This window comes from Mytilus californianus, unplaced genomic scaffold (assembly GCF_021869535.1).
Source record: "Mytilus californianus isolate M0D057914Y unplaced genomic scaffold, xbMytCali1.0.p SCAF_4, whole genome shotgun sequence".
In the NCBI taxonomy this organism is placed as follows: Eukaryota; Metazoa; Mollusca; class Bivalvia; order Mytilida; family Mytilidae; genus Mytilus; species Mytilus californianus.
The window spans coordinates 14,261,981-14,334,069 of record NW_026262690.1 but is presented as its reverse complement, the minus strand read 5'-3'; the positions used below and the strand labels follow the sequence as shown (position 1 = coordinate 14,334,069).

The 72,089-nt window shown below is 32.6% G+C and overlaps 4 protein-coding genes across 6 annotated transcripts in view; all 4 read left to right on the top strand.

Moving 5' to 3' along the window:
* Positions 1–232, top strand: part of LOC127737520 (uncharacterized) — an 8,208-nt gene extending 7,976 nt beyond the window's left edge. For both annotated transcript variants that reach the window (XM_052248311.1, XM_052248313.1), the window contains exon 6: positions 1–232. This exon is cut by the window's left edge and continues 158 nt beyond it. In XM_052248311.1, coding sequence (XP_052104271.1) covers positions 1–111 — 111 coding nt within the window. In that variant the 3' untranslated portion in view covers positions 112–232.
* A 10,023-nt stretch (positions 233–10,255) lies between these two features.
* Positions 10,256–22,001, top strand: LOC127737517 (uncharacterized). The gene is made up of 6 exons (XM_052248307.1): positions 10,256–10,368; positions 10,746–10,790; positions 12,903–14,234; positions 15,491–15,616; positions 20,582–21,482; positions 21,953–22,001. The coding sequence occupies exons 1-5, from the start codon at positions 10,323–10,325 to the stop codon at positions 21,463–21,465; spliced, it is 2,433 nt and encodes an 810-aa protein (XP_052104267.1). The 5' UTR covers positions 10,256–10,322; the 3' UTR covers positions 21,466–21,482; positions 21,953–22,001.
* A 17,158-nt stretch (positions 22,002–39,159) lies between these two features.
* On the top strand, positions 39,160–49,156 carry LOC127737518 (uncharacterized). Its single transcript, XM_052248308.1, has 7 exons — positions 39,160–39,274; positions 39,641–39,685; positions 43,006–43,158; positions 43,462–44,589; positions 45,033–45,158; positions 47,097–47,648; positions 49,083–49,156. The coding sequence occupies exons 1-6, from the start codon at positions 39,229–39,231 to the stop codon at positions 47,633–47,635; spliced, it is 2,037 nt and encodes a 678-aa protein (XP_052104268.1). The 5' UTR covers positions 39,160–39,228; the 3' UTR covers positions 47,636–47,648; positions 49,083–49,156.
* Positions 49,157–57,326: 8,170 nt separating this feature from the next.
* Positions 57,327–64,654, top strand: LOC127737519 (histidine-rich glycoprotein-like). Of its 2 annotated transcripts, XM_052248310.1 has the most exons (6): positions 57,327–57,432; positions 59,288–59,332; positions 61,349–61,406; positions 61,704–61,789; positions 62,530–62,655; positions 64,140–64,654. In XM_052248310.1, the coding sequence occupies exons 1-6, from the start codon at positions 57,387–57,389 to the stop codon at positions 64,592–64,594; spliced, it is 816 nt and encodes a 271-aa protein (XP_052104270.1). In that variant the 5' UTR covers positions 57,327–57,386; the 3' UTR covers positions 64,595–64,654. The 2 variants fall into 2 exon arrangements, with proteins under 2 accessions (XP_052104270.1, XP_052104269.1); XM_052248309.1 differs by having other exon boundaries at positions 57,329–57,432; positions 61,349–61,789.
* The last annotated feature ends 7,435 nt before the right edge of the window (positions 64,655–72,089 follow it).

The window sequence follows — 72,089 nt, the reverse complement described above, 5'->3', positions numbered from 1 at the left end:
AGACCATATGTACATACAGAAAATAAAACCAACAGAAAACATCATTTAAAAGTCGTCAAACACACGGCTGGTAAAATGCAGAACCATGGATATGAGAGCAATGAGGAATAACGGTGGCTCAATATACTGGAAACAAGAAATACAGATGAAGCTTAAACATCAAAATGAATTTCTGTCTTTCCAAAATGTTGCAATTTAAGAAAAATAAAACAATCAACTGATTTCCACGTGTCTATTTACTGCACAACTTTACGAATCGCTCACCTTGTTTGTTTCTACGCTTTAATCTGAAAAGAATAATGAAAATTACGTGAAAAAGGATAACCATGGAGTACCACAAACAATAACTTATAACAGGAGGCTTAATATGTAAAATCAAATATATTCCGTCTTTGTTCCTAATCTTTTTATGTCACTCATGTAAAAAAAAGATGCGGAAGATACCACGGGGACATTCAAAACTCAGCAGTCGAAGAAAAAAACCGACAACGCCATGCCAACAAACTAAAAACGACGAAAAGACGAAAAAATCCACAAACCACTTCATAGAAAACTAAAGATTCAGCAACACGAACTCAAGCATAGATGCGGGTTGAACTCAGATGCTCCGGAAGGGTAAGCAGATCCAACTCCATATGAGTCACCCGTCGTGTTCCTCATGTAAGTACAAATCCAGTGATAAGTCTCATTTGGTGAAGAAACAATCGAGGAAAAGAACGCGGAACGGGATTGAGGTTAAGACAATTAGAACATATACGTGGTCATCAGTGACATAGATATTCTATAGGGGTCAACCCACTCGTGCTGCCGTCCGTAAAACTGTCGAAGAGATGACTGCAGCCAAGTGGATTCAAACGTTCTTAGAAACACAAATAAGACATCTCAGATTTAGGATCGTTTTATTATGATAAGATATATTGTTTGTAATAAAAGACCCAACTATTTTATACAAGTTCTTAACCTTTTCCTCTTTTTCATTATTCTCAAACAAATATATTGATATAATGTAATTGGACTATTCAAACATGAAACAATACTGTCTTGAAAATATAATCACATGCAAAACTAAATTATACACGAAACAAACTTAATAGGTAATGTTGAGCAAAAACAAAGCAGTTAAAAGTAAGCATTAACAAAACAATATAATATGCAACACAATAAGCATTGATAGCCAAAAATATCAAACCCAAAGCAGTGCTTACCTCACACGTAGATGCGAAGGACGAAGCAATATAACAAATTGCAGTTGTACAATTTACACTGCACATCTACTCAAAAGAGAGGCAAAGTATACCAAAGGGCAAAAAAAAAAAAAGAAAAAAAAATACCAAAAGATAAACAACGGCACACAAAACACAACATAGAAAACTTGACTGAACAATACGAATCCCACCAAAAACTGGGGGTTATCTCATGGGGTTCCGGAAGGGTAAGAATACCTGCTCCGCGTATGGCATCTGTCGTGTTGCTCATGCAAGTACAAATCCGGTGATAAGTCTAATTTGGTAGGTCACAGTCGGGGAAAATGAGGACGGAATTGTGTTTAGGTTAGGTTAGGGGAGGGTTGAGCGCTCACAAACAATGTTTAACCCCACCACATTTTTTATGTGCCTGTCTCAAGTCAGGAGCCTGTAGTTCAGTGGTTGTTGGTTCATGTCTGTCATATTTGTTTTCCGAAATTTGTTTTGTTTTAAATTAGGCCGTTGGTTTTCTCAATTTAATTATTTCATATTTTATGTCGGGCTATTTATAGCCTACTATACGGATTGGGTTTTTCTGATTTTTGAAGGCTGTACGGTTGCCTATAATTGCTTACATCCACTTCATTTGAACTTTGGTGGATAGTTGTCTCATTGGCAATCATACCGCATCTCTTAATTTTTAAATCGGATGTGACCTTGAGAGGTCATACCGGTGTTATGTTGCCGCAGAAATTTCTTGCGCTTTTAACTGATAACCGAACGTATTTCGTATAAATACGCGGATATTATCGAGTGCAGAATAACATTACTTATCGCTGGTTATAAATTCATTTCTTCAATGAATACTCATGAAAATATTTTTAAGAACATAGTAAATGATATGAAAATGTTTTGTCGTGAAAAATATTTATATCAGTAAGAAATCATGAATACCGAAAATTTGTGTTAACGCATGCGGAAGAATATCTCGAGAGATGATCTGCTATATATAACTGTAATACAGTTATTAATATAATATATAACAACAAACCAGATTATACTGATAACAAATGATTATATCACTACAATACAATAATTATTACGGTGAGGTTGAGTTCCCTGTCATTTGTTCATCATCCACACTGGAACTTGTCTCAGAAAAAATGATATATATCTATGTACCGTAACCTAACTTTCAGGTATAGAGATATGGTTTTTTTTCTGAGACCATCCACCAGAACTTGCGGTCATCCGATGTTCAGTTTTTCAGTACTTTGATTATATTTACGACGATTGAAACAGATGTTCCATAACGGTCAACCAACTCATAATGGCGTCCGTAAAATTTTCGAAGGGATGACCTCAACTTCACAACTTAGAACTCTTGGTTTAATAACTTCCTTGTGAGCATCAACCCTCTGTCAAGGAAATCATGATAGGAAATACAAGCCTTGGAATATCGTATCAACTGTGAGATAGATACTCCATATGCAGACGCTGCTTGAATGTTTAATACTTTTATATAGTTTTTTACCATGTTATCAGTTTAGCTGAATTATTCGTCAGTCATTCAATCACTGATCTCAATTACACTAGAATTATCAATTAAATGACATTTCAGCATATGTTAGTAATCATAAGTACCTTAATGAAGAATATGGTGACAAAGTAAACCAGAAGCTGAGTATAAGGCCTAAAATAGATATCAGAATATATAAGATTGTTTATAAGTAAAAAAGTCTGCCTTCATGCTGAATACAATCGGAATATAAATCCATCCCTTTTGTCGTAACGTTTTTTCACAAGTGAACCCAATTGTCAGATATAAGTCATGCTATGTGGTAGACTTAACTCTATCTGTGATATTCCTCGTTTCAAGTTCGATAGGATAGATGCATTCAACATACTCACCAAACAGTGGATTATATATATAGTGAGAGGACATCATCTATATAGCGGAACGTGAAGTTAAAGGATAATGCAAGCTTCTTTTCATCATTTCTGCGAAACTCCTGTATGATTGATATATGTTCCATACAAATAAAGGAACAAGTCGGACAGAAGAGAGGCACAGAGAAATGCTGATTGTTTGTTAAAAACCACAGGCGTTTGTGGAGTTGATCCCCCCTTTTTTATTTGTATGTTTATATTTTATTTGAAAATATTTTTTCATATTTCAACTTATATTAACTTAGTTTTGCTTATTCAAGGTGTTCAAAGTCTTTTCAATGCGATTAAACAATATTAGTAAAAATAAAATTCCCTGTGAAAGAAAAGGATAGAGGGTATTTTTTTTTTTATTAATATTGTTAAATCGCATTGAAAAGACTTTGAACACCTTAGATAAGTAAAACTAAGGTAATATAAGTTGAAATATGAAAAAAATATTTTTAAATAAAATATAAACACACAAATAAAAAGAAGGGGATATCCACTCCACAAACGCCTGTGTAAAAAACATATTGTCAATAAAAAAAATTATCAAGCATCTTGATAAAGTACGTTTCAGAGAATTTATTTGTTTAATCAGATTTATTTTTCTTACAAAGTATGATACATCCCTAACAAAGTTCAACCTGTCTTTTAAGTTTATATGATGTATACTAGTGTAAAGGTTAGACAATTCAAATGTTTTATACCATTGCAAGATGATAGATAAATAGGATGTACTCTAACAGATCTTTCCATATAAGTCTCCACATCTGATTCACACCTCCCCTAGAGTATGTAGTTACACTCTTACTCTGAAGCCCGACTTTGATTGCTGATATAATTGATGCTTACATTTTTGAAAGAGGTTTCGTGGGGGACTTTGCAACCCCACCAATATAACGTTGTATGTAAGGACAATTGTTTTATTTCGGTATCCAAGTTAGTAAAGGAGGATCAAATTCTTTCTCTTTGGTTGAAATTCCAAAGGAACACAGAACATACCTATGATTGTTCAGGGTGTCCCCTGGTATATATCGTTGGCGTATATGTCGAGGTCCAAGTAAATTGTCAATACCCTTTTGCACGAGATTATGAAAGGTAATTTATACACGAATACAATGTTTTTTTTGGGGTTTTATCTGCGGGAACACAACATATTTGTCATAGAGTTAAAATAGGTGTCTATCAACGTTTGGGTCTTTTCTATTAAAAAAGATGTAACATGAGTGTGCATAGACCCATCAAGTTTTTAAATTCTAATTTGTATTAACGATCTCACAGCCTTAACTTATTTGGAAAATAGTATAGAAGTCTTCTTTTTCGCATTTAACCTATTGCCTGATATAATCTTCACAGAATCCATCAGTATTTTGAAGTTAGGTTTCCCATTTTTGCATTTAGGCTTACGGTATTTCGGCCCTTTTGGTTAACTCACTTCAAAGAAAAGTGATTTTCAGGTCAATATAGGTCTATTTTGCCTGCGGAATTCAGAACCTTTAGTTTCTAAACGAAAAATTAGAAATAAAGGTATGGTATAAATCATTTTAGTACCGAACCACTTCGTACTGGGCTATGATGCCAAGCCAAAAATACATCATCACACATGTGGTATCTTTTGCCAATGAGACAACACTCCACCAGACACCAACTGAAGTAGAAATTACTGTAAATAACTATAGGTTTACGGTACGGACTTCAAAAATGAGCAAAACCAACACCACAGATTTATGTAAATACAACAACAAAACGAAAAACACACAAATATGATATACAACAAACGACATCCACTCAGTTACAGATTCCTAAAATTTGGACAGGCACATGCAGTATGTGGCGGGGTTACGAGCGCCCAACTATTCCCGTAGACCCTAGACAGTGGTCCAACAGAACAACACAAGAATTAACTGTACAAAACAATAAACGAAAAGCAAATATGATAAACAGCAACAAACAACAACCACTCAATCACAGGCGCCTGACAGGTACATGTAGACTATGGCGTGGTATTACATGTTTGCGGCCGCCCAGCCTACCCAAATCCGAGACAGGGGAGGAACAGCACAATATAAGAACAAACTATAAAAATCAGTTGAAAAGGGCCTAACTCATCAAATCGATATATAGCAAAAACAACTAGCAAACACACAAAAGACACAAAGTATAGATCTGAGATTACTCGCAGTTACTGAAAGGCAGTTCAAAGCCAATAACAGCTAATAAAAAAAATCATGTATCAAAGACTTAAATTAAGTTTGTTTTGGCGAAATTGAGCTAAACCGGCTGCTTATAAGGAAATCATGTACTCCGCGATTATAATATTTGAAGCAAAAAAAACAAAAAAAACAAAAAAAACAAACAAATCGTATTTTGATTTTATGTCTAATTCGTTACTAATACCCCTTTAACTATAAAAATGATTCATAAAGGAGAAAGAAATATATATCAATGTCAAAACGTTAAATTTTTCTAATAAAATGCAAGCTAAAACTAATAACGTATTCTGATTAACGGTGAAATCGTTTCCGTTTATTAAAGGAGACATGACACGATTTTCAATTTGTGTTTCAAAATGTTTATTTATACTTAACTTTCCCCAAAAATACATCGATAGCAATATAAGTGTCAACTATTTGGTAAAATATGTATTTTAATGAGATTTTGATGCAACGTTTATCGACCTGTCAAATATGCAAATTTCCATCCAGGAAGTCACTCAGAACGTGGCTTCTACGTCAGTGGTTACATTCATTCATATTGACATATGGGTACAGCACAAATTTAGTTTCGATTATTATCCAACAAAACGCATGACAGTGATAAACAATGATTATGTGTGATGCCGATGGATTCAACAATATAATTAAAAAGATTAATGACACGATATTTTCTGTTTTTTCGAATGACACGCAGACTTAGAAGGTGTAAAGATGGGACTTTTTAACAAGCCCAAACTACACTTCTTTCCGCCCACTTTCATAAGGAATCAAGAGTTGGGGTCTCGGGTGCCATGCCATGAGTTCATTATAGGTCACAGGTGTACGGTACAGATGATTGAGTTTCGCAATTTCAGGTCTCGTTTGCAGTTGCAAACTTCAGGTGTCACTCCACATGGGGGATTGATAAGACATATAGTTATTACGCAATATTACTTCATAAGCTCTTTGTGTACATCCTGGATGTTGGTTTTGCCGAGGGCACAGGTGAGATTGAAATATATTATTGTTGTGTACAGTAATACAGGTACAACTACCTGATCGTATGTTTAATGAATACCTGTAGTACGACCATACAATACCCTATGCACCACCAATTAAATACCCTAACCCGTAATGATAACTAATAGACAACCTGTATATAGATCTTATTTTTTTTGCTTTTAAGAATATGCAGATATAAAAAGGTTTATAACAGATGCATTTTTTAATTGACTTCAGGTATGGAAAAGTAATATTCTTGTATGCTTGCAAGTCTATAACTTCATAAGAAATTGGTAGACAAAAAGCATAAAAAGCAAACAAGGAAATGATACGAGAATGTGAATCATAAGTCTTTTGCATTCTTTTTCTGACACATTCCCTATTTCCATTCTCAGTTTGAACATCGGATATAATTATTGACAACTATTTAGTTGGTAAAGATTCAGATGTTGAAAAACATTTCTTATTAAAATGGAAACTTTATAATAAATGAAGAAAGTGTCGTTTATCGTACGGCCTCCAATAATGAGAAAACCCCATACTTGTATATTCGGCTATAAAAGTTCTCAACGTGAAAATGTGAAACAATTTTAACGAGAAAACTAACTTATTCATAACAAAATAATTTCCGCAGAAAACAATTGACAGACATGAATCAACGACAACCACTGATCTATATGCTCCTGATTTAAGACAGGTCTGCTCTATGGTCGGGTTGCTGTCTCTTTGACACATTCCCCATTTCCATTCTCAATTTTACATTCAAAATCTGTCGGTGGTATATGTTTGTGAGCGCCTACGGTACCCTCTCCCCCTCCCAACGTGTAACAGTGGTCTTACTGCAGTACATAAGAACTATAAAAACCAGTCTAACGCAAAAGATCGGTACGAAGTAGAGAAACCACTAACGTTAAAACAATAGAGGCAACGCACAAATACTGTTAGCCAGATCAAAGCCAAGTACAGCTATAATACACAACTCATGTTCTCGAAGACTGAAGTATGTTACATGTAAACATTTTCCTGCTCAGTCCGATTGAAAATCTAACATTTATTCAAATGACCCCTTTTAGAAGAAATATTTTGAACAAGAACATTATGTGTTGCGAATATTTTCCTGGACTCAAGCGTTTGATGGTAGCAATAAACAAATTGATTGCTAAATGATATTTGGAAGAGAGGGATGGAAATAAGTGAATTTGAATTTACTTTGTGTAATTCCTTAAATTTGAAGTTAGATTTATAAGGGTCTGGATGGAATAGCATACTTTAGAACTATATTAATTATTTCAACAAAAGATAGTTTTTTCTTAGAAATGTATGATTTTAAAAGGTGAATAACATAACACGTGACTAAATCACACTACAGGTGCCTTCTTACCTTTCACCTGGTCAAGTATGCTATAGGTGTCAACATTTAATCACTAAAACAGCAGCCTCCAATAAATATTTTGTATTGTGTAATTTTATACATAAGGTGAGACGTAAATAAATATTGAATTGAATTGTTTACATAAAAGGGGAAAAGTAATAAAATTATTGATTGAATATCCTAATGCAGAAATAGTGTGATAAAGGATTTTTCACTATACAAATCCTTAGTGTGATGTATGGTTTCCAACCAAAAAAAATATAAACATAACTTTTGGTGATAATTTATACCTATTAAAAGTCTCTATGTAATAAAAAAATATAAATAAATAAAAACGGACACTTTGCGAACGCCTTATTTGACTTTTACTATCGCTTTTTTTTTCTGCTTCTGGCGCACACATAATTATAACATTACCGTAACAGAGAGATAAAAGAACACTTTGATCATCAATAATTAGAAATTTATATTTTCAATCATGATTAAAAAGCAGTTTTATTTAAATGAAAAAAATGCAGAAAGCGGTCTATTAAATTTATTCATCAGACAAACCAAATATGTATGGTAACAATCCGATCGGTCTTGTCTGAAAAATCGTCGTTTTTGAAATCTTCGCATGAAGAATTAATATCCTTGTCTTTGTTATTTTTCACACACAATGTCTTTATAGTTTGTCAGTAATTGGGAAAAGTGTTGTCAATACCGTCCATAGTGTATCGACATCGTCCAGTTAGAGACATTTTCCCAGCTTGTAACCACTGACGTAAGCACGATCATGTGATCGTTATCTAATTAAAAATCATTCTTAATGACAAGCGCTGGATTCTTTGACCAGAAAAATGCCGATTTAACAGGTTTTGACCAGCAAAATTGAACAAAACAATCGTGTCATGTCTCCTTTAAGACAACGACTAAAGACGGAACAAAACGTTTTTGGATGTTCCTTCATTTGAAACCCTAAAACCAAATATATTGAAAGCCAAGGATGTATAAACATCTGAGAAACTGTATATGACCAAAGGGACTTAATAAAATAGCCAAATTCACACAAGGTCAACTTTGCCCGACGAAGTTTGAACCATAGTTACTTAATGATTTCTATTTATCAACGGTTTGCGTATAAAGATGTAATATATGAAAAATATAAAACACAGAGAACAAAAACGACTGTGAACGGTGATTTGTGTTATACCCCTTAGAAGTCATTCTTGTCTGTTCCAGTAATAAAGTTTGTGTACAGATATATTTTGGAGCAAAGTTGTATTTTGAAATAAATAAGGTATTGCTTGGGTGTGTTTTTTTATTTCTTTGTTATTTCTTTATGCATCGTATGAATAAAATGAGATGTGGGGTATTTTATTTCCTTTGTTTTTGGCTGTGAATTAAACGTTTGTTGCTGGTGTGTATGAACTTGAATGCGCATGTGTTTTTCAACTAATATTGAAAAGATAATAAAAAGCAATAAATACTAACAAATGAAAATAAAATAAAGAAAAAAAGAGACACAATAAAATCAGTCTTTACAGTCAACATTTTAACATATTATTTATTAATATTTTTTTTTAATGCCCAACTACATCGCTTCAGTTAAGTTTTTTTTATCTTTCAGAATGTTCAGTAGCTGGCCTTTTACTCTGTACAAAATAACCAACAATAAAATGCCCGAAAATGTGACTTAGTATTACTGGACTAATCGTACATATTGGTTTGATAAATCTGACATTGCAAACGGTTATGTAATAGTTAAAAAGATGTGACTATTGAATCTGAGGACTACTGATACATGTATAGCAAGATTTATCTCCCCTTGTGACGCAATTGGTATCAATCCAATTAGAGCTAATATCAAACTGTTTTTTACAGTTTGTCAGTTTGTTCTTATGTTGTGCTGTTACATCACTGTCGCATCTGGTACAGTAAAATGTCAACGTTACCTTTTCCACTCTTTTTGGAGTACAAGCAATTACATTTTCGAATTTGAGAAATTAATTTAGCAGATTTGAACAACGGTCAACTACTTTTACCTCTAACAAATCACAAAAATGTACCGGATTAATTACTTTTACAACGGTTCATATTGCAGAATTTAAGATTTTTTTTAGACCTTGATTCCAAAAACAAATCTGTGCGGTATGGTTTTGGATTATTGTTGAAGGCCATACAGTGACCTATAGTTGTCAACTTCTATGTCATTTGGTCTCTAGTGGAGAGTTGTCTCATTGGCAATCATACCATGCATACCACATCTTCTTATTTTTATACATATGCATTGATATTGATAAATATTACGCAGGGTATATGTGAACTATTTGTACGATCCGCTGGTCACTAACATTGTTTTTCTTTGAGTTTGTATGTGATCATATATGTTGCAAATGGATTACACGAAGATAAGAATTGTTATACTGCTCATGACAAACATATAGAGAGATTTCAATAGAAAAACATGGTTTTATTTCAGTAGACAAACTTTAAATGTGTACTATAACATGTATATACCGGTAACATCTTGCGTGACACCATGTACTATATAACTCGCTTAATCAGTATTTTCTGGGAGGGCGCTTCATTATTATTATTACAACATAACAAGTCAAACAGAAATCTTTCAGGAGCATTTTAAAGAAATCTGTCATCATGAAGCGGGGATTGTTCACCATCCTCCTAATTACTGCGGTGCTAGGTATACTATATTTCCCTGTCATGCTCTCGCATGTGTATTTATTTAGCATTACTATTGTGACAGTATTTTATACCAATAACGATAGTGGTATGCAGATCTGTTTTCTTGTCTGTAATATATATTGGATTTAAAATTTGAATAAACATTCGAAAATGATCGTCTTCAAACCAAAATATTGTGTTTTCCAGTAATTCGTCGATTCAATTGAGTAACTATTGTAGTGATGAATATTTTTAGCATGTAGTTTTAGTGGTTGATATATGGTTTCATAACATGTCTATTGCTAAGGTCGTCATTTTAAGTTAACTGCATAGGATGCTCTTTAACAATTCTTCCTTCTGTTCATATTTATTCTACATGTATCTATTGCGTTTCAGTGGTAGTTGCAGAGTCTTACGGACGAAGATATGGAGAACCAAGCGGTATGTATATACAATTTATACTTGAATGTCATCCAACGATATTTTAGTTAGTCCAATTAATGTCAATAAGCCACTCAAAGGAAGAATTAAAAATAAAAATTCTTTATATTGTTTTACATCTATTACCTATAACTCTTATTTTCAAAAAATTGGAAGGATACATTTGAGAATTTCCCATTCTAATGTAGGTGTGTCAAAGCGGGGAAATTCCGAAGTGGCGATTGAAAAAATAAGTCGAATATCATATTGTCCGACAACACCCTGTTCAAAGGGGAAAAACGAAAATGCGAAACAACACAGACAATATTCATATCAACGATTGTCCATACTTTGTTTAAGATTTTGGAGTATTTATCTTTCGTCCTTTTTTTTATCTGCATCTTCTTACGCCATATCAATATTGTGCTCCCTTTTCATATCCGTTTACGTTGGTTACTTATTTCATCATCGTTTTCGAATAGATGCGGTTTTTCAGTAGAAATTAAACAATATAAATGAAATTCTATATTATAAAAGTTAAAAGATGACCAGGTAGTCATATTGGGATAGTTTACATTTGATTCAAAGTCGTTAAAAGTTTTATATAGATTCATAATTTAAAATGTTTTGTATGTAACTTATTTATACACAAATGATAGTAAGCAGCTAAACTATATAATACATTGATTAGATGAGGGTAAAAAGGCACAGAACAATTACATGGGTGAAAAACAAATCTTTCTCTTACTATAAGATTCGTTTCTCGTTGGTTAATAATGTTTGATTTTGTCAGTATAAATTGACTTCCCTTTTTTGAATTTAGATTGGAGTTCGGTATTTTTGTTATACATTTTATTCTAATACACTATTTAAGCTGTGTAAGGCATAAATTTGGATCTCTTTATTTACACCAATACGTCGTTAAATGAAATTGGATACTTTGTATTTATCATGTTTTTCAATAACATCTGGTCAAATCGCTGAAAGACGCCCTGGTTATTAATCTTATAGTGACGATAAAGTCAGATGCACCTCCTACATTCGACCATATTGTCCTTAAAACGTAGAAAACAAAGTCAAACGAAGGGCAGACACCAAGAAAACCAATTACATAGGCCAAGTGAACGATCTTTGTAATGAGTCATCGTAACAGAGTTGTTGTGTTTAAATAACACAGAATAACCTTATTTTACTTTTAAAGCCTCAACGACACACTTCTGGATAAATGCTTTATGAGTTCAAAAGTTTGTGCATGCTATATGTGGTTATTAGTTATTTTAACTTCTTAAAATATTCCATCTGTCCTTCAAAATTACAAATAGGTATTGTAGTGATGCAATAGGGATATAATTTAGTTAAACACCCTCATGCAAAGATGACCTAAGATTGATTCGACTGTTCTATTAACGTCAATTTGGTTACACAACTCAAAAACACTTTTTCAAAAACTTATACATTCTTCGATTTGACGTATTTAGATTTAAACGTTCCCAATAAAGGTAAATTTAGAAAAGCGCATCGGACACACCAAATTTGTAAAGATTGTTTTCATTACCGGTTTTCAAAAAGCTTTCATGACAGTTTGTCATTTCTAAAATAGCTACCAGTTTTTATTTTCACCGAAAAAAACAATACGCGTAATGGGGAGATAATTCTTTTGTAGTAGGAATCTACACAGATATACCGGTAAATAGTTTCGTCAAAATATCTTATTAAATTGTTATTCGCCCATGAGTTACAACAATGTTAGTGTTAGTATAAAAAGAGACGACAGACACTATGGAGACATCAAAATTCATAAGTCGAGATAAACTGACAACGCCATAACAAACAAAAAAAAAAACGAAAAAAGACGAAATAACAAACAAGTCCACAAAATACTACATATGAAACTAAAGACTGAGCAACTAAACATTTATATCAATACTTTAGCTGAAAGTAAACTAGAATAAAGGTAAATATATTAGAAAGTTTTCAGCATTTCTACTATTGCACCATTGTATGGATTCCTTGTATAACCCATTTAAAGTTGGATTAAGGAGATGTTTGTGAGAGTTTGACACCCTGATAATCTAGTTTTGGCATTTGTCAGTAAGTATTTGTATATCTATATATATATATATATATTAATAGGTTACGCTAATATTGGACACAGGAGGTATTATGAAAGAGCTATTAGTTTCCACAGACATAGTCATGTTCACGGACATCACCTTTTACATAGACACGTTCACAGACATAGCGTTTTACATGGACATGTTCACATGCATCGCGTTTCACACAGGATAATGCACAGACATCGCGTCCTACATGGGCATGTTCACAGACATCGCGTTCTTCATCGGCATGTTCACAGGCATCGTGTTTTACATGGGCATGTTCACAGGCATCGCGTTCTTCATCGGCATCTTCACAGGCATCGTGTTTTACATGGGCATGTTCACAGACATCGCGTTCTACATAACCATGTTCATAGACATAGCGTTTTACATGGACATGTTCACAGGCATCGCGTTTTACATAGACATGTTCACAGACACAATGTATTACATGGCCATGTTCACAGGCATCGCGTTCTACATAAGCATGTCCACAACCATCGCGTTCTACATAAACATCTCCACAAACATCAAGTTTTACATGGCCATGTTCACAGGCATCAAGTTCTACATAAGCATGTCCACAACCATCGCGTTCTACATAAACATCTCCACAAACATCAAGTTTTACATGGACATGTTCACACGCACCGTGTTCTACATAAACATGTTCACAAACATCGTGTTCTACATAAACATCTCCACAAACATCAAGTTTTACATGGACATATTCACACGCATCGCGTTCTACATAAACATCTCCACAAGCATCAAGTTTTACATGGACATGTTCACACGCATCGCGTGCTACATAAGCATGTTCACAAACATCGTGTTCTTCATAAACATCTCCACAAACATCAAGTTTTACATGGACATGTTCACATGCATCGTGTTCTACATAAACATGTGCACAAGCATCGTGTTTTACACAAACATGTTCACAAGCATCACGTTGTACACAAGCATGTTCACAGTCATCGCGTTCTACATAAACATGTGCACAAACATCGCGTTGAACACCAACATGTTCACAAGCATCACGTTCTACACAGGCATGTTCACAGTCATCACGTTGTTCACAGCCATGTTCACAAACATCGAGTTGTTCATAGCCATGTCCACAAACACAATGTTGTACACAGCCATGTTCACAGACATCAAATTCTACACCGACATGTTCACAGACATCAAGTTGTACACCGACATGTTCACAGGCATCTTATTGCTCATAGACATATTCACAGCCACCAAGCTGCTGTTCATAGGCATGTCCACACACACGTTTTTGAGGGAAATTTCAATGATGATGGGACAGATGTCAATTTGAGAATAAGACATGGCATCATTTACTTCGGAGGAAACAGTAAGTAATTCATTTTACAAATATTTGATCTCATTGAAAATCCTTTGTATTAGGTCTACATTGTACATTTAAAGAACATTATGCCATATACAGTAGGGATAATGGCTGGATATTTAAAAATGCTTTGAACATATGAGACAAGTGCTACCTGATGAGTCTCCGAAGGTGATTTATTTTTACACTTTTCGGAAATCAGGTATACAACTTTTCGCACAGTCGTATACTCCTTAGCTTTATTGTGTCTAACGAAAATTTTCGAAAATAACGAAAACCTTGAAAATTTTATCGCCTTTATGCTGTTGCTGCCATGATGTTGAAACGTTTTTAATGGCCATAGCGTACAAATCCAAATCGATCCTTTTTATTAGTACTGCCTTCGGGGGAATTTTAATTACAATTTAACTGACTGCGTTATCTTATGGACTGTTTACCTCCGATATTTTACTACAAGATGTATTTTCATCCAGATGTTAATGTGTGTAAAATCATTTTGGGTAAGGTGGTTGTTATTTTGTCAACAACTATGTGTAAATTGTTATTTTAGCTCAATACGAGGCTCAATAAAGCCAATTTCACATTTCACAGTGACAACCCATTTGACCTTTCTGCACTAAACAGTCCAGTTTATATTTACCTATTCATTTTTCAATAAAACTAACATAATTTCAGAGGCCAAATAATGGCTGTTATCGTACTTTTGTTAATCTAAAAACCAATCTATTCATTTCTTTGGATATATTTTCTACAATGAATTATCTTACTTTAATGTTTATGAAAGATTGGTATCAAAATAATGCTGACAACATATGTTTAATTGGGACAAAAACGAAAAGATAAGATCAGAAAAACAAAATAAAAAGGCTGGTAACTGAAGGTATATGGTAACTGAAGGTATACCACGTTTCATTCAATGTAGTGTTCATTTGCAACCACAATACACTGAGATCATAAATGACTGGAATGACATTTTAAATTAATGGAATGTGTCTCCCTAGTTCATAGCTCTGCTTCCTTGTTTTAGTAATTGTTGTACTTTTTAACGTTTGTATACGGTTTTGGATTTTTATCTTCATCACCGAAGAGAAATCGATTGTCGAAATGCGCATCTGATGTATAAATTTGGTACTGCCAATTAAACAAATTGACCTATGTATTGCTGTTTTTGCAGTAATTAAATTAATGTGCAAAGAATTTAATAACTGCGTATTTCTTAACATTTCAAAACTGAATAATTTGTATTTTCGAATTCTATTTAGCATACCGTCTAAGTGGTGGTCGAAGAAGATTTATGACTCTTTGGCAGGAATGTCTTGAATCATACGGTGACAGCAACGAATGTTTTGTGCAGTTAGGAAACCAACATCTATTTACGGTTATTCAAGGTATACTTAGTTTAGGCTGTTTTCTCACAGTCAACAAAACAATGTCATTGTTCAGGTTATCAATTCTCAAAAACATTATTATTTGTGGAAATCATAAAAATACCAGGCTTTTAATTTAACACGGCAAACACGCGTTTCGTCTACATAAAATCATACTTATAGTATGTTCTCGAATCAGAACTGTCAAACGCTAATTCAAGTACACAGATTCATAAATCTGGGATAAACAAATTCACATCGTCTCCTAGGATCAAATCATTTGATAAACAGTAAAATAACAAACAATAACCTAAAATTGATATTTGACATCAACACAGGAGTGCTTGCTACAATTTAACAAAACATCCACCAATATGTGTATCAATCTAGTTTTTATCAAAGATACCAAGATTTTAATGTTATGCGACAGAACGTTTCATGATCAGAAGACTCATCATAGGCGCTCAACGAATGCAAATAATTGCACTCCTGGAAATGTGCCAAATCTATTGTTTTCGATGTTCGTATTTGATTTGGCTTCACAACTAATTTATATCGAATGCTACTGATGAGTCTAATGTACACGAAACGTGCATGGTGTATACAAAATTATAAGCCCGGTATATTTGATAATTTGGTAAGAACATGTCTCTACCTTGTGATAGAAAACCATTAGTGTTGATAACTTTTTTAACATTTAATCTTTCTATGAACAGTAAAAAGTCATTGGAACAAATGATAATATTTTGCACTGTCAATATCACAGCGTCCTAAACAAAACTACAATATAAAAATAAGGAGATGTGGTATGATTGCTAATGAGACAACTATCCACCAAAGTTAAAATGAAGTGGATGTAAGCAATTAAAGGCAATTATAAGTTTACTTGCAAGTTGTAGTTATAATTGTACAATATTTGTACAATGTCAGAAAATATAAAATTGATTTGTATGAGCTTTAGAAACAGGATAAAACGAGATGCTCGCCGAGCTTTTCTCCTGTTTCGTAGCGAGTAAAAATACATATAATGTTTCCAATAATGTACATGTTATTGTTTTTATCTTGAAATTACATCCGGCACTTAAATAGTTGTCTCTACTTTTACATAGAAATCGTCTTAGTTCAAACGCGGACCGTGAAGAGGACTCTAAAATGAACTGTTACGCAAAAAAAAAATCACATTACCGCTTGCTCAACAAGGAACCGGAAACTTTATTTGTAGAAGTACAAATATAGCAAAAATTAAATTTTGCAGCTATTATTTGTTCAATAGTTGGCTGATTGCAAGATAATGCATTTTACATTTTTTTTATCGAACACAAGAGCATTTTTGGTCAAATGATTATCTCATGTCATCAAGCATTCAAATGTGCGCTTTCAATCGTAACAATCTGCATATGAAAACATATATGATTTGCGTTCATAATAATTAATGACATTCATAACGTCTATGAAAAATGATGTGAGAACGATACAGTATCTCATATGAAGGCCACACAGTCTGCTGTTAGTCCATTAGAACTCCGACAAGATCTTCAATGTTAAACTCTTAAGGTTGGGGTCTTAATTTTTTGCAAAAGATTTGTTTTATACCTTTGTTAAATGTAGTGTATATCAAATTTTTTCATAAAAAAAAAAAAAAGTAGAGCTTTTTTTTAATTAAGCGACAGATTGTACTGAATTATCAATTTTTGTAAATTTTATGAAAGGGAAAACAAAAATACTTTAGTGTTATTAAAAAGGACACTGGTGGAATGTTTAATAATACATGATAAATTAAGGCGACAGCAGCACGCCGACGCTTAAATCTCGTTAATCGACTAATAAGAGACAAATGAAGGAAACAAACAAAAACAGAGGGAATGTATTCCAAGAGAAGCGACAACGGGTGTTTCGACAAGGCAAGCGTCTCCTGTCATGCATGCATCACCTGCAATGCATGCACCAGCTGATATGTAAATTCAAACTAATTCAAAATGTCACAATTTAGAATAGGATGATTAGATTGTTCTTATGATGTGCTTTGGAAAAATAAAAGAGAAACATTTGGGTCAACGCAATCTTTTTCTTGCTACAAAACAAAATAAGTAAATTTACTGTACATGTCTTAAACTACTTAAATCCTCTGATTTATCGTCCATTTTCATTGCTACGAAAATAATTTGAATCGAACAAACAGAGTATATATTTGTAAAAATATTCGAAATAATGAGATAAATGACATTATTATCTTTATCTAAATGAAAAGTCTTAAAAGTCTTAAAATGTGCAAATTTGTAAAAATATTTGCACATTTTATAAGCGATCTAAACCGATTGTTTTTCTGATATTTTACAATCAAAGACGACGATAATCTTAACGTGCTTGCAATTCTCTCAAACGAGTAACATTTCTGAAAATAGATAAAAAAAAAAAAAAAAAAAAAAAAAAAAAAAAACCAACAAAAACACTGGTATTTCATCAAACTTTGTCTGATCTACAAATTGTCCATATCTTTTCCCAGCCACATTCTAAATTCAAAATTTTCAACGTCACAATTTGCCTGCAAACCTCAGAAAAACAAACATTACTAAGAAAAAAGTGCAAAAAAGGAGAAATACCCATTTCTGTAAAAACAATTAAATTACTGATAAGATATCTCATATAATGAGTGCAAAGGTTTGCACATTTGAAGTTTTCCCGTTGTCAAATTGTCATTTACAATAATAACAAAAGAGACATTCAAACTCGTAAGTCGAAAATAAACTGACAACGCCATGGCAGAAAAAGAAAAGAACCAAAAGACAAACAACAGTACACAACATAGAAAACTAAAGACTGATCAACACCTACCGCACCAAAAACCAGGGGTGATCTCAGGTGCACCGGAAGGGTAAGTAGATCCTGCTTACAAACCTTCTGTTTCATTAAAGGATGTCTCAATTGATACGTTACACAAAATAATGCATAAAGAAACTTCATTGGCAGTAGTGAGCTCATGAAACAAAACAAAAAATCCAATCTTCCAGCAGGTTTTCAAGGAAAAACGACAAATAATGATTTGCCTGATGTTATACTGATATTTCAGAACTTGTTTTGTTTCTTTCGACGAAGGGTTTGATATTTAGTCAATTGGCAAATCACATAAAAAAGTGGTATAGAGCATAATTCTTTATATGAGATCTTTGACATCCAAATCGACTGCTATATAACATGATCGTGCCCTTATATTCTTATCTTTTAATAAAGGTTTTTGATATTTGGCATGTATCTGCATCAATTCTAAATTATATGATGCATACTTTGGATGTCATAATTGACCAAAGCTTTTGAACTCGTGTAAGTTGTAGGACTTATTTTTAGTGACATAATCATATAATAAAAAATTCCTCAAAGACAGCCAGACATGTTATGTTTACAAGTGACGCGCGAATAAAAAAGTTAAAAGGACAAATCAAATAGTTGAATACCATTGAGGACACAAAATTCCGAAAAAATATTGCCAAGTACTGATAGGATAATCTATTCCTGGGATAGAAAATCCTACGTTGTTTGAACAATTTAAAGTTTTGTTAACAATTACTTTATAGTTATGACCATATGAATAATATTTGATGTCAACACAGAAGTGCTGACTACTGAGCTGATGATAACCTCGGGTATGAAACCTCCACCATCAGTGGCATCGACCCAATGGTTATAAAATAACACGCCAAAGATACCAGGCTAATAGTTTTATATGCCAGACGCACGTTTCGTCTACAAACAACTCATCAGTGACGGTCGAATACAACAAGTTAAAAGGCCAAATCAAGTTCGAAGTTGAATAGCGTTGACGACCCAAAATTCCCAAAGTTTTTATCAAATACAGCTAAGTGAATCTCTTCCGGGGGTAGAAGTTCTTAGTTTTGCGAAAAGTTCAAAGTTTTGTTACCAGTTTTAACTTATAAACATGATCACATCAATGCCATTTTTGGGCTGGTGATATCTTAAGGGAGAAATCTAGTACTATATTTACCATTGACAAGCATAAGGCAACTCCTTTTAATTTGATAGGAGACAACTGCATGTAACAAGTCAACATTTCACTAGTGACAATTCGAAAAATGATAATAAAAACGTATCTCGAATAGATTTCCTGTTTTGATTTCAAGTCATTTACCATTTAACAACTTTGACCGCTGTTTCTATTGGTACATATATTCTCTCTGATAAAAACACCAAATGATATTGTCATAAGTTAAGGAAAAGTTCCTATTTCAAAATATTTATGAATTAAGAGAAATAAAAACTGGTGCAAAGATCAGTGAGACAACATTAACACATTACACCGTCATAGTAAGCGAAATTAAATAAGGTGTATGTAAGTAAGCTAATTTTTTGTATTACATGTATTTGAAAAGAGGTGATAATTGCAAGCTATTGTAAGTAATTATTTGCTACCAATTACCATTGAATAGAAATGCATATTATTCAATTTCTCGGTGTGTTTTTGTGCGTTCCTGATACATGTGAATTTAGAGTGGCGATTCAGAATCATGAAATTTTTATAGTGTTACTTGCATTTTGAACACCCTAATTCTTATTTGTTAACTTAATCTGTATTTATCGAGAAAGTCATGTTTTACCGTACTGTACCATCAACCACAGAAGTTTTGTTGTTGGCGTCTTTTTTAGATTTAATTGTATGTTTGTTTGGATTATTAAACTTAGTTGTGTTGTGTTTACACTGCTTTGACAGCCAAATAATGGTCACGTTAACCAATTATGTCTATTGGAGTTGCTCACACAATGCTGTCGTGGAAGTTTGAACTAGGTATAAAACTAGGTTAAATCCACAATTTTTTTCGGAAAATGTCTGTATCATGTCAGATATAAGTTGTTTTCTGGTCGTTCCGTCGTTGATATAGTCAAATGTTTGGTGTTGTCAATTTTAAAAGACTTCTCTCTTTTTGAATTTATCTTGGAGTTCAGTATATTTGTTATAAACGTTTTGTTTTGTTTCAGGTCATCATAGTACTTCATTCCGTTCTGATCTGAATAATGATTTACATCCGGACAACAACATTGAACAGATTGCAAATGATCATGTCAATGACATTGCGCAGTCTACAGATGGTGATATCAACGACTTTGCAGATACTCATTATAATGACGTTGCTCCAATTGCAGATGTTCATGTCGACAACATAGCGCAGACTGCAGATAATCATGTCAAGAACATTGCACAGACTGCACATCACCATGTCAACGATGTTGCTCAGATTGCTGATGATCATGTCAACGATATTGGTCAGACTGCATATGATCATGTCAACAATATTGGTCAGACTGCTGATGATCATGTCAACGACATTGCGCAGACTGCAGATGATCATGTCAACGCCATTGCACAGACCGCAGATGATCATGTCAACGCTATTGCTCAGACTGCAGATGATCATGTCAACGATATCGGCGATACAGCAAACAGTCACATTGTACGAGTACAAGGAGTTGCTAAGAATCACCTTTATGGTATTAACAAAGCAATTGGTAAACACATCCAGCATTTGAAAGACGTATCAAATAGACACATTGAAAAACTTAATAACCACGCAACAAAAAACCTATTGCAGTCTGCACTTCAACACAAACAACAAACCATCGAACGCGAAATCCAACATAAACGGCACTTGAGTGAAAAGGAAGACATAAATCTACAGCATGAAAATGCGATGAAGAGCAAAGTATCATACGATGGTCCAGTTTTCAATGAAAAAGTTTCAGTTGTGTCTAACCAAGGAAGTTATAATGAAAAAGTTCCAGTGTTATCTAATGGAGGAGGTTATAATGAAAAAGTTTCAGCTTTGTCGGACCAAGGAAGTTATAATGAAGGATATGCGTATTGATCAATATCAGTAATCTGGTAAAATTCTTTTTCATTTATACATTTCGTTATATCTTTTCAATCCATTTATACATAAAATAAAAGGAAATACTACAAATATAAGCAGTTATGTTCATTAACCAAATTAGAATCACATGATGTACACATGTACTGTAATACTACAGAATTGATTACGCAAATCATAAATGCAAATAGTTTGAATCAATGGAAACCAGAAATAACACAACTTAGACTTTTGTGAATCATCTTAAAGCAGAATTTACATTTATGTTAGTAACTTATAATATCTGGCCTAGTTTTTGGCGTATGACAATATGCTGGTTAGTGAAACCATTAAAAAGTTCTGCCCGAATTGCCAAAACGAAAAGATATGGAGGAATTGTCCTTTTAACATACTCCATGTTTAATTTAAACTGAGTAATCTATTATACACCGAAATTATGCATATGACCTGAACAATTCTTAAATTTTTATTTTTTTTCTTACAGGAAACCAATAGGGCGAGGTGACTCAAAGAATAAATTATATTTCGTTCTATCTTACGTCTTAATCATTCTTTTCCACTAAAATAACATAATTTATGAATATCAAGAAAGCCAAATTATTATGATAACTAAACATTGTCATACATTTTACACAAAGTCATATGTGTAAGTTAGAAGAACAAAATTATATATAATGATAGCATTTTCTCGTTCTATTGTAATAATAAGAAAATTTACTACGAAAACATATTGATACAGTGAAAGTGTTCTTATTCCTTGTAAGGAATGTGTGAAAAATCTTCAACAATGTTCAAAAAATTGAACGATTAATCATATATAAGATGATAATGGATCATCTCATACGATATGCGAGAGCTAGCTAGCAGATGCTACTCAGACTTTGTTTAACTTCATCAGTATCTGAACAAAAAGTAGATGGGCAAGGATTTCGTCTTTTTCCTCAAATAGATCATTACACGAACTTCACAAATAATACATGATGGCAGTGACATTGTGTATTATTATATTTACTTATGCAGTTTTCCTTTTATTCAATTTTGAATGTTGTGTTGTATTAAATTATGCTTTTACTTTTTTTGGTAATCGGGAGAGTGAGTTTATGTAAAACATATCTTACTACTTAGTATCAATAACAAAAATTCTTTCGTTGGGGTCTTTGTAAGATTGATATCAGTTTAAATGTGTAATACGTTTTTTTCTAAACTGTTTGTATGCACTATTTGTAGTGTTCTCTGTTGAAGTATGTTCCATGGTTGTAGCAATCATGGATATAATTTGTTATCAAAGGTACCAGGCTTATAATTTTATACGCCAGACGCGTTTTTCGTCTACATAAGACTCATCAGTGACGCTCAGATCAAAATAGTTATAAATTGACAGGTCAAATAAGTAGTACACCATATATACTTTTTTGTTTGTTTTATCTTAGTTTTTATCTTTGAACTTTTGTTGTACCTAGACTTCCAAGGCCTTGTTGACATTATTTAAATTAAATGTCAAATGCATTTCTATAGATAGTAAAAGTGAATTTCAAACGGGGAAGGCAGTGCAGGATTGGTGTTGAAATTTTTGTTATCAAGATAAAGATATAAATGATGAAGTTATAGAACAGCATTCTAATGTGGTAAATTGATTTTCCAAACTATAATAAAATTGAACAATGGAGATTTTTGAAGTCTGTTTGGCCTTGCAAGTTTCGTTCTTTAAATAAACATTAATGAATGACCATTTGTGCTCAGGACTCTTCAGTATGTAGCACATAGGGTTATAAAACAGGTTTGAAAAGCACATTGCATCATATTGCAGTTAGGCGTCTGGTAGTTTATAATTAAGCACTCATGTATTTGATACCTAACAACTAAATCCTTTTTTTATTGAAATAGAAATAAAATGGATAAATCACATATGAAGTGACTACATCTTGTTTTAAAGAGCTTATGCTGACAGAAGTGTTTAATATGATGCACAGTGCTTTAAGAATATTACTCGACAGTTCAAAAAGAACATGTGCAGTCAGTTAACAAATGAAATTTCATATATAATATTTAACAATGAATTGAGTTCATTGCAAGGAATCAAATTACTACTTCTAAACAGAGTACTCAGTCATGATACTGGCCAAATTCTCTCTTAAGTAAACCGCAATATTCCTTGTCATTTGAATCATATATAGTTGCTGCATTGAAACGGCTTAGTACAATGTTTATAAAAATAACAACATACATAAATCGTACAAAATAAATATATGCTGAATGCATGCTAATATCATGACTCCTATTAAAATCTTTAATTGACTTATCTTCGTTGGTATTGTAAGCAGGTATACAGGTGAATAATCATTTCTACTTAATAATTGTAGTCTCAACATCTGTAAATTTATTGGTCTTGAATTGGGGTTTTACTTCTGGTTTACTAAAGGAGTAATATGATATGAAATAAATTTGGAATGTGTCCATGGGACACAGATGATGCCCGCGCTTGTATATCATATAAAGTTATAAAAGGACATAACTGAAGAACGGTAAAAGTGACGCTACCCAAATGTGTACTTGATCTGAGTTTTATGGTAATAAGTATTGTGTATAAGTTTAATAACATTTGGTTGAGGCAAATTTAAGTTGGAGAACAGAAACGAAAATATTTTTCATTTGTAAACGGGCATAACACTTGAACAGTTAAAGTGACGCTACCAATATTCAAACTTGATCTGTGTTTTGTGGTAATAAGCATTGTATACAAGTTTCATAACATTAAGTTGAGGCAAACTAAAGTTGGAGAATGGAAACGAAAAATTCATCAAGTTTTCCATTTGAAAAGGGGTATAACTCTAGAACTGTTAAAGTGAGTCTCCAAAATTAATACTTGATGTGTGTTTTGTGGTTAAAATCATTGTGTATATGTTTAGTAACATTTGGTCAAGGCATAGAGAACGGAAACAAACTTTGGGACGTAACAGACGTACCGACGGATGGACAAGGGTAAAGCTTAATACCCCCTTTGCTGCGGCGGGAATATAAAAATCAACTCCACTCTAAACATATAAAATGAAATCTTACAACATTTCACAGGGCAAACAAATATATTTTATATTTGAAATGGTGATACCTGCAAATTTTGATGATCATACATGTTTGTTCATCAAAAAAGTTATCCTACATAATAACCTGCAATAGTATCCTATATTATTGGGTAATGCTGTATTGAATCAAAAGTATTTGAATCCTGGGGAGAGAAGAACGAAGTATTTGTCAGCTGTAATTATTTATTCTAAAATGGCTTAGTTTAATATTTTCAGTCATATTTATAATCACATGCCCAGTAGTCAACACTTTTGTGTTTGTGTTGACATGGTCATATAAATAATCTGTTTACAAAACTTTGTATTGCTCGAAAAAACTAAAGATTTTCTAACCCAAGAATAGATTACCATTGCTCTGATTGGAGAACGAGAATTTTGTGTCCAAACTCTGAAGTTTGTTTTTGTCAGAAGCTCACTGATGCGTCTTTTATAGTACATTCATGTGTGGCGTACCAAATTATAAGCATGGTATCTATGATTTTTTTGGAATAAGTATATATGCTGTTTAATAATATATATATATAATCTGTATCTGTAGTTGTTTATAGTCTTTTCATATTTGGTTGATCATATAATACTGGAATTCAAGGTTTGCTGCTTAAACAGTTTCATATAACACCTGGTCTCCCAAGGCCATGTTGACATTATCATAACTATATAATTGTTGATCTTTTGAGTGAAATCAAATTAAGAATGATCAATTATGTAAGTGTCAAATTAATTCATTAATATTGTACTGAATTATATGGAAGAATTAATTTTGCGTCGGTCAGGCCTTGTGAGTTTCGTCCCTTCTTAATGTCGAAATAAAATTTTTAAAAAAAATGTGTTTTTTGTTCATATGCAATTAGGACCCATCAGTAGGTATTGCATATGGATTGAAATAAAAGAGCTACGCATGATAAGCATGTCGCTTTTTTAACAATCAAAGTTCTAGTACTCCTCAATGTCGTAAAAAAAATTGAAAAAGAGCTTATATCAATAGATATAAAAAATTCACCAAAGTTACTTAAGAATTGGTTAAATTGGGTTATTGTCTGACAGGTTGACAACAGACAGACGATGGCATTCCATAATAGGTCAAGAAATAGGGGTATAAAAATTGATTCTTTATATATGAAATTATTATGAATTAGGTTTCATTGCACAGATTGAAGATTTGTAAATGGTAGCTGATTTTGTCACATTTTAGTGTTTTGTACAAAAGGTAATGGTTACTCAGATAGCCCTTTCAATTTGAAAAGTATTCAACGTTTGCCTTGTTTACCATGAATTCTTTGATTGATGATCAAAATCCTTCAGAGACTTTTTATCATATTATATTAATTACTACTATCTATCCGAATTTGAGTTGTAATTTTTTTATTCATTCATATAGTAGAACAGAAACAGTATATTACTTATAGAATAACTAATCGAACAATTCAAATAGAGAAAAATATTCAACGAGTGACCGAACAATTATCTATTGTAATTTCATTAAGAGTTCATTGCTTATACATGACTTGAAAGACTTGACTCAAGGTGTCGAAACGTTTGTTCAAGGAAATAGTTTAGATTTTAAATGAAGTGGAAAACAATTAATTTTTTAGGTGTTTAAAGGAACTAAGTAGATGCAGATTAAAAGTTTCAAAATAATATGTCTGTAGAAAAGATTCAAATTCCCTGTACTTGTCAGTTTTACAAATTTCAAAGAGGGTTGTAGAAAAAGGATATTGCTACAATAAGTCTGTTGATGATTAGCTTTGAGGAATGGTATACGCCAGGTAACAGGGAGTGTCTTAGGTAATATCATATTGAAGGGTTAGTTCAATCTGAAAGTATAGATGCAAGGAAATATTTAAAGTAGTGATTTAGAATGGGATGAATTAGGCAACAAAAAGGGACGAATTGATACAATAATAGTGTCTGTTTACAGCTAAATGTATTTTTCTGACCATATGTTTTGTTGTGTAGGGCCCCTAGCAAGAAATTTCATAAATGAACATGATAAATTTAGTCAAAATAAAGGTGAACAAAATTTTCAAGTTCTATGTAAATTATTCCAATGATTATATGAAAATGATTTGATAATTGGTTTACAATGAACTCAGTTGCATATATATGATAAAACATTCGATTGCAAGACGAGAAATATTTATGAAAAGACCAATCCTGAAAGTAACATAAATGTTTAATATATTATCACCTTAATCATGGAATTTTTTGGTCTAGAATGTAACTGTAAACAGACATATATTCATGTACTATGTGAAAAGGTTAAAAAATAGCAACACAATTTGATACTACAAAAACATGTAATTAACTGAATAGTGTGTTTCCTTCAGAATACAGTTTTTCATTTCACTAGGTGAACTGATTGTTCATCATAAAAAAAGTCTACAATATACACTACAGTACAATAGAAAAACTTTGTCCAAACCAATATCTTTTCTAAAAGAATACAGTCATACAGTTGGACTTGTTTACATTACATTGTACTATGGATACATCTCATAAATTCTAAAATAACTACACAGTACAATTCAAATTGGAAAAAAGATTATGCATAACAGTCTTTCTCTGCCACTACACTTGGGGACAAATGTCATCCTACTTCATTGAAGTTCCTCTGCCACAAAAGGTGGACTGCAGAGAACAAAAACATATACTAATATCAGAAGGGGTGTAACTATATATATCTAACAGAATACAATCATACAGGTGGACACCCTTATTTTGCTGTTGTAGAAAAGGAAAAAAGAAAATGTAGCCTTTTTAACTTAAAAAGGCGGGGGGATTCATTATATTCTGAAAAACTTTTCTAAAGGATGGATCCACTTATTTTTAATAAATAATAAAGAATGAAGTCCATCTGGAAACAGTATATCTGTATTATGTATATTCCAAATTGTGGACAAACCCGACATAAAATGTTGATACTGTTCTACTTGAATGACTGTCGTGGTAGGAGATCAAATTAAAAGACAGTCAGTAAATTACAATAATATAACAAATTAATTCTCGCAATGGTGATTTGTTTCAATGGAAGTCTTTCCCGCGTAAATGTCATGTGTAAAACGGGATATACCATTTTCAGGGCTATACTGTCCTTCACATTTAGGTCATTTTGACACAGCGAAATATAATAAAAATGTCAACTATATATAATGTTTCTGTATTAAGGAAGTTTATCAGGAAATTGAGTTGTTTCAAAAAAAAAACACTAAGTTACATACATTAACTCGACTCGGAATATAAACAACCCCTAAAATATAATGGTCCGAGTACACAGTTATTTCGTAGTGCATTTCTTTTAGACAATAAATGAAAATTAAAAAAATCCCACCTGCGCTTTCTCAATAATATTTTTACAGTGTGTTGTACTACTTTTGGGACAAATTATATCAAAATTATAGAAAACTTCATCGGCTCTAACTCAAAATATGGAAAATTTTATGTTAAGGGGGTCTTCAAATCTTTTGACAGCTTCCGAAGTGCTAATTTTTAACATTTTTTAGCTGGACCAAATCACTACTTTACTTTAAAATTCATGACCCAAATTTTTTTACAGTGTCATTATACCCCCCTACTTGCTATTTGAGTCATAAAACATGGAGAAATAAATTTGGAAGGGGTATAAAAAAAAATAGCAAGTAACACACTATCCACACTAGGGACTACATTTGTGGACAACGAAAATCAAAGGACGATAATTGTGTACTCGGACCTAATGGTATATGGAATCGTCCATAACGAGTTTTAAAAAGGTGAAAGACAAAGAATTCGCGAAATTTGCACTGATTCCGTTGATTTTGCCAGTTTAATGGACTGAAATGAGATTAAATTTATATACATGAGGGTCTATTCAACAGTTGTAGCGTAAATCAGTTGTATTTTTTGGTTGAAATATGATGGGATATGCTGTACATCTACTTCAGGTCTGACTAGACTAGAGACTTAATGTGTACAAACCAGACGTCACATTATGTACTGTAGAAGAAGAAACAAATAAAATCACATTATTAAATCCTATCACATTACATCCAAAAACAATTTATATCGCATTACAATAGTCCAAATTCAATCATTAACGTCCATTAAATTACGATGTCAAAGGAAAAAGTTCCCGCGCATATGTCATGTGTTAAACGGGATAGACCAAAAAGAATTTTAAGTCTATGTTGCCATTCACATTCCGATCAATTTACACAGTTAAATAGAATATATATGTTAACTATATTTATATTGGTTTTGAATTTAGTAACTTTATCAGAAAAATGATTTATTTCTCGCAGACAACGCTAAATAATATACATTATCTCGACACTGAATCTAAAATCCCTAAAACATAATGGTATATGGAATCGTCCAAACAGGTTTTCCTAATATAGATAAAGGTGAAGTACGTAGAATCAGAATTGTGCACACAGAAATAAGATCAGAGATAAAGCCCTGTGTAAAGTGATAACCAAAAAAAAAAAAAAAAAAAAACCTGTATAAAATCATTGTTTATTAAATTTGCTTGCATAAGAACCTTGAAGTTGAAACTAATAACGATTACGTGTATCCTGTCAACCCCGAAAAAAATAATACTGTCTTCTTGACTACTTCCGCGCGCCACGGACTGAATTTTTAATATATTGTTATAGAATATGTTAATTATGTATGTTTACACAACTGCTGGATCCAAATTTTGTCACCTTCTTCAAATGTGTCTGCTTGGGATGCACACACTAGCTATATATATGTCAATGTAACGGAACTATAGTCAACTGTTACACGTGGGGGTTTAGCTAGCTATAAAACTAGATTCATTTACCATTTTCTTCGGAAATCATAACAGTTGTTTTTTGTCGTTTCGTCGGTTGATGTTGTCGAGCGCCTGGTTTTGTCGTTTTGTTATGGACTTTCCCTCATTTAATTTACCTTGGGGTTCGGATATTTGTACTTTTCAGTTTTTTTGGATATATTTAGGTTAATTTGGGTATGATATAAAGTTTGTGTTTGTTATAGTACGATTCGTATGTTACTTATTTTTAAGTGCCCATCTAATTAAGTTGCAATCAGCAAACATTATACATTAAACAATAAAAATGTCACTTTATATATATATGTATAAATTTGTGAAAAAGAGGCGGAAGATACAAACAGTTCATTCAAAAGTGAAACAGGAGTAAACATAAATGGAGTATTATGAAAACTGTTAACTAAATGAATATTAATTGACAGCTAGCTAAACAAAGGCGGAACAGTTGTTTCCCATCCGTTTGATGTGTTTGAGCTTTTGATTTTGACATTTGATAGGGGACTTTCCCTTTTGAATTTTTACTTAGAGTTCGATATTTTTGTTATTTTACTTTTTAAGGACTTTTAATTTCATAAGTCGAAGAGAGACCGTCAACTCCATGGCAAAAAGAAGACAACAATCTACAACCAACCCTACACAGAAAAAGAAGGACTCGGCATTAATGTTGATATTTAAATTATGAGTTTCAATGCCCTTTTGGTGTCTTTTACCTATTTTTGTGTTTTAGCGAACAGCAATAAGTAAATATGAAGAAAAAAATATATATTTCTTCAAAATGGTTGCACAAAGACAAAAGGTAAAACAAAAGTATATAAAAAGGGGTTCAAAGAAGTCGCCACAATTACCGAGCAATACAATTACACTTGCTACCAACATCCAACTACTTCCCTGCAAATTAGACATAAAAACAATAAAAACAACTAAAAAAGATAGCCAGAAGGAGATACCAAGGTGGAATTCGAAAATCATAAGATCAATGAAAAAAGACAAGATCATGGCCGAAGTAAAAACGAGGAACAGACATACAGCAATAAGAAACATTACTTAGAAAATTCAAGACAGCACGCGAACCCAATTTAAAATCGGGAATGAACTCATGTGCTTCCAAACGGATAGTAGTGTCTGTTCTGCATGAGGTATCTGTCGTGTTGCACAAGCATGTACAAATCCGGTAATAAGTCGCTTTGAGTAATGTCGCGTTTAAGAAAAAGAGAAAATCTTTGCTTTCAACTTACCCTAATTGTTAATTTCTAGATGTAAGTTAAGATATGAGACAGGCTTAACTATATGCATGATATCTTCATTAGAATAGATGCAGTCAATATAGTCATAATATTTTGAATAAAACAGTTAAAGGACATGATATATACGCATGTAAAGGGGAAAGTGAAATTAAGGGATAAAGTAAACTTTTTTGAGTCTGTCTTGTGTAAATAAAGGGGTAATCGGCAAGCAATAAGACACAGTTAGTTCACAGATAAATGTCGATCGTCTGATTAAAAAACAAGTTCTACAGATGTAACATTGTAAAAAATCCAGCATTTTGAAGATGTCAGTTTAAATAGGATCTTTTGAATAAACGTTTTCTTAAATGTTATCAATTTAACACAGTAGAGAAATCTTTAAATATTATTTTTATCGTTACTTACTTTAATTTTGTATTTAGAAATTAAAACATAACCGAATATATATATTGCTATTTATGTACAGTACTACTAACTCGTGATCCTACATCCTGTCGATACTGATTACTCATATGGCTTTGCACGCAAAGTCATGCGTTTTTTCAGACTGTTTTTGACGTCTTTACACTTAATCCGTTGTATGTGTACTGATTGATACTTTAGTCTGGGAGAACGTGATTTATATATCAGTTATAATTGGATTTAAACAAGCTTTCAATAACTGCGAGTACTGTTATTTGGGTGCTTTGTGTCTTTTGTTTTTATGTTAGTGTTTTTTGTGCCCCATGGCGATCTTTTGTGTTAAGCCAATTGCAATTGATTTTTACATTTTGTTCTTATGATGTGCTGTTACACCACTGTCCTAGATTAGGGGGAGGTTTAAGCGCTCACAAACACGTTCATCCCACACATTCTTCATGTGTCTGTCAAGAGCCTGTAGGACAGTGGTTGTCGTTAGTTTAATGTCTGTCATATTTATTTGACGTTGTTGTAAATTTGGTGGTTAGTTTTCCCATTTGAATTGATTTGTTTTTTTCATGTCTGGGCTTTTTATAGCCGAATATACGGTAAGGGTTTTTCTCATTGATGAAAACCGTATGCTTGCCTATAATTGCTAAATACCACTTCATTTTTACATTTGGTGGATGGTTGTCTAATTCGCAATCATACCACATCTCCTCGTTTTTATTGCAAGAAAAATAAAAACTAACAACACATGGTTTCGATAGTCAAACCTAGACATGTACAGGATTTCATTTGACTAAACAAGTTTAACGTGTGTACTCAAACAATCATTTATCTAAAACAAATGTCGCAAAACTGAACTCAATAAAAAAAAAGTCGTACACAGTAGACCAACCAACAAGTTAATCTGACATAATACAACTACTGACGAGATTTCTAACAATGGACAAGTACACTTATATGTTTTTTTTTTTAAATTTGCCCGCTTTGAATTAAGGGAACTTGATTTGCTTATTAGTTGCTATTTTTTTTTATCCAGCTAGTATATTGGTCCTGACATAATTTATGGCATACCATTTTAAAGTGATCCGTTTGTAACTTCTGAAGTTATCAAGAAACTTAGTTTTCAACTTTCTCGGGTTAAAATACATGTAGCATTAGATAGATTTGGCAATTCTATTTAGATCCTCTTTTGTCATATAATTGTTAAGATAGAAACACATTCGTGGCTTTCAAAGTTGTGGGTATGAGTGTTCCTAATAAAGGTAAATCAAGAATAGTGCTTCGGACGCTCACAAAACATTGAGTGTTCTTTTTTCATTTTTACTAATTGCTGATATATTCTACGGTTGGTACTTTGTGTCTATTGTTTTTTGGTTATTTTTGTTATTCATGCCTATCTGATGAGTTTGGCCCTCTCTTTTTTGTCAAGTTATTTATTTATTTGTTCTGTTAAACCTCTGTCCAAGGTAACGGTTTGCTTGATGTTTGACCCGCAACATTCCTTATGTGCCTGTCCCTAGTCAGGGGCTTGTTATTGAATGATTGCAATTCATTGCTGTCTGTAATACACTGTACTTGTTTTGTGTTGGTTGTTTCAATATTGATAATGCCATTTGTCTGATTTTTTAAAACATTTTGTAATATGAAGGTCATTTTATAGCTAAGTATTCAGAAAGCAAAATGTCTTTCTCAAGTAAAACTCGACACACAACATTTTATAGCTTGCCATGCGGTATGGGATTTACTCATTGCAATGCAGACCACGCCTGTTAGCTATAACAATTACAACGTTTGAAATATGATCCATCAGTGACGCTGAAAACAAAATAGTCGAATAGTCAAATTGACTATTTAGCTGAGGCGCATTGTTTAAAATCTAAATGCACAGAAGAAAACGTTGAAACATTGCTTCAATTCAGGAATTAGATTGAGTTTTATAAACGTAATGACTGAATATGAAATACTATTTTTTTTTGAATTTCGAAGACTGAGTTCAATTTTAAACACAAAAGAACATAAACATAAAAGATCATCGACAGAAATTGTAAAATTAAGATTTCAAATTGAACATTGTTTTTTTCTGAATAGGAGAATTTGAAGTAACCGCACCGAATATAATTTCGACTGTCATACAAGTTAGAGGTTTAATTAGCTATAAATAAAGGCAACAGTAATACACCGCTGTTCAAAAGTCATAAATCGATTGAGAGAAAACAAATCCCGGTTACAAACTAAAACCGAGAGAAACACATCAACTATTAGAGGAAAAGAACTGAACAACAGAAACACTGAGGTGCAACAAAAACAAACGCCAACAAACATAGAAACGAACTATTAGATAACAACTGCCATATTCCTGACTTGGTACAGGACATTTTAAGAAAAAATGGTAGGTTAAACCTTGTTTTATGGCTTTCTTCCACCATTTTCTATTCCATTCGTTTGATGTGTTTGATATTTTGATTTGCCATTTGATAAAGGACTTTCCGTTTTGAATTTTCTTTGGAGTTCGGTATTTTTATTATTTTACTTTTTTCTACATACGGAAATGCCTGTACCAAGTCAGGAATATGACAGTTGTATTCCATTCGTTTGATGTGTTTGAGATTTTGATTCTGCCATTTGAAAAAGGACTTTCCGTTTAGAATTTTCCTTGGAGTTCGGTACTTTTGACATTTTACTTTTCACCCATAATTTGTCAAAAGACAATTTCATTTGATATAATAGTTTCCGTTTGGTGAGATTGGGTGTCAGTTTATAAAAGAATATAAGTATTATTAAAACTGTAAACATAACATGAGAGAAAAATAATTTCATTACAATGAAAAGCATACAAACTTCTTAAGAGCTGTCTGAATTCATAAAAAGTTCAGTCCTTTATTCATGTTGTCCAAATATTTGAACGACTTTTTTCGGATTGTTACGGAACAAGCATTAAGCACTTAAATATACGTAGTTGAAATTTACCGAATGCAGATATTAAACGATATGTATAAGTATTTGTATGAGTAATTAGGGAAGCCAATATGCAGTTGGGAACTTGTGGTGTTCAGTGGCATCTTTCACATCAGTCGTTTTTATGGTATTGTTTATCTTTGATTTTAATTAAAATAGACTTACTACAATTTATGAAAATCGTGTATATGCATCCTTCCTGTAGCTCGGTAAATGTGAAAAATATTTACAACTCTTCTCCTCGACGTACACGCGGTTATGGTGATTGTCTGTATACATCAGCTACTCTCAATGATGTCTCTAACGTTGAATGTGGAATAAACAAATACACAGCAATACGTACAGAAAAACTCAATTTAAAAGAAGTACGAGTCCGATGTAAGAATAGGTATGTCTTCATCATATGAAAATCAAGCACAATCCCTCCCGTTAGGGTTTAGTATCATACCATAATATAATATACGAGAAGAACATAACCTGTATCATGCCAACAACTGGTTTTATAATAATTGTGTTTATTTCCGATGCAACGACCTAATGAGTGAATCAATTTATTTCCAAAAAATGCCATCTTTAATAACCTGTCAACAGTATCGTAACTATATCCTTTCTGAATAAGTCTGTTTAAAGGTTTGGTTAGCTTTTGAGGTGAATGGCGACATTTTTGTATAGAATATTACCATAAAAGATGGGATGTGAAATACCTGAACGTATAAGATGTCTGCACGTTGATGAATGATGTCCATCACGAATTGATTGATCTATATGATGTGTCTGTGTCTAAACTAACGACTTTTTTTACCACTTCTTAGATTGTGGATTACCATCTACGTCATCTGGTTTACCGAACTTGACCTATTTCCGAATATTACTGTTTTCCCGAGTGTGAATTCATGTATTTAGTTATGATTTTTCGTTTGTAATTCTGGTTCGATATTGTGTTATGTCTTATCGTTTGTGGTTTTAATTCTATTTTTATTTTCTACATGTATATAAAAGTTACGATAATTAATCAGCTAGTTTTATTTCGAGCCATTGTTCCACTACTTAACTGTCTATTCTACTAACTAGTACACTTGGTACAATAAAAAATTTGCAAACTTATACGGCAGGTCCTTGTTTAAAGTCAGCTGTCCTAAAACTATAATTCTATAAAAACTGAGATTTTAACACCAATATAGGAGTAAAAACAATAAAATTTAGAACGCCCCAAAATAGGATTAAAATGGGACAACGACCCAACCACACATTAAAACCAAAGCATCTTTTTTTCAACATGGAGTTACAATTTTACTCATGTTCTTAATTTCAGTTATTATCCTCTCCGTCTTTATAAACATCTTAAAAGAAACCAAATAATTTTCAGTTATTTACATTATCAACCATAACATACATTATGCTTAGTTTCATCAGTATCGATCAATAAAAGGATATACCCTCTAGAAGCAAAAGAAACAACTATGGTTATTGACAACAGCATATTTTCATAAAACAGAAGTTAAGATAATGTTGACATAACTTGTTCTCTTTATTATTTTTTTAAAGATGTTGAGAAAGACCAGGAAGATAAACATGAAAATATAAACATGAGTTAAACTGTGAATCGGTTTGAGATCATGTATATTGTATGAATGAGGTTTTGATGCCTTGTCCCGTGAGGTTATCATTAATAACAATGACCAAGGTGATACACAATTTTTGTTTTGAATCAAGAACAGTTCACATCATTTTGCATAGTTGTTTCAATTTGTTCCTTTTCCGTAAATAATTGATTTACTCTTTTTAGATGTTGATACACTAAACAAGGAAACTTTGTATGTCTTCAGAAGCGGAGCATACGTTCATATAAAGAAGAAGATGTGGTATGAGTGCCAATGAGACAACTCTCCATCCAAGTCACAATATATAAAAAAGTTAACACTTATAGGTCAAAGTACGGCCTTCAACACGGAGCCTTGGCTCACACCGAACAGCAAGCTATAAAGGGCCCCGAAATGATAGTGTAAAACAATTCAAACTGGAAAAACAACGGTCTAATCTATATAAAAACATGAACCGAGAAGCACCTATGAACCACACCATCAAACGACAACCAATGAACAACAGGCTCTTGACTTAGGACAGGTACATAAAAATGCAGCGGGTTTGAACGTTTTAACAGGCGCCAACCTTCACCCTAACCTGAGTGTATGGGTTAGTACGCCGCAATACCTCTTTTTAGTTCAGGTCATAAAAAATAAAAAGAAAAAAGATTAGAATATTTATCATATAAAGTCGTTTGGAAAATAGATTATACCATATAATAGTAAGGAGATGTGGCATGATTACCAATGAAACAACTATCGATAAAATGCATAATTTTTTCAAACAATAAGAAGTCATTGTACGGTCTATAACAATGTAAAGAAAATTTATGTCTTTCAAGATGATGAATCCAAATGGACTCATATATCCTGCAATTAAACAAAAATGCAGCAGACGGTAACAAACGAAAATACTGGATTCTTGTACCTAGCAAGGAAAAAGCACTCAAAATATGGCGGGATGAAACATGCTTTGTGACCAACCTGGGGTAGTAGTGGAATATATCTATACACAAATTCAACCTAAAGAATTCCGGCTCACCCCTTTATGTGGGTCCGGTTGCAGCCAAAATATTTTTGGGAAAATTTTGTAACCATTTCACGTAAACGGTGACATCAAAATCGTACTCTGTTATCCATCTAAATTTCTTTAAAAACAACACAAGACTAACCAGTTTCATTTGACTCGGAAAGGCCAAATTCACCTCCAAAGGGCATAAAAAAATCGAAAATATGGTGCCATATCTGAATCATGTCATCTATGCCTTATTGTATAACAAATCATGATATATTCTCTCCAGTGATTTAAAGAAGGTATGATCAGGACATTTTTGGCCCTTTGAATTCGATCATCAAAATGATTCATAAAACTTTAAAGTATTATCCTTTATTCATAAAATTATATTGCTACAAGGATCACTGTAGCACTCGGTTTATGTGTTCCATCGAACATCCTTTGGGAAACACCTGATTTGATGTACAGCAGAAGGTAATTATCACTTCAATAATTCAGATACTTTGTTTGAAAAGCCCAGCTGTTAGTTATAGTGAATAGGCTCCAATTATTTCAAATTTCCAGCAGAAAAAAGGAACAAAAGAGCTCATGAAAAACATGCAATATGCCTATCATTACTTTAGAATTCACTAGTAATGTAACGGGTAAAATCTATTACACAAAAGTATTTGAGCCTCTGGACTGCTACACATGGATAATGTAATTTACGGAATAATTTAAAATTAAGAAAATAAATAAATTACGGAATTACGGAGTTTAACTTCTATGGGCTACTATATATTGGCGAAATTCGACAAACATATTAGCATAATAAGATGAATCAACATCGGTCTGATAATAAAAATCCGGCATTCAGGATTCTTTATAAAAGAGAGGCGAAGGATACCAAAGGACATTTAAACTCATAAGTCGAAAATAAGCTGACAACGCCATTTCAAAAAAAGTGACCAAAAGACAATTGGATATCCAAACTTCACAAAGCTCCGTACAAACAACGGTACATTGCCGGCTCATGTGCATGTCCTTCCAAAGAATTGTACGTTAGATTAACCAACATTTTCTCCGCAGTGAGAAGACGATTACAGAAAAACTGTGACACTATTTATTCGCGCATTGGCATTAACCATAAGTGGATTCTGTAGAACTCAAAAGAACTTCTTGAAAATTTAAAAATTCGGTTATTCTCCTAAATAAGTTGTATCAAAACCTTCGATTTTTCCACCCTTTACACCGCCATACCACACAAAAAGTTAAAAACCGGTCTTAAAGAAATAATACGCAATGCTTTCCTCCATAAAAAATGCACCATACGCTACAAATGTATTGTTATGGTATATAATTCGGCATATTTTTTTTAGATGAGCCCGATAATAAAAGTTGCTACACCGAAGAACAAGTTATCGACCAGTATGCTGGAGTTTCTCATTGACAACTTATTTTTTGAATAAGATAATACTTAAACACTAAGGTTCCTTATCCAGCACGCAAAGTTGACTTTAGAGAAGTTTTAATATTTTTTAGGACCTGTTTGGTCAATTAGCTCCTAACGTTTTCAGGTGTGAAACTTCCTTGGCTTTGAAATGTTTTTGGATTTGATTATTCCTGCTGTAGGAATATCACAAAAAATGGCTCGGACAGATACAGGTCTTATCAATTATATCTAATGTCAGCACAGTACTGACTACTAGGGCAGTTATACCCTCGCGATCGAAACGTCTACCAGCAGTGGCATCACCCAAATGGTGGTAAACACTCATCGAAAATACATTTTACAAGATTTGTTTTTAAGTACACCTTTCGCCTACATGAATCATCAGTGGCACGGAAATATCATGAGTTAAAATACCAAACTGATTAATTACATAGATGATATTATTGAACACTAATAATTTCTGAAAGTTGTACCAAATCTTGCTTAGCTATGAGTAGGGGTAAAACAACCTTACTGTTTCGAGTGACTTGAAAGTTTTATGTGGTATAGTAAAGGTTTTGTAAAATATGAAAACAACACTTTATAAAAGCCAACGATATATAAGAACCGAAATATGTGAAAGTGACCCATATAAATAAATAAATAAGATAAGGAACATGCTTTCTAAATATAATAACTTTTAACCCAAGCATAGTTGTAAGTACTGAAGTCAAATGGCACAAGTATGACCGGCAGCTGGTTTATTTTAAGACAGATTTTTCTATGCAAAGTCATTTCAGTTTTTATAGCTATAATAAACAATAAACATAACTGCATTTTATCAATGTACCGGCTTTATGTAAAACCTGCAATGTGCAGTGTGCATCAAGAGGTTCACAATGGTCAAGTGTTTTCTTTACAGTTACTAAATTCAGAGGTTAAGGTTCTCCGTCTTTGAACAATGTTTCTCTTAACACTGTTTTAAACTCTGTGATCAAATATCATGTTGGCAATGGATTACACGAAGATCAAAACTATAATCTTCAAATAGTACAAGTCAAACACAGAAAGTTTTCAATGAGAACAATACAATTTTGAATAGAGAAACACGAAATGTGTACTATAACATATAAAGACAAGTAACATCTTGCGAGACACTATTTACTATATAACTAGCAAAAAAAATATTTTCAAAGAGCCAGCTCCAAGATAAAAGATACGGCAGAACTGGTCATATCACAGATCTTTGTGTGAACATTGAATACAAAATTCAGCATGAAGCGTGGATTGTTTACCATCCTGCTCATCCTTGCAGTACTAGGTATACTATAATTCCGTATATAATATGTAATCAGTGTGTACTGTCCTACTGACATTGTTTTAGATAAACATTAACTACGGTTTGCAGATTTACTTTCTTAATAAATATGGGGCTTAAGATATGAGTGTTGAATATCGCATCAATTAATAAGACAACAGGATAAGGTACGCGTTTAGTGTACAATTTGTAATTGATTACAAGGGAATTTATTAATTTTAGGTCCTTTTTGGTCATATAGTTCTTCACCTGTTTCAGTTCTAAGACATGCTTGGCTTGCAAAATATTCGGCTTTGAGCGTTCCCGATGAAGGTTTACCCAGAAAAGCACTTTGAACGCCATCAGTTTATAAAGTATTATTTTTTTTAGTGGTCGTAGCAGAATCTTATGGTAGAAGACACGGAGGAGGAGGCAGTATGTATCGACCATTTATACTTATTAGTCGTGCATTAGTTTTCCTTGTTTGCGTATAAATCAAATTTGATAATTAAATGCTATCAGAAAAACAATGAATTAAGATCCGATTTGTACTCTGATTTAGAAAAAAAAAATATATGCAAATCTATTTGTTTATAAATACTGATGTTTTACAATCCGCCAACACTCATAAGCAGCCACAAACAAATAAAATTAAACGATTATTTGTGTCGATATATCGCATGACGAGTATTAAAAGGCATTAAAAACCCTATTATTATCGCAATAAGCTATCCACTTTAATTCATACAGTCAGTATTGTTAACAAATGTTTATGAATTTTGAACAAACATCTTTTTGGGTAAATGTATATGAGTTAGAAACCCAACAAACTAAGAGAATAAAACAAAAGTGTACTTATTAAGCTTCATGATGGTCAATACGATGTAAATAAACCAACAACAAAACAAACAAAAAAAAAAAAAAAAACGATAAAAAGGTAATCTTTTCATAGATACGAAAATTTGTTTTTGAAGTTTGGTTGTACCCGTAGTATTCTTATTAAAACGGGATATTACATCCTACTTTTTACATAAATGTTGTTTATAAAGCTCGTAATTTAGATACAATCCGTGATAACTCATTGATCATTTGAATAAATTAAACTTATCGTTAAATGTTTACAATTCATCACCGTAGTAGATCTGTGTACATTGATTTTGTTTTTGATAAATTAAAACATGTCTAAGTAGATATATAAATTATAAATTTTCCCCACCTTAGAAGCAATATTCCAACTTCACCTGCATATGGGATACACATTTCCCTACTCATTCGGTATTCAAGAGCTTGCAGCTGCTACTTAGACTTTATAAAACGTCACCAGTGTCTGGGCAGAAAGTTGATGAACCAGGGTTTTGTCAAAGAATGTCTCTTCCTTTTTCTAAAAAATGTCATCGGAAGATACCAAGACCTTGTTGATAAATATTCCGTATCAACTTCACAAATAATACATGATGGTCTTGAAGTATAGATTCTAGGTATTGACGTTGTTTATCATCTTAATTGTGTGTTATAGTGTTCTTTTTATTTGTCAATGTATATTTTTAACCTTTACTGTTTATTCCATTTTTGGTAATATACTTTTTTGCGTGGTTAGGTATTTATACATCCCACCATTGTTTTGTAGTGGTCATTTTTGTGTCTATAGAGTGTATATATGCCATTATGTTTTTCTTTGTTGAAATGGTTATTTTTTTTTATAGTGATTAAGATTATAACACAATGTTGACTGCTGTACCTCAACTTTTGACATTTTTACCTATTATGTCTGTTTGTTTTGCTCACACATTGTTGTCAATTTAATGGGATTTTATACGAAAATCATACAAGTGAGAGATTTAGATAGCTATAAAACTAGGTTTAATTTACCATTTTCTACATAAGGATACACCAAGTCAGGAATATGACAGTTGTTTTCCATTCGTTTGATGTCTTTGAGCTTTTGATTTGATAAAGGACTTTCCGTTTTGAATTTTCCTTGGAGTTCGATAGTTTTGTTATTTTACTTTTTTCTATACATTTTTGAAAATTTATGAACCTAGATCCTGTCTATGTTATGTTTCATATTTTGGAATTGCACAAGAGCATGTTTTTCACAGACTGTTTATGACGCATTTACATTAAATCCGTTATATGTATACTGATTCATACTTACACTATTGTTTCAGAGAAGGGTGAAGGTTTGGTACCATTAAAACGTTTAAACCCCCTGCAATTGTTTGCACCTGTCTTAAGTCAGGAATCTGATGTTCATCAGTTGTCGTTTGTTGATGTGGTTCATAAGTGTTTCTTGTTTCTCGTTTTTTATATAGATTAGACCGTTGGTTTTCCCGTTTGAATGGTTTTACACTAGTAATTTTTGGGGGCCCTTTATAGCTTGCTGTTCGGTGTGAGCCAAGGCTCCGTGTTGAAGACCGTACTTTGACCTATAATGGTTTACTTTTATAAATTTTGACTTGGATGGAGAGTTGTCTCATTGGCACTCATACCACATCGTCTTATATCTATTAAGTCTGGGAGAAAAGGATTTATCTATTAATTGTTATAAGCTTTGAATTAGCTGTCGGTAATTGCGAGTACTCTTAGAATGATACTTCGTGTCGTTTCTCTTTATGTTAGTTGTTTTTTGTTGTTGCTTCATGCCAATCTGATGATCTATGCATATTTAGATTATATTTACAGTTTGTTCTTATGTTATGTTATTACATGTTAAGGGAGGACTGAGCACTTGCAAACATGTTTTATCCGGTTACATTCAATATGTGACTATGTAATTCAGTGGTTGTCGTTGGTTGCTGTCGGTCATAGTTGGTTTTCGTTTATCGTTTTGTTATAAATCAGGCGTTTAATTTTTTGATTGAATTATTTCACATTTTATCATATCAGGGCCTTTTTGTGTTGACTATAAGATATAGATTTTGATCATTGTTGAATGCCGTATTGTGACCTATTGTTGCTTAAATCCATGTCATTTTGGACTATGTTGGACAATTGTCTCATTGGCAATCATACCACATTTTCTTTTGTTATATATAACAACAACAAGACGATAATGAAACAGACGACATCATCGGTGATCATCGGTGATCTGGATAAGAAAGAATATGGTGTATCAATTCATGACACAAAATCACTACGCGCACATGTAAAAACTAAAAGCAGTGCTGGCATTTAGGCTCTCAATCTCATAGTCACAGCAAAGCCTTCAACATGGAGGGAAAATCTTTAACCCCAACATATAAAATAGTGCATAAAAGTTTTTATTATGTGTTATTTGGTTTTAACCAGCTTCAAGCAAAAGTATGTACTCTTAGATCTATACTTCATGTATTTTGTCTTTTTCATCAATAGTTGTGTGCTTCGTTCTTAGCTTATTAGTCAAGACCTTTGCAATTTTTGTTTATATTTGTTCTAACGTTTTTCTGTTATACCACTGTCCCATCTTATTGGGTGTTCACAAATATGTTTATCCCTGTCACGCTTTATGTGCCTGTCCCAAGTCAGGAGCCTGTAATTCAGTGGTTGCCATTGGTTGTCTTCAGTTTTTTTTAGTTTTCCTTGATTGGTTTTGCTAATATCATGCCTATGGTCTCACTGTAAGTATTGTTTCACATTTTGTCAAATCGGTTACTGTTTTATCTTTACTCAACGCTTATTTGTCTCTGATGGATGTAGTCTTAGTGGTAATTATACCGCGAATTCTAATTTTCATATTTATAAATGAAATGAAATATTATCGATCTGTATGTTAATAGGACATAGAAGTGTTTCCCGGCATAGGAGTTATCATAAAAGTGTTTCCCGTCACAGGAGTTATCATGGAAGAGTTTCCCGTCATAGGAACTATCACAAAAGAGTTTCCCATCGGCACAGTTATAAGAGACGTGTTTCCCATCACAGAAATTATCGTAAGATATATGTAAAACGATTGTTAGTAAATATTTTTAAACTTAGCTTTGTCACTGTTATGCACGTATCATAATCAATGCTCATTGGATTTACATGCACAAGAATGCGAAGCGGTAAAGGGCTTGACATATATTTGTTACTTTTTTTAGGAAATTTAAATAAGCATTTAATGTATGACAGATAAATGATTGTAAGATACTGATTTTAACTGTTTTTACAATTTTGAATTAGCTTTCTGTTTTTTTTTTTTTATTAACTCTTCTATGTTATAAGACGTTTAAGAACTTGTGAAATTTTGTTAGGTCGTACACACGTTAGAAGATATGCAAAAAAGTCCCATGTAAGAAAATATGGAGTTAAACGTTATGGAAGGCGACATGTTCGAAAGTACGGAAGAAAGCGTTATGGAGGAAAACATGTCCGAAGGTATGGAAAAAGACATTATGGAGTGAGGAGGCGAAAGGTAGGAGTACACGGACACAGATACAGACACGGTCATAAGCGTCTTGGACATAGACACAGATACGGATATGGACACAGGAGTGTTCATGTTCACAGACACACACGCATACATAAACATGTCGTCAGTCATCGACATGGACATCGACATGGGTACAAATATGGACACAGGCGTGTTCATGTTCACAGACATTCACGCATACATAAACACGTCTTCAGTCATCATCATACACATCGACATGGCTACAAATATGGACATAGGCGTGTTCATGGTCATAAACACACACGCATACACAAACTTCTGTTCAGTCATCGACATGGACATATACATGGGTACAAATTTGGACACAGGCGTGTTCATGTTCACAGACACACACGCATACATAAACACGTCGTCAGTCATCATAATAGACATCGACATGGCTACAAATATGGACATAGGCGTGTTCATGGTCATAGACACACACACATACACAAACTTCTCATCAGTCATCGACATAGACATGGACATGTACACAGATACGGACATGGACATGTACACCATCACCGACGTACACACAAACATGTACATAGACACCGTGTTGTACATAGGCATGTTCACAGACATCGCCTTGTACATAAGCATGTACACCATCACCGACGTATACATAATCATATACATAGGCACCGTGTTGTACATAGGCATGTTCACAGACATCGCCTTGTACATAGGCATGTACACCATCACCGACGTATACACAATCATATACATAGACACCGTGTTGTACATAGGCATGTTCACAGACATCGCATAGTACATAGGCATGTTCACAGACATCGCATTGTACATAGGCATGTTCACAGAAATAGACACACTCATGTCCATGTTCACGGACACGTTCATGGACACAGCCATAGTCACAGTCATGGTCATGGTCACGCATTCTACAATCTAAGAGTTAGCCATGGGATCATTTACTTTGGAGGAAACAGTAAGTGAATAATCAAACATAGATAATTTATCAAGTATGAAAAACAACTCTTTATGTTTACGGCATCTTATTAGTTTCGGTTATACCTATTCTTCACTATTCATGAGATTTTAGCCCTGTATTTGGTTCCAGAAATTTTTTAGTCTTAGACTACATTGTATAATCAAAAATAGCACTAAAACAGTGCTTACGAATTTGTGTTTATTGTCCAAAATTAAAATCAGAGAACGAAAAGAAAAAAATGAATCTTGAATGTTTTGAATTTAATCACAATTTACAAGGCTGCTTTTCTTGTGAGATGTAACTTATAAACACAATCTGATGAATTCATTACCTCGTACGATGTCTTTTATTAAGAATGTCAAAGAATTAAATAAACATAAAAGTATTTGTTAATGAAATAATTAGAGTAATTCAATTCCAATGTACGATTTCTACTCTAGGATATCGCCTAAGTTGTGGTCGACGTAGATTTTTGAGCCTTTGGGAGGAGTGCAATCAGTCTTACGGTGACAGCAATGAGTGTTTTGAGCAGTTAGGAAGTCGTCATCTATATACAAGTATTCAAGGTATAAAGCTAAAGGACTATCATCTTTTGGTTGTTTTTCTTTCAATTCAAAAAATTATAGACAATTCGGAAGAAATACATTTTAAGTAACAGGACCAATTATCTGCATGTATTTAAACATTAACCATTGCTAAGTATTTGTTCTGGTATGAGTTTATTATTTGCTGCTTGTAAAAATGTAATACAAACGATTACTTTTATTCATATAATGACAAAAACAATGAAGGCTGTTTGATATCCCTCAATCCGGAAGTTAACGAACGCATACTCCAAAACGGTGAACTATAAGAACACACATCGGGGATACATTATTCAGGTAATTTACGTCATTCACAACAAACGCCGTAATTAAAAAAGTTGGAAGTTTCCGTATTCAAATCTTTATCAGATATACAGAAGATCTCATGAATCCATTAAGAATATGATTCACATCAAGGTGAACAATAGAACTCCGAAAAGTGCGAGACTGGTTGCATGGACATAATAGGCGGCCATATGTTAAGGTATAACGTTTCCATATCAAAACATTTGACTAGAAATACTGAGGGCTAAACTTAAAAATTTTCTTTATCAAATTGCAAAACAATGAATCGCCAGCATAAAATAACGGAATCTAATGTTGGTCCGTTGGTAGGAATTTCAATTTTAAGACATTGAAAATGACAATAAAACGCTACCTTTAGTAAACGTTTTTTGTTTGTTTTGAACTTAATCTTTACTTTATCTTGAAGTTTCCAATTCGGTTTGTTATTTATCTCTTTGTATCCTTTACCTGATACGAAACAATACAAAAGTCTGCCTGATTGTTAAGTTGTACTTCCATAAACAGGAAAAATTAAAATATTTGTCCTTCTATCTTTTATCTTTTTGGTAATCAGAATTACAAATTGAGGAATATCTTATGATTAATTGCACGACAGTCTCCGTCACCAGAAACAGGGGAACCCGCAAATGCAAAACATTCTGACTTTGATTTATCAATATATTGATTTTTCATATTAATTTTATTACTGTTATTGGCGACTTTGCGGTGTTTCAAGATAATCCGTCACCAGAATCAGGGGAACCCACAAGTGCCAAAAAAAAAAAATAAAAAAAAAAAAAAAAAAAATACTGACTTTAGATTTATTAATATATTGATTTTTCATATTGATTTTATTACTGTTATTGAGGACTTCGTGGTGTTTCACGATAATCGATAGACCTAATAACATAATGAAAGAATAACAATTATGCTATAAATATAAACATAAGAAAAAAAGTCGATTTGAAGGTTATATGTCCGAGGATATCACCAACCCAGTTACTGACATTAAAAATATTGTTTTAAATGTAATTCACTGTACTAAAATTTTGAAAATCATTTCAAATAAAGAAAAAAAATTTCTTATAAGGCAAAGCACTGATTCCTCTCCAGGGAATGGCTTAACTTTCTGTACTGTATGGTATTATCAGCTTATCAACGTTTTTTATTGGAATTTGACTTTCAGATATTGTGGCCTTAAGCACCACGGAAGAGATATAACATGCACATATGTTGTAACACAACTTGTCAAAATTAATATTTGCAATGCTTAGCTTATCTGTCAAAAATCTAACCCTTGTTTCAAAAAATAAATGTATTGTGCAATGCAAAGTATATGAAACAACCGTGTTATTTGTTGGATCGTTGTATTTAGACAATTGTATGAAAAAAGATATTAAGTGCATAAGTGAAATAACAAAATGAAGCACATTCTAGTCAAATTTTCTTTGATTAGGCTACTCGTTCCAGGACATTTCAAAATGTAAAAGGTTTTACGTTTTGGATTGAAAATAAATATTTTCTTCATGGCGTTTTTATAAATTCTGATAAAGAAATATTCCCTATTTTGGTTTTAATCACTATTTCATGAAATTTTGAATAAAATCTTAATATTAGTATCTTGTTTTGTTTCAGTTCACCACAATAATCCATTCTTTGATGACCTAGACAATAATCTTGAACAACATGTTCAACAGCACAAGCAGATTGCTTACGAACATACCAAAAATATTGCCCAGGCTGCAGATAACCATGTCGAAAACATTGAGAATGTAGCAAATAGTCACGTAGGACGGGTACAGGAAGAAGCGGACAAACACATCTATGATATAAACAAGGCATCCGGAAACCATCTCCAGCGAATCAAAGAGGCAGCAAATAAACACATCGAAAGGTTGACTAAACACGTAAAACAACATCTTAATAATGCAGAGAAACAACACAAACGGCATACCAGTGAACGTGAATACCAACATAAACGGCACTTGGGCGAAAAGGAAGCAGTAAACAAACAACATGAATATGCAATCAAAAGTAAAGTGGTATATGATGATGCAGATTTTGGAGACGGTCCAGTAGTAGCTGATCATGGAAGTTCTAATGCAGCAGCAGAATTCGCAAATAATGGCGCCGAAGCAGCAGCGGAGTTAGCAAATACAGGCACCGAATATTGAATGAATTACCAAGGTAAAATTCTTTTGTAAAATATATTTTGCAGATTGAGAAAGTTATTATGCAGCTGTAGAGGTTATAAAAGTAGGCACCTTATGTTGAATAATTACCCTTTGTTAGAATATATTTTTCCTTAAAATTGAACCCATTAAAAAAAAATAGAAACTAAAAATAGACAGATATCGTTTTGAACCAAACTTTATTTCGATAAAGTCACAGAGTTTTTCAAACATCAAAATAAGTATTTTTATATGATCAACATTACATTTATAAGTACTGAAGATTTATCACATCTATTTTTATTATCATCAGAACTTTTATAACAAAAGGACACAAACTTATTTAGAATAGATGGCTTATTCGGAATAACACACATTGTTGCTTAGTCATATCGAAAAAATTTTCAGTCCAAAACTACTGTTGCTACTTGTCCAATCAGGCTTTCTTCGTCGAATTGAGGTGGAAGATAACATGGGGACATTTAAAACACGGAAGTCACACAGAAAAAAACAATGTCATGACAAAACAACGTTAAACGAATAAAAGACAAACATTTCAACAAATTAAAGACTGAACAACACGAACCCCACCACAATTGTAGGTGATCTCCCGTGCTACGGAAAACGGATCATGCTCTACTTCTGGCATTCGTCTTGTAGAACGTGGAAAGTACAAATCCGGTGATAAGTCTCATTTGATAATGTCCCAATTCAGGAATAGAGAACGGGAATGTGCATAAAATAGCTATGAGAAGCTATCTTTTTATGTTATTTGCCTTTGTGTAATGCAAAGCCATGAGTTACATGACGGAACAATACCTGACAATCTCTCCCCCTGTTTATAGTAAGTCTTTACTGGTAACAAAGCCATGAGTTACATGACGGAACAATACCTGACAATCTCTCCCCCTGTTTATAGTAAGTCTTTACTGGTAACAAAGCCATGAGTTACATGACGGAACAATACCTGACAATGTCCCCCCTGTTTATAGTAAGTCTTTACTGGTAACAAAGCCATGAGTAACATGACGGAACAATACCTGACAATCTCTCCCCCTGTTTATAGTAAGTCTTTACTGATAACAAAGCCATGAGTTACATGACGGAACAATACCTGACAATCTCTCCCCTGTTTATAGTAAGTCTTTATTGGTAACAAAGCCATGAGTTACATGACGGAACAATACCTGACAATCTCTCCCCTGTTTATAGTAAGTCTTTATTGGTAACAAAGCCATGAGTTACATGACGGAACAATACCTGACAATCTCTCCCCCTGTTTATAGTAAGTCTTTATTGGTAACAAAGCCATGAGTTACATGAGGGAATAATACCTGACAATCTCTCCCCCTGTTTATAGTAAGTCTTTATTGGTAACAATTCACATTAATGTACAAATCTTGTTTGTATAATTGAACAATGTTTCATTGATTTTTTCCTTTTCTTGTAGGACATGTATTCAGTTAGATGCTTCTCAGACAATAAATGATATTCTATTGAAAAAAAAACCTTACGTGTTTCTTGTTCTCTTGCATCAAACTAATTATGGAATCATCATCACGAAAACCTAATTAATTTGTTAGGCACATACCTATATTATATTTGACACAAGGAATCATTGTATTACTACATTTAAAACAAATTACCTCCGGTCACCAGTAGGTGTCAGACCACCAATTCAAAATCACTATCTATTCAACCAAATTTTGCAATTTTCACAGCTCACTTAATATATACCTTGAGTTTAACTTCATAGAAAGTAGGTATATCCTGAATTGTACGTGTATCACCTTTCTACATGCCAATTTTCAACCCATGTTTAAAGACTTCTAAGAAAGAACTGCCTCTCAGAATACAAGTACTACTAAAAATAACCCCTGGCTTTCTGGAAATCTTTGATTAGTATACTATGGAGCGCATTAATCCTCAATTTTTAATGCAAACTCATAGACAAGTAAATTTTAGCTCAAAATGGTCTAAATATATTTCTCTTTCACCAAAAGTTTCATTTCTGCAAATTTGTTGGTTAGTTTAAGTAAACAATGACATCAAAAGAACTATTTTGTGTCAGAGTAGGGCTACTTTTACATACGTTCTAAATTGGAGGGAGTGAATTGGTGGTCTGACACCAGTATGGGTTATATTTGTATTAGAAGATAAATGTTTTCGACAAGAAAATGTTAATAAAGAGAGGCGAACGATATCAAAGGGACATTTAAACTAATAAGTCGAAAATAAACTGTCAACGCTATGGCAAAAAAAAAAGAAAGAAAAACACCAAAAGACACACAACAGTATACAAAACACTAAACAGGAAACTAAAGACTGAGCAACACGAACACACCAAAAACCGGGGTGATTTCAGGTGTTCCGGAAGGGGAAGCAGATCCTGCTCAACATGTGGCAACCATATTGTACGTGATGTTAATGATTCTTCTGTATGCCTGAAAAAAAAGATTATTATTAAATATAAATTATGAAACTTTTAGTTTAACTTTAACTTTTCACCAGAGACCAAATGACGTAGATATTGGCAAGGCATGATATTCAATACAAATGAACATAAATATTGTAATCATATTATGGCAGCGTACTCTCAGTCAATTTAACTTGAGCACGAAAACTAGAGGCTCCCAAGAACCTGTGTCGCTCACCTGATTCTACTTTCGTTTTGAAAATCATGTAAAAATAGATTAAAATCATAACAGATACCCTAATAATGATTGAGGCCAAATTGGGTTTAATATTGGCCCTTTAATTTAATCAAAAGCTGAAGACTTTTGTAAAGTTTACAGAAATTACCAATAAATTCATTGAAATTGTAGAAAATGACTTTGTAAGCACAATGACAAATCAGCTACAAAGTAACAACACTTGGTCAGCACATAGGGTCCTTTGTTAAACTAAGTCCCCCGTTGGCAGCCATCTTGGTTAATGGATTTGCTACAAAGTAACAACACTTAGTCAGCACCTCATAAGGAACATTCATGCCATGTTTGTTTTCATTCCATTCAGTGGTTCTTCAAGAGAAGACGTTTGAATGTATTTCACATAGGGTCCTTTGTTACACTAAGTTTCCCGCTGACAGCCATCTTGGATGATTGATTGGCTACAAAGTAACAATACTTGGCCAGCACCTTATTAGGAACATTCATGTCATGTTTGGTTTCATTTCATTTAGTGGTTCTCTAAAAGAAAACATTTGTATGTATTGTCCATAGGGTCCTATGCTAAACGAAGTCCCTGCTGGCGGCCATCTTGGATGATTGATCGCCTACAAAGTTACAACACTTGTTTAGCACCTCATAAGGAACATTCATGCCATGTTTTATTTTTATTCCATTTAGTGGTTCTCTAAAAGAAGACATTTGTATGTATTTCCAATAGAGTAATATGTTAAACTAAGTCCCTCTCTGGCGGCCATCTTGGATGATGGATCTGCTTCAAAGTTACAACACTTAGCCAGCACCTCATAAGGAACATTCATGCCATGTTTTATTTCATTCCATTCAGTGGTTCTCTAAAAGAAGACATTTGTATGTATTTCCCTTAGCGTCCAATGTTAAACTAAGTCCCACTCATGCGGCCATCTTGGATGATGGGTCGGCTTCAAAGGAACAACACTTGGTCAGCACCTCATAAGGAACATTCATGCCATGTTTGGTTTCATTCCATTCAGTGGTTCTCTAAAAGAAGACATTTGTATGTATTGTCCATAGGGTCCTATGCTAACCGAAGTTCCCCGCTGGCGGCCATCTTGGATGATGGATCGGCTTCAAAGTAACAACACTTGGTAAGCACCTCATAAGGAATATTAATGTCATGTTTGGTTTCATTCCATTCAGTGGTTCTATAGAAAAAGTTCAAAATGTAAAAAGTTAACGACGACGACGACGACGACGGACGACGGACGCCAAGTGATGAGAAAAGCTCACATGGCCCTTCGGGCTAGGTGAGCTAAAAATGAAGTGTCACTTAAAAACAAATCAATAAAATTATAGAGACAGTGAGTTTTTAACATACTAAATGCATAGCTGTATCGAATACAGAATGATAAATTCGTTCTTCAACATGATATTTTCTTTATATCTGAATTTATAAAAACGTCCAAAGCATAAAAGGTTTATGTAAATACAAAATTATAAAATCAACACCAGGTTGTGGTTCCATGTTCTGTAGTTTTATTTATAACTGTCATTGGTTTTGTTATAAATATAGGTAGGAGAAAAATAATGTTTGATAACTAAGTTCCTATGGATTCATTTATTTTTGTCAATTAGAGAAAGGCAAACTGATATCATATAAAGCTGGGTAAAAGAGAAGACATCAAGAGAATAATAAACAACCGTAAACTAAGAACAACAGACAATACCTTGATCTGTAGAAAAACAACAGACAATACCTTGATCTGTAGAAAAACAACAGACAATACCTTGATCTGTAGAAAAACAACAGACAATACCTTGATCTGTAGAAAAACAATAGACAATACCTTGATCTGTAGAAAAACAATAGACAATACCTTGATCTGTAGAAAAACAACATTCAAGACGTAAACATGTGATATTCAATGTCGATTGGATATGCATGTATTATACTTGAACCTTTGTACGTCTTCACTACAATAGATTGTGTTGACAGGGTAAGCGTCTCATGCTTAGCATGCATTTCATACCAGACGAATCGGGGTTAAAACTTTTTTTGAGCGATCAAACTCCCCTTTATCATGCGACAGTGGTGTAACATCACATTATCAGAACTGTAAAAATCAGTGAGAAATGGCTAGATTCATCAGATTGACACGACGCACTTAATATAACAGCAAGTAACATAAAGACAAAAGACACAAACTACCGATCCCATAGTACTCACAGTAACTGCCAGTCTGTTTCAAACCAATTACAACAATTATTAAATCCTGTTTTCCCAGACTAACGTATCATTCTATACAAATCAAGTGAATTTGAAGATAATATGCTTTTTATATCTTAGTATGTGTTATATGTTATTCTATTCAATTTAGATTGCAAATACACTCAAATTTTCCGACAAATCATATCGTACACTATTTCCCAGAGAGAATCGTTCAACATCTTCAACATTGGATTGCAAAATTAGTTGCATGGATGTTTTTAGGCTCTTCAAACTGTGTATTGTTTTTTTCAGATTTTGTTAATTTGTCGACGAAAATTTCGGAAGATATTTCATGTTTTGTTTCAGAATAGTGCTCACTAGAAGGCAATCATAGTAGTTTTCATGTTGGAAACTTTCAGACCATCGTTTTTTTATGTCTGAGGGTATAAACATATCACTCAACAGATCGACACTTTCTTACTGACCTTCTTTATCGCAGGATATTAGTCTTTTTCTCCATCAGGAATACAGCTTTGCATCTAAAGATATGATAGAATTGAGAATGGAAACGGGGAATGTGTCAAAGAGACAACAACTCGACAAAAAAGCAGAAAACAGTCCTAGGCCACCAATGGGTCTTCAACGCAGCGAGAAAATCCCGCATCCGGAGGCGTGCGTCAACTGGCCCCTAAACAACAATGTACACTAGCTAGCGAAATAGACGCCATACTAAACTCTGAAACATATAAATGAACCAAAATGAAAAAAAAAAAAAAAAAAAAAAAAAAAACGAAAAACTAAAAAAAGCTAGAAGTTCCTGACTTTGGATTGGCACATAAATGCGACCGGGTTAAACATGTTTTGTGAGATCGCACCCCCCCCCCCCCCCCCACCCCTCTCCTCCTATCCAATGTGGAATAAACAAACATTCAGAAAGTGTGTTTTATGAGTTTTATCTTAAGCAATTCCACTTAATTGTCATCCTATTTGTAGGAATAAGGGGTGACCCTCTCCCTTTTTTCATAATATTTATAAATTTTGCGTGCTTGTTTGTATAAAGAATAAGAAGATGTGGTAGGTTTTCTAATGCGACAACTATCCACCAGAGAACGACTCAAGTAGATTCAAGCCACTATAGGTAATCTTACGGCCTTCAACAAATTAAAAAAACCTGTAACGTATACTGAGCTATAAAAGGCTCGACACGACAAATGTAACACAATTCAAACAAGAAAAATCAACGGCCTGATTCATATCAAACACATTATTATTAAATATGATAGAGAGCAACCAAAGACGATCACTGAACTATTGGCTACTGACTTGAGATAGGCACATACAAAATGTGACAGGGCTACAAGTGGCACAAGTGGTAGGTTTGCTAGCGCCACACCCCCTTACTTTGGACAGAATAGTAGTAGTATTACACAACAACATAAGTAAAAACTGTTCAATTTAGTTGAAAAGAGACTAATCAGATCAACACAAAGCACAAACACAACTCACAAAAATAATAAAGTCACAACCTACTGATGTAAGAGTACTCACAGTTATTGACAGCTAGTTCAAATCCAAGACAACTAATACATGTTTGGTTTTTTCGACGCAGTCGATATAAGGTTTCGATATTGTCATCTTAAGTATGCTAAACTAATTTAACAGCGTTGAAGTTTTAAGCTGACCTGTTCTATGGTTAGACGAAAATTGCATTGGCGGTGTTTGAACATATGTTTGTTTAATATTTTGTTATTTACAGATTGTAATAGTTTAAATAGAGATCCTATCTTATAACAATTATACAATTAATGTTTTCTTGAAGGATAGCTTTTTACTACAACAAAAAATATAAAGTAGTGGAAAATTTCGAATTTCAATATAGACTATACACTAGAACACATCCATCCATGCTGTATTTTTTGCAAAGTTTGAAAGAACGTTAACATTCAAACCAACCAAAAAGATATGAACATGCAATATGAAACGCTACACGGAAATATCCATCTGTGATATATATGTTTATTTGTTATTTGTGTGCTCATTTTTCAAAATTGTCAGACTTTTGACGTAAAATATAAGGCATTCAAATTTGATAAAAACTTTAAAATATAATTTTTAAAAATATGAAGGCGTCACATATCTTTATTTTAAAGATAGTACTTGTTTGTTTTCTTTCTCTATTTTATTTGTCTTTTCGTGTTTTTCTCATTTACTTATTGCTGTCTCATTGACGTATACCTTTTATCCTCTTATATATATGAATACAAAAAATAGTATGCGTATTTTGGAGTATTTGTAGATTTACATCCAATGCATTACATTTGAAGCCTTGCAGCAAATATGGAAACAGAATTAAAAAATACAGATATACTTCATTTGTGAACATCTGAATAATTTATTCTTCGTCTATATATTAGATTTTAGCGTTGATTTTTAAATCCTACAAGATTTAAGTATTTACAGACAAAAATGAGTCAATCTTATAAGATTTAAGTATTTGCCGACAACAATGAGTCAATCTTATAGATTTAAGTATTTGCAGACAACAATGAGTCAATCTTATATATTAATATATTTATCAAATTGATTTATACAGGCAAATGTTTCAATAATATGATGATCTGTCATTATTATTAAGCTGAACTAATGAGACCAATCTTCTTTAAATAATGACCTTAATAACACAATCAAAACCGATAAGAGTACAAAATATTTTTTATCTTATATGGTTATGTACACCATATTATTCAGAGCTGGCAAAACTAAGAAAACGATTGGAAATAAACATCTAGTAAAACTGTCAAAGATTTTTTCAACAATACAAAATTCTCTAAACAACAAAAAACATTTTGATATGACAGAAAATAACCGCTGACAAAGTTCCTAGCAAGGAAGAGTCACATCAATATAGAAAGAAAAACACCAACTAATACCGACTCAAACATTTCTAGTAATTACTGAAGGCAAACTAAAGAACGTAGTACTGTCACATTTGTAATAGAGTATATAAAAACAATAACATTAATTGTTTTTGGAATGTAAGAAACTGTTTGAATGTTTTAAATGAATGACCTGTTTAAATGGTACAACCGATTTGGTCGACAGATTTCAACTCTCTACACCACAACACATGTAGTTTTTGTCTCGCCTTGACGGAGTCAAAAAGCATGACATATGTATGCTATTTCCGGCGTCGGCGACGACGACGGCGGTGGCGGCGGAGTCAATAATGTATTAGTTTGTGATTAGGTCTAGTTCATGGTGAACCACTAGTGGTAGGTCAATGATATTTGGTATGCAGTTGTATAAGCATTGGCACATCTCATTACCATGGAGATTACTTGGCCCCGTCCCCTCAGTCAAGGTCTATTGACTTTGAAACTGCTTAGTTTACATGTATTAGTTTGTATTTAGGCCAGTTTAAGGGGAACCACTAGTGGAAGGTCAATGATATTTGGTATGCAGTTGAATAAGCATTGGCATATCTCATTTTCATGGAGATTATTTGGCCCTGCCCCCTCATTCATGGTCTATTGACTTTGTAACTTTTGCTTAGTTTTCATGTATTAGTTTGTTTTTAGGTCAGTTTAAGGGGAACCGTTAGTGGTAGGTCAATGATAATTGGTATGCAGTTGTATAAGCATTAGCACATCTCATTTCCATGGAGAATATTTGGTTCTTACCTGTCAGTCATGGTCTATTGACTTTGAAACTTTTGCATAGTTTACATGTATAAGTTTGTGATTAGGTCAGTTTAAGACGAACCACTAATGTTAAGTCAATGACATTCGGTATGCAAATGTGTAGGCATTTGCATGTTTCATTTCCATAGAGATTATATAACTCAGTCCCCTAATTATGGTTCATTGACTTTGAAACTTTTACATAGTTTACAAGTAAATGTTTGTGTTTAGGTTTGATTAAAGGGAACGACTTATGAAAAGTCAATGGTATTTGGTTTGCAGTTGTATTAGCATTGGCACATCTCATTTCCATGGAGATTGTTTAGCCCTGTACCTTTAGTCATTGTTCATTGACTTTTAATATTTGCATAACTTACATGTTAAAGTATTCAACATTTGTATTATCAAAATAACAAATAGGCGAGACATATCTCTGTGTTAACAGTTTATCTTATTTAATAGTATGGTCATTTAGTTGGAGAAAGGAAAACATCTTATTTTCTGTAATGCATTTGAAAAGAATTTTCTTGTAAGTAAAAAGATACATATGCTAGATATACTTCCTGGAACTGAAACATCTCTGGCAAAATAGTTTACTAACAGTTTCAATGCATTCGTATGGGCCCCTTAGCAGAGTTGCTTGTACGGTTATGAATAACAGTAAATGATCGAACTTAGAAGAAATACGTCTGTATTCCACTTAATAGAAAATAATTGATTAGACTTACCATTACCTTGATGATATTTTGCTTAAAATAACGATGAAATTTCTATATAATGCGGATATTTATCCATTGGAACTTTCTTCATTTAATTTGGATATTTCAGTTTCATATAAATGAAACTCCACACTAAATGTAACAATAAATGATTTTGGTCCTTTATTTTCTTTTTAAAAACGGTGATGTTTCTTTCCTATCGTGTTTACTCAGTTTTTTACCCTTTGATGAAATATCATGTTGGCAAAGGATTACACGAAGATAAAAGTTGTTATCTTCAAATTGTACATGACAAAAACAGGAAATGTTCAATGAAAACAATGATAATTTTAAAAGAAAAAAACATTTAATGTGTACTATTACATATATGAATAGGTAACACCTTGCGATACACTATGTATTATATAACTAACACAACTGATATTCTTTAAGAGCCAGCTCATACTATCGAACAAGTGAGATCACAGATCTTTGAGCTGTATTTTGAAAACAAAGTTCATCATGAAGCGGGGATTGTTTATCATCCTACTAATCCTTGCAGCACTAGGTATAATATGATTTCGTACTATTTGTAGTTTTTAAGTAACCTCATACTGACAAAGCTTTAAATCAACTACAGTGTCATACAAATGTGCTTCTACTTATATATGTTTGATTGAATATATTTGTTGAATTTCAGAATTGTCATTTTCAAGCGTGAATTTGACAAGATTATGTATCTGTTTTGTTGTAATTTGTTGACTTCGTTTAGCTGTGTTTTCCGAGATAGGTACATTTTCTGAAGATCTTTGAGCCCGCAATTTACAACTGTTTTCCAAAAATCTTTTTCGAAGAGTTAATCTGATTTTAGATTTTTTCAGTGATGTATTATAAAAATTACAAAAAAGGTAATAAAAGCAACAAATATTTGATGGCATGATTTTGCTGTATTCAAAGATTGCTTTCTAGATGACTTTACCCACATCTTGTGTTATCAATAATTCTTATGTGTCAATAGAAAGCAATATTGTTCTCATATAAAAAACAGTGTAAATCGCTTTGGGACATACTTATAGTTAAAGAATAATGTTAAAATTCATGTGGACCCTTTGGCTAAAATGGCTGCATTTTCACCTCAAAATTTACTCTGAGTACGGACAAACCTGCGCATCTGGAAAAGTTTTAAATCACCAATTATTGTCAGGTATCTATTGTCCATCTATTGTCCGTGTCAATCAAAACAGTTCACTTCAATTATTACCTGTGGGGAAGTTCTCTAACCTCTTTCCCAATTTAGTTTATTTTGGCACCCTCTGGAGGAATGAAAAAAAAAGTGCACTGCAAAATCCGGTTAAGTTTTTAATTTTCTAAAACATAAAATATATTTGAATTTTTTTATCTAGGGCATGCTATGCCTTAAAACTTTTCCAGATGCACAAATTTGTCTGTACTCAGAGTAAATTTTGAGGTGAAAATGCAGCCGTTTTAGACAAAAGGTCCACATAAACCTTAAATAGAGACTGTATTGTTTGAAAATTGATTTAAGAAAATCTACTTTATTTTATGATTTTTTCCTTGTCCGTGTTCGAATTTGATGGTGTTTACAGATAGATTGTTTAAAATGATTTTATAGTTCACTCGTTAGAAAAAAATAGCGCTTAAAATTTCTGAAGCTTATGTCTGGTTTAAAATTGCCTTTTGTATGTTAATCTCAAGATACGAACAAAAAATATGTAGGGCTTCAATAGTGAAAACACACATTGGAAATGTGGTGCACCCGACGCGTTTTTCCTGACTTACCTTTATCAGAAACGCTCAAATGAAAAAATTTAAAGATGTATGAAACCTTGAGTACGTCAGGAGCGTATTACCAAAGATTTACAATATGTATAACTTTAAATCGAACCGATTAGAGCGATAAAAAAAACGTGCCAACATTGTATAGACGTTATCAATATTCTAATATGATATTCTAAATAATAAAACAAAACAAAGAAACAAAATCCCACCAAAGCAAAGCAAAACATTCCAATATGACGAAAAACCCTTATTTCAAACGGACAAACGGTCAAGGTTAAATTACTTTTTGCGATCTGAACCATTTCATTTTGTTAATAGCAATCATGTGAAAGACCTAAAAGTTACTATAATTAGTTATCAAAGGTACAAGGCTTATAATCACATACTCCAGACGCTCGTTTCGTCTACAGAAGACTCATCAGTGACGCTCAGATCAAAATAGTTAGAAAGCCAAACAAGTACAAAGTTGAAGAACATTGTTCATATGATGGTTTTCCCCCAGAACAAACAATAAAGATCATAACAGATAAATCGCTAAACAATAAACTTTGGCTGATTTTATCTTTTGTTGTTATTCATGATTTACTTTTAATTCAATAATGTTTGCATGTATGTTACTTCAGTGGTAGCAGCAGAATCCTACGGTAGAAGATACGGAGGAAGGAATCGTATGTATTTAGCATTTATACTTATAGGTCATGAAACAATGTGTTGAGGTTTCAATATACTTGAAAACAAGAATTTATTATTGTCAATGAGATAACTATTCACCAGAGGTCAAATCGACATGTATAGTCCATTGTATGTCCTCATGCCACACACATCTAAATAATTCAATATTGAATTTTAATTTCTTTTTCAAAGTAACAGTTATATTAAAAATTATATGTTTGTATTCGAACAATTTCCCATTTACTTTTGGGATACGTAAATATGCATTGTTTTCTACATTATGGGTGTGTAGGTATGCAAGTTTGTTTTTATCTATTCAGTGCCTGTTACATTATCTCCTGATTATTTACTGTTGACATTTAGTAATATAACGAATCGGAATGTCCATATTTCGCATGCCGAATATGGTAAATTCGAGGCAACAGTAGTTTAGTAGTTTACCGATGTCCAAATCTCACAAATCTCTTAACAAGATACAAATCAAGACAGACACAAAGAATGAGGGAGTAACAAGAAACTTCAAAAAAATGCAAATACGGTCTTTAACAATGAGCAAACCAATACCGCATAGCCAATTATAAAAAGCCCAGATATAACATATTTAGTGTTTTGTGAACTCTTTTGAGTCGTAGTTTTTTTTTCAGCCGTTGTCAGTTTCTTTTGACTTATGCATTTTAATGTCCCCTTGGTATATCTTCAACCTCTTTTTTAAGAATGGAACAACTTGACATTTTTAAACAGTCTTTATTCAAAAATAAATACGAAATAAAGACTGTACTTTATATGTAAGGATCGCGAAAGTTGAAATCAATCTAAATACAGCTACATTTCAGCTTCATCCTCATCCTAAATAACTACCGAGTTTAACTTGTGTTTATATAGCTGGATCCTCTGGTTTTCTCGGATAAATACACACCTTAAAAAATTTGAAGGCTGAAATTTCATCGGCAGATGTAATAACTACCAGAGCAGATAACACAACGAGTGTTGTCAGATCCTTGTAAGCAAAGGTTGAATACAGGATCTGTATTTTAATCAGATTGAGCAAACATGATCATCGTGTTTACAAAACGCATTTTTTATTACTTTTTTCCTTTCAAGTTGTGTTGAATTATCTCTATTAATTAATATAAATTACTTTATCTACAACCCTTCGCATACTCAGTATAATGATTGTAATCTTTATACTATCATTATTTGAAGGAGAATAATTCATACCGTGTATGTTGACCTAATTTTGGCTGCTGGATCTGAATTATTGTCACGATAACCGATTATGTCTGCTTTGGTTGCTTACACAATTTTGTCAATATAACGAAACTATATATTAATTTCATACACGTTTAAGGCTTTGGTAGTTATTAAAAAAGGTTTAACCCAATATTTCTTTGGGAAAATACCTGTACCAATTCGGGAATATGGCAGTTGTTTTCCTCTTGTTCCGTTGGTTGATAACGTTTGATTTTTTTCAGTTTTTATGGACTTTTTCTTTTTGAATTTACCTTGGAGTTCAGTATTTTTGTTATACTCTTTCAAATGCTTGCTCACTAGAGATTATGACAAATGTTTTACAGTCGTTCCATTGAGTATTATAGTCAAGTGTTTGGTTTTGTCAGTTTTTATTGACTTTCCCTTTCTGCATATACCGGCAGGGGGAGGGTCTAAAACTTGTGGAATAGCCAAATTTATAACTATAATATACTATAACCAACATATTTTTTTTATTACATTTATTTGATCATTGGTCAGATCTCTATAGACCAATATTAATAAGAAACTAAAATATACTATAACCAACAACAAACAACCAAATCATCTGACAATTTATACATTGTACACAGTCAATTGTTTTGTCCATCTCAGATTATTGGTCTCATTCACATATTATCAAAGGAGTACACAAGAAGGTTTTCAAAGACGCACTCTGTCTCGCTTTGAATTAACTACATATTTTTCATTATTTCTTTCATATAACAAAACGTTTTAGCATTTGTTATTATCCTTTTTGTTAGGCTATAGACACGTGAGAAGGCACGGAAGAAAGTACTATGGAGGGAGACACTTACACAGGTACAGTCATAAGCACTATGGACATAGACATCGATATAGACACGTAAGAAGGTACGGAAGAAAGTACTATGGAGGGGGACACTTACACAGGTACAGTCATAAGCACTATGGACATAGACATCGATATAGACACGTAAGAAGGTACGGAAGAAAGTACTATGGAGGGAGACACTTACTCAGATACAATCATAAGCATTATGGACATAAACATCGATATAGATACGGATATGGACATAAGCATGTTTATGGTCATGGATATGTTCATAGTCATTTTCACAGTCATTTTCATATTCACAGGCATGTTCACGGACACAGTCGTGGTTATGGTCACGCATTCTACAATCTACAAATTAGACATGGGATAATTTACTTTAGAGGAAACAGTAAGTGAATATCTAATTGTATCAAAATCATTGTCTGCTGTTTCATTGTATACATTCACTTTATTTTACAAAATGGCATTTAAAGGATAAAGGAACATATATATATATGGCATTAAGCATATTAAATATAAACAAAAATTGTAGCAAATAAAACCCTACGTGATGTTATATTAAGTGTATATAAACCTTATGGTTACCCTAATATTGACGTTTCAACTACGAATGATAGTTTTAAATGATTAAGGTTATCATGTTTTTCGGTTCTAAAAGAATATATAACTTGATAAATTTCGTGCGTTCAGCACGCTTTAATGATTTATTTTCATCAGGAACGCCCACCCCTAAACTGCTTAAAGCAATGCATATATGAAAAATGTTTACGATCAAAGGAGGTCTACATTGGCCTTTTATCCATTTGATTTAGTTGTAGCTCTATTCCAGAAACTTCCATGTCTACGATTTTCTAATTAACAAAATTTATGTTAAAAATTATGTTTTAATTATCAAAATATAAATAATATTAAAGCCAGAATTAAAAAACAAAAAAAAACCAATTTCCTATAATGTAATTGAAAGATTTTTTTTTAATTACAGAATACTGAGAAAAAATTTCGATCATGAAATATTTTGATTAGTTAATTCAATTTACCTCAGTTTTGTTATCTGTTAACTGTTATCCATGTAAAACACTACGTAAGATTTTACTATATTTAAAAAAAAATAGAATGATTTCATTTTAGGATACCGTCTAAGTTGTAGTCGGCGTAGATTTTTAAGTCTTTGGGAAACGTGCAACCAATCATACCACAACAGCAATGTGTGTTTTGTGCAGTTAGGAAGCCGTCACCTATACACAAGTATTCAAGGTATAAAGCTTAAGAATACACACTTTTGGCATGTTTTCGTGCAGTAGTATAATGTTGTTTCAAGTTACCACAATGATAACGACGTTTATACATGTAAAGATATAAAAATTTTAACCATAAGTAACATTTTTAAATGAGAAAGATCGATTAAATATGATATAAATTTCTGAAAGAAAACCGATTAGTTTTGGTCCGATCAAATTGATTAAATAAAATAAATATAAAGCGTTAATTGGCTATTTTATAGTCCCTAGTTCTTTGTTTTACATGAGCCGACTCATGATCAGCTAAAACTGTCGCAGAGAAATTCATTTAAAATTAAAAGAGATGTAGAAGTTACCAAAAGGATATTCAATCTCATTAGTCGAAAACAAATTAACTATGTCATGGCAAAAAAAAAAAAAAAAAAAAAAAAAAAAAAAAACCAAACGAAAAACGACCAAAAGACCATAGAGTCACAAAACACAACACAGAAAACCAAAGATTCCACCAGCAAACGGGGTTGATCACAGGTGCTCCAAAAGGGAAATAGATCCTGCTCTATATGCTGCATCCGTCGTTTCGCTCATGTTAGTACTGATAAGTCTAGTTCGGTAGGCCATCTGTGATACTGATATTGCATAACAGTCAACCAACTAGTGATGGCGTCCGTAAAAGTTCTGAAGAGATGACGTCAACTTTAACACTTGAAATCTTGGTTTAATAACTTTCTTGTTATCATCAATCCTCTATCAAGGAAATCATAATAGGAAATTAACAATAATTATCAGCATGTATTCAAACATATACCATGATTTGAAATCATTACACTTGAGCTTGTGGTATTGCAAAGATTCATTGTGGTCAGCGAACTATATCATTGATTTAACCGTATAACCTGTATTCTGTCACACTAACATGTAAAAATAGTGCTATGACAAACAAATAAAAAAGACAAGACATAAGACAGCAAAGACATGTCTCTAGTGAATTGAGACATACATATCGAATCGTTCAACCAATTTGTGATAGTTACCGTTAGACTTATGAAGTGTCGTTCTTCCTCATAATTCTTTTATTGTGTAAAAAGCTGTTGATAAAATCCTTAAAGTGTGAACATGCACGAAAATAGCGTATTAATTGAGATATGTATACGCCATACGATTGTACAGTGAGTATGTTACTGCTGGGAAATGGGAAATTTACGATTGGGAAGTTAAAGTCATAGATTCTAGATGAAGTGATCCATCTGTGTCAATATCGGTGAAACATCAAGCTATAAAGCGCACTTTCTTGTTTCATTAGTTTCCTTCATTTCCAGTACACGGATATAAATGAGATGCAAAAACTCACTGAAATATTGGAGTAGTACTTATTTCAGGCAATAGTAAAGTTTTGGTAGTTTTCGAACGTTTGCGAGTTTTGTAAAAATATACTATACATCAATACCGTTAATTTTGTTTTTAAACACTTTCGCATATTAAAAGCAATTATATTTTTTTCAGTTCACAACAACAAACAGATCTTAGAAAACATAAAGAATCATCTCCATCACCACGTTCAAGAACATAAAAAAATTGCTTTAGAACATATCAAAAACATAACAGAGACGGCTGAAAATCATACCAACAACATTGAAGATGCGGCAAATAGTCACGTTGAGAAATTAAAGGAAGAAGCCGACAAACATATTTATGATATAAAAAAGGTCTCCTTAAATCACCTACAGCACCTAAAAGAAGCAGCAGATGAACAGATTAAAAGACTTAATGAACTTGCAAAACAAAATCTACACAATGCAGAGAAACAACACAAACAACATACCAGTGAACGTGAATACCAACATAAACGGCACTTAAGTGAACAGGAAGCAATAAATAAACTACATGAAGATACAATGCAGTTGATAAAAGATCTAAAATCGCACCCAAAACTCACCGATTTGATAGTGAAATTATAACGCAAGAATTTCACATAACTAAACAACTGTTAATGTTTTTAAAGTAGTTGATTTGTTTCACTCTTGTGTTTTAACTTTTAAGCCTCTTCACGTGGTTCGGTACTTGGGGTTCAAATATGTGGCTTTATTGGAGAAGATATATCTAGAAAAGCGGACGCATACAATTTATAAAGTGTTATCTCCATTTTTTATGTTACAAAAACATTAAATTAACTCATGTGCTAACATTGGTTTGGTGTTTTCACTACTTAATTTGATTAAAATATTTCACCTTATAGTGCAACACTTAGTGAATAATAAAACTTTAAATATAAGTGTGCATGATGTGACAAATACAATCCATCTCAGTTTACGTATGGTAAACATGTAAGCCTTTTTATATGACATATCGAAAACTGTCAAAGTAATTGTTTGCTATCATTTTCGATAGTTAGATACATATATATATATATATATATATAAAAGATGTGGTATGAGCGCCAATGAGACAACTCTCCATCCAAAATGGCTTAACTCGATCAAAGAGAATATAAAAAAAACAAGTAAACATACACAGAACGAATAAATTTGATCTATGACAAATATAAATACAATATTAATAAAAAAAGATGTAAAACAATGTCACAAAGACAACTCTAACCTGGGACAAAATGACGTTAAATAAGATAACGTACACAGCTAAATTTAGATATAATAATTTTTATGTACGTATTGTCATCGGTAAAATACACGTGTCTTCATGATGCAAACAAAATCAGAATGATCACGTTTTCGTGTGTGCTAAGCATACACCACACTCGTAATTCATGTATTGGGAACCAGTGGGTGTCTTACAAATGTACTCACGCTAGAACTTATCACTGTTCAGCTGCTGCCCGAATAAAAAGTCATTATGTTCCTCTGGTACGGGACGAAAAATTACACTAGTTCACTCAATTTATTAAAAATTCGAATTTTCAGTAAACAGGTAGTAGTTATCTGACAAATATACAATAAAGTACTCACACATTGCAATGCATCACTGGCAAGCTGTTGACAAAATTTTGAAATAGAAAAATAACAAAAATACTGGACTCCAAGGAAAATTCAAAACGGAAAGTCCTTTATCAAATGGCAAAGTCAAAAACTCAAACACATCAAACGAATTGAAAACAACTGTCATATTACTGACTAGGTACAGGCATACCTCTGACTTGTATGACAGTCGTATAAAATTGCATTATACTGAAAACATTGTGTAGCAAAACAAACACACATAATAAATAATAAAAATGTCAAAAATTGGGTGCAGCAGTAAACATTGTGTTATAATCTTAATCACTATAAAAACAAATAACTATGGAGACAGGCTTATAGACACTCTGTAGACAAAGCACATAAACAAAAATAAAAGACAAGAATACAAAAAAAAAATGACCATAGCACAACAACACAATGTGGGATGTATAAATACCGAGCCACACCAAAAGGATATAACCAAAAATGGACTTAACAGTAAAGATTTAAAATAAACAGACAAAAAATTTGAACACTATAACACGTAATTAAGATAATAGATATCGTCAGTACCTAGAGTCTATATTTCAAGATCATTATGTATTATTTGAGAAGTTGATACGGAATATTTATCAACAATGTCTTGGTATCTTCCAATGAACTTTTTAAGAAAGAGGACGAGACGTGCCTTGACATAACCCTGGCTCACCGAATTCCTGCTCAGACACTGTTTACATTTTATAAAGTCTGAGTAGCAACTGCAAGCTTGAATATATACCGAATGAGTTGAGAAATGTATTTCACATATGCAGGTGAAGTTGGTATATTGCTACTAAGGTGGGAGAAATTGATAACTTCAAAATTAAAATTGTATCGTTTGTCATAGATTCTGGTACTGAGATGACCACTTATATCAAATCCGAGGTAGAGGAAGCCGTGTCTGTTGTTTCTTTCACTACAAAATTCAAAAAGTCTGAAAAGACCAGTTTTGTCTGAATTTGCATGAATTTTTACTCGACATTCTTAATTTGTCTGAATAATTTTTAAAAATTCTTGACATAGTATGAATTTGTCTTATTAGGTTCTTGATTTTTCTTGACAAGTGTCTTGACAGTATGAACATTGTCTTAAAATTTCTCGACACTTCCTGTATCATCTGATAAGAGTCTGGATTAGTCTCGACCAATTCTTGACTGTCTTAAATTTGTCTCGATCTGTCTTGACATATTCTTGACATTCTTAATAATGTCTGAATATGTCTCGACATATTCTTGACATTCTCAATAATGTCTGAATATGTCTCGACACATTCTTGACAGTCTTAAATATGTCTTGACACTATCTCAACAGTATAAATTTCGCCTGAAATGTGAACAGACTTATTCTGCACTGTTTATGACATTCTATTGCTGTTATATACTCCTTTTTATTATGGCTAAACTAAACTTTGAAGAATCAAGGATTAATTTGGTATAGTAAGATACCCTTTTGGTGCAACTAAGTTGGAATACCCTGAATAATCCCCCATGTAGTTTAATTTTGATTTATTTTTATTAAACATTTAAGTAATTGTTTTCACTTGGAATATAAGTCGAAGGTATTGACAAACAGCATTTCGATTTTTGCCGTTCGCAAAACTGCCAGTCAAATTTGCTTTACTAAAATAGGTGTCTTGTATCTCTTTTGGACCCCACAATTCATCTTTTGGGTTTGTGTGGCTAAAAAAAGAGGGGGGGGGGGGGGCTTTCGTTTAGGTCAAAGAATTTGTTCCCATCTTGATTCAAAAACCTTATTCATTTCCAACCCAAAAACATTTTTTATTCAAATTTGAGTGTTGAATTTTATAATTTTTTATCAAAAATAAATATTTGTGATAACTCCTTCCTGAAAAGAAAAAAATGTTTAGATCTATATTATGCAAGTCTGTTTGAGAACCATTTCATAAGACCGATGATTTCTATAGAAATCATTGATGGGACCCATTATAAATACATTTTTTTTATTATTCCTGGAGTAGATAATAATTTTCTTTTAATCTTTTGGGAATTATTCAATTTGTTTTCATGTTAAAATAATTAACTTCATAATTTTGATGAAGAAAATCCATTTCAATTCAACTATTTTTCATCAAAATGATGATTTTCATTTTCATCTATCAACAAACTTTTTAAATTGTAGTGGCATGGTCGGTCAACTGATAAGTTGTATGGCTGGTTACAGGTAAAGCAATAACTTCTATTTGACAGTTGCGTGTACTCTGGGGTGTGGAATACCTTAATGTTATGGGGAACATCCTGTCCATGTGTAATACTTAATATATTCCAACAGATGACATTACACAAATTTTTCTTCTGTTAAATGAATGATTTGTATATCATCATAATTTGCTATTTATATAAACCACATTTTGGTATAATAATTATTTACCATATCAACATTGAATATTATAAATGTAGAATGAAATATGTCTACAGTATGATTGGTTTGAATCATTTAATTTATAAGATTTAGGAATCAAAATTTGTAATTATTTAAAAACTCACATTGAAATTGTTTTATATCAACACACCCACATTTGAATTATTGTATACTTTAGATTTCATAGCCATATTTGCATTTGTAATAATATTTATATACCCAAATTTTCAATTATTTTACATGCCCAAGTTTTATTTTTGTTGTAAAGAAGTGTAACTTGAAACAACAGTATATCATATAAAGAGAAATAAAGATTAAAGTTATATCATGAATATTGGTCATGATTTGTAAAACTCAGAACTGTCAAGTAAATTTAAGACACGATTCAAAATGTTCAGAATATGTCAAGCCATACTGAGAAAAAATAAGAATGTCGAGAATATGTCGAGAAATTTCAAGACAGTATTCAAATGTCAAGAATTTGTCAAGAAATTTTAAGACCATATTCAGAATGTCGAGAATATGTCTAGTAAATTTCATACAAATTTAATATAAATGAAAATTTGTCAAGAAAAATTAAGACACAAGTCATACTTTTGAAGAATGTCGAGTAAAAGTTCATGCAAATTAAGACAGAAACTGGTCTTTTCAGACTCTTAGACTTTTGTAGTGTTTGATCTCTAGTTCTGGCGAATATATAAATGGAACCCAAATCAGAACAGTTTGGATTGTTAATGGAAAGAATCAATATATCTGAATGTGAAAATAAATGATCTGGCCTCTTTGATTTTCTTGTTGTGACAAGTGTCCGAAAGAACACCTACTCATATGAAATAAGAAGAGGTCGGCAAGGTGCGGCACACAGTTCGTTCCCATAGGAATGCCGACAATTTGTTGAAAAAGTCTACCTCTAAATTCAAAAAATATGTTGTCAATAAGAAACTCCAGAATACTGATCACTTGTTCCTTGGTGTAGCATGTTTTACCTTTTTGTTCACTATTAAAAAAATATGCCGTATGGCATCCCAAAGCAATAAATTTAGAGCGTATGCTACCATTTTTGTATTGAAAAGCATTGTGAGTTATTTCTTTTAGACGATTTTTCAATTTGACATGGGGAATGGTGGTATAAAGGGTTGAAAAATCAAAGGTTTCGATATAACTAATTTCAGAGAAAGAATGAGATTTAAAATTATCCAGAAGTTCTTTAGAGTTTTAGTTTATAATACACAAATGGCAAATACCACTACACGAGTTGTAAACAGTTTCACAGTATTTCTGAAGATCTTTCACTACGGACAGATTTTTTTACAATCTAATGGACAATTCCTTTGAAGAAGATGCAGATGAACCGGCAATGTACCGTTCTTTGTACGTAATTTTGTGAAGCTTAGGTATCCAATACAAATAAGGTAAGTCCTCAGATTGTTGTTCAATGTAATGTTCGTGGAAGCCATGAAGGACTTATGATTCGCCAAAATCTAATCCTTGTCAAATGATATGTTTTTTTTTTGTATGTGGGATTACATGAGTGCTCATTTATTCCTAATTATTTTACAAGACACTCGTAGCAGTACGATTTACATAAAAACAATATTATTTGAAGCCTTGTCCGCAGTAACAATCATAAATGCAAACAAAAAATGTTAGATAATTTTTAGGTTTCTGGAATAAGATGTATATTCTGTTGTGTAGATTTCTTAATGATAAGCAAATACGTATTTAAAGTACTTAGTGTTATGAAATAAAATTATGACAAATTTTCCCATAATGATAATGATAAATTTTCAATTAGTTTATGCATTCTACTTACATGCAATTATAATAATTTCATAATATAGTGTTTTCAAGCTGAAAAGCTGAGGCAGACACGATCTCTTTTGTACTAGTTCTGTTTTATTTAACGTACTTAATTCTCGAGTATAACTGTTCAATAAATTATGATATTGGTCCAAACAGATGTAGCAAAATAAACCCAACTCCGGACACCATGATATACAGTATACCTTCGAGTAAGTTTGTATTTTGAATATAACATAAAACTAACAAACAAACTATTAATTATTTTATTTTACTTAACTTATTCCTTGAAGTAAAGTAATATTTAACCGGGATACTCGGACCAACGTTTTAATTCGACATTGTTTAAAACATCAAAAGGTGTAATAAAGTTTGATTTAAAAGTAAAAAAAAATGTAGAAAAATAAAAATAAAATGTAAACTATCACAGAGTGGTCCACAGTATGGATACGGTCATGTGGTTACTGATCAAGGAAGTTTTGATACAGCGGCAGTGTTGGTAATTGCAGGCGTCATATATAGCTTAATTTTTAATTTGTTTAAGTTATTCTATTATTTGGAGCCAGAGATTCCAGGGGTACGATCTTCGCAATGCTTTATTTTTATAAAACATGATTTTTTTCTATAAAAAAATTCGTTGGGATAAATTTTGTTAATGCTATGATACTTCCATTGTATTTTTGTTCTGAATGATTATATTTTATCAACAATAATATCTGGTTTCTTATGTATTTTTTCAGCTTTTTATAAGATCCTATTTAAAACTGTTTCTAGGTTTTGTGGTAGTTCAAGTTGCATTTTGTATATATCATATATTTAGTTCTTCACATAAGTCAAATACTTCTGGACATGTCCAGAATATGTGTTCTTTGGTTTCAATTGAGTTCATACGCTCCTTAAATATCCATTATTATTAATTAAATTATCAATTATCCATTTTGGTCTATTTTTAGTAAAAAGGGGTTTGATTACCAACCTTTATTTGTTTACTATTTCATATAGTAGAGTTGGTAAAATCATATTCGTTCTCAACAGTCACTTTAGTTTCTATCAAATGACAAAAAACTGTTTGTTTAAAGTGATGTTTTCGGAATTTTGAATTCATCAATGCTCTTCAACTTCGTACTTTTTGAACCTTTTAAACTTTTTTTATTTTTGATTCGAGCGTCACTGATTAGTCTTTTGTAGACGAAACGCGTGTCTTGCGTACAAATGTATCTTTAGTAATTTTTTTTCACCCAAATTAATAATACCTATAATTTTTGCATTATCTAAAGCCATCTTTATTGCAATATTCTTTGTTATTATGACAAATTACTCGACACAGCATTTGGCTGATTATCCCTGTGAATTAGTCACTGGATGACTGCCTTTGTTTTAACTAAATCCATATCAAGACAATTTATTCAATGGTTATACCTTTGATATATTCGGATTTTTTTCGTAGCAATATCCTTACAACTTTAGCACATAACAAAATAATGTCAGGAGATAAAGTATCTCATTGTCTGCAACTCCATTGAATTGTTTAAAAAATCTGGAAGACCGTCAATATGTGTTACCGCTGATTTGGTATTTGAGTAGAAAGTTTTGATCCAGCGTTTTATGGAATTTTAAAAGTTGAAATGATTAAGAACTTGTTTTACGAAAATCCAGGAAATTGAACCACCTTAAGCAAAGTTGGCACTCATATCACATCTTCTTATATCTAATTGATCAGAATTTTTTTTCGGACGCAAATAATATACAAAGTATTAGTTTATTTTTTTTAGCACTGTGTTGATGCCATTCGTGGTGGATTTTTAGTCCCCGAGAATATCATCAGCTCAGTGTTCAGTGTTTCGGTACTGGTATGATTTCTACGGCAGTTTTTTTCACTTGTTCCGTTGATTGCAGTGTTTTATTTTGTCAGTATTTACGGATTTCCCCTTTTTGAGTTCGGTATTTTCTTTATACTTTATTATAACAAACATTTCTTAAATTGTCAGTTTATAAATTTAGAAATTATTAAGAAACCGAGATCCCGACCCCCTCAGGCAAAGTTGACCTTAGATGGATTATAGCTCTCGGTCGATGTCAGTGATGGTGGACTATTAGTCATCGAGAGTATCTTCAGTTCAATGTTCAGTTCTTCGGTACTGACATGATTTATAACAAACATTTCTTACAAACATTTCTAACACTGTCTGTTTACATTTTGAAATTATTAAGAAACTAAGGCTCAAACTCCCTCAGCAAAGATGACCATAGATAGATTTGACTATTATTTTTGTTCCCTTTT

Bases quoted from the DNA above. Each gene is read 5' to 3' on its own strand.
- LOC127737519 (XM_052248309.1), top strand. From the start codon at position 57,387: ATGAAGCGGGGATTGTTTATCATCCTACTAATCCTTGCAGCACTAG. The intron at 57,433-59,287 runs GTATAATATGAT...ATGTTACTTCAG, and splicing joins ACTAATCCTTGCAGCACTAG to TGGTAGCAGCAGAATCCTAC. The intron at 62,656-64,139 runs GTATAAAGCTTA...TATTTTTTTCAG, and splicing joins CCTATACACAAGTATTCAAG to TTCACAACAACAAACAGATC.
- LOC127737517 (XM_052248307.1), top strand. From the start codon at position 10,323: ATGAAGCGGGGATTGTTCACCATCCTCCTAATTACTGCGGTGCTAG. The intron at 10,369-10,745 runs GTATACTATATT...ATTGCGTTTCAG, and splicing joins CCTAATTACTGCGGTGCTAG to TGGTAGTTGCAGAGTCTTAC. The intron at 14,235-15,490 runs GTAAGTAATTCA...AATTCTATTTAG, and splicing joins CATTTACTTCGGAGGAAACA to CATACCGTCTAAGTGGTGGT.
- LOC127737518 (XM_052248308.1), top strand. From the start codon at position 39,229: ATGAAGCGTGGATTGTTTACCATCCTGCTCATCCTTGCAGTACTAG. The intron at 39,275-39,640 runs GTATACTATAAT...TATTTTTTTTAG, and splicing joins GCTCATCCTTGCAGTACTAG to TGGTCGTAGCAGAATCTTAT. The intron at 39,686-43,005 runs GTATGTATCGAC...GTATGTTAATAG, and splicing joins AAGACACGGAGGAGGAGGCA to GACATAGAAGTGTTTCCCGG.